The 72,089-nt window shown below is 40.3% G+C and overlaps 2 protein-coding genes across 3 annotated transcripts; one reads left to right on the forward strand and one right to left on the reverse strand.

Moving 5' to 3' along the window:
- Positions 1–1,074: 1,074 nt before the first annotated feature.
- On the reverse strand, positions 1,075–14,129 carry LACTB2 (lactamase beta 2). 2 transcript variants are annotated; one of them, XM_086609381.1, is made up of 7 exons: positions 14,008–14,129; positions 13,265–13,428; positions 11,903–12,026; positions 11,114–11,292; positions 5,471–5,619; positions 3,847–3,924; positions 1,075–1,149 (listed from the first exon to the last, which is right to left on the reverse strand). In XM_086609381.1, the coding sequence occupies exons 1-7, from the start codon at positions 14,127–14,129 to the stop codon at positions 1,075–1,077; spliced, it is 891 nt and encodes a 296-aa protein (XP_086465507.1). The 2 variants fall into 2 exon arrangements, with proteins under 2 accessions (XP_086465507.1, XP_086465508.1); XM_086609382.1 differs by having other exon boundaries at positions 1,106–1,149; positions 3,843–3,924.
- Positions 14,130–35,683: 21,554 nt separating this feature from the next.
- Positions 35,684–37,527, forward strand: XKR9 (XK related 9). Its single transcript, XM_009986034.2, is given in 4 exon segments — positions 35,684–35,780; positions 36,918–37,261; positions 37,263–37,320; positions 37,445–37,527. Coding segments are annotated over 4 exon segments (582 nt in total).
- The last annotated feature ends 34,562 nt before the right edge of the window (positions 37,528–72,089 follow it).

Here is a 72,089-nt window from a genome sequence, read left to right on the forward strand (position 1 = left end):
TGATTTTTTTTCTTTAGGCTTGAGCCAGCATTTAAAGAAGTGTATCTATCAGAAAAACTTCACACACTTTGAATACACAAAGTAATGCAAATGTTTATACACTACTCTGAAAGTTTAAGCTACCCAGAGAACTGAACTTGCAGTTTAATCTTCAAACATTGTATTTTAATACACTATACAGAATCTTACAACCAAACACAACCTTTAGTGAAAATATTTGCAGTTTAAATGGATTTAACAGCAAAACTTGAAGGTTGTTAGTTATAAAGTGACAAACTTAACTTCATGTGGTGTGTAATACATATCTTAATTTATATAGCTTTTTAATCACGTTCTTGCAGAATCTTGTAAGATATAGAATTTAAGAGCCTGCTCCAACTCTGTGCATTTTCTGGCAATGATTAGTTAAAATTTACGAATCCTTTGATTGAATTCCATAGAAATGGTGTTTCCCCCAGAAAACAGAGAAGTCTGGAATTACTTTCAGTGTCTGCTAAAACCTATTGCAGTAAACAACCAGCAAAGATGTGCACAGGCAGCTAAATTAAAAAAGGAATATAAACCCCAGTATTTACATCTGCTAACAAATACAACTTGGTTTTTAGAAAGTTCAGATAACTTACTACGAAATCACGTTTTGAAAGCACAAGCAAATGAAAACAGGTTTAGAATAACATCTTTTCTATTCTATTTACTAGAGATTTTTTTAGAGATCTGATTTATTAAGTTTACAATATTGCTTTATAATATTGTAATATTTTTGTAAGATAATATTTTTACAAGTCTATAAGACCTTGCTATTTGTCTTCTGCCACCAATGATAAAGCCAGATATTTTATAGCAGACGTAACATTCAGTTCTTCGCACGCATTCCATTTTATTAACTCAGTATCTATCAGGTTATTTTTCAAATTTCCCTAAAGTTGAATATGAAAAATGTTATTTAACTGACTGTAACATTGCTTTAAAATTGTGTTACCGTTTTTTTTTTTAAAAATAGAAAGAAGAATTAGTTTTTATTTTACATATCATCAGAGCTCATTATAATATTTTTTCAGGCAGCAGCTGTGCAGGTTAAAAATATTCTTGAGCAATCTTGCGTAACTTATAAATTGCTTCTCCATCTGAGGTTGGGAGACTCCTCACATACTGTTTCGGAAAAAAAGACTAAATTAGTCACAAAGTAATACTTATATGCTATATATAAACATTAGACTATCTCAAACTTCACTGTACGTGCATATGTATGTTTGTGCATGTAATTTTTTATTAAAACTATTGGAATACTTTCCTTCAGGCCAGTGGTAAGTTTTAATGGAAGGTGATAAACATTAACTGTCTCACAATGTAATTTAGGAATATAAAGAATGATTAATAAAAAAAGGTTTAATAATCCTACAGTTAAAGTTCATGATATTAAAATTTCTAAATATTAAAAAATTTGAGGTAGCAGAGCACTTGTTGCATTTTCTGAAACGTATGAGCTTTGGAGAAAAAAAAAATCTGTGCTGTTGCATTAAGAACAGTCAAATTATTTTTATCACTTCATCAGCTGTGTTTTAAAAATGTGAAACAATGACCAAGATATTTACATCCAAACATGGGAGAAAGCTTACATGCACATATTGTGCCACGCTCACGAATACTAGACTTTACGTTTCTGTTTTAAGTGAGAAAAGCAAATCTGGAAAGGCAGTATCACACCTAAACGAAGTTATAAAAGTTATCTACCAACATAAACTGCAATCCCTAGAATGAAGTGGTGAATTAATGACTGCAGCAGACGGCATATGGCCATTAATTTGCACGGAGTAGCTCCTGCAATATTGGAACGCCTGTCACATTCACTACTGATACTGACAGCCTGTTTCTTCAGAAAAATATTTTTTGATAATTAGGCAGACAGTGTTATGACGGCAACTGAAGTCTTCCACAAGGAGAACAAAACTCGAACTACTGCAACTCAGACTATGTGGAAAGGACAGCATATCAAAACCAAATGAATGAGTAACATGAGTACACAAGCAGTTGTATGCTACATCCTCAGAACCAACAGAATCAATTTTCCTTAACAGATGTCCTTAATTTGAACTGGAAAACTGACAAAGGTCACATGATGTTAAGTGTTTATCAGAGATCTGGGTCTAAGCTTGTATTAAAAAATTTAACAACTGTTTCCACACTGCAGAGATCAGCACGGAAAACCCCCCAAGTGTTCTGATGAGGATGCTTTCCTCCTTTTCTGTGGGCACGAATTGAAGATTAAAAAAACAAACAAACCAAAAAACTTTAAAAGGCACTTCCTGTGCTCCACGGAAAGCAGGAGCACACAGCTGAATCAAGGACCTCCAAGTGGAGGAGAAGACTCACAACAATTCTGATAAATATCTTCTCTAGTTATTTAAACTTTCTAATAGTTTCAAGCAGTTGGAATTTTGTGAACAGGTATCTGACTGAAGCTCCGTGTCTGCTGTCTCTTCAAAATTCAAAGGTGATTTCTGAGGAAAGATAAGCTATTTTTGTCCACTAGGCATGAAAAGGTGTTTTGGGAAAAAGAATAAATCCCAACAACTCAACAAAAAACCTGGCTTAAGAGACAAGAGTCACTAGCTTACTCAGACAAATTAAATCCTGGACATTTAAGTTGCATACACCGTCTTCTGTAGGGAAGACGGCAACTCTGCCTTTAAAGAGAAAGTTAATTTATCCACAACTTCATCTGAACAAAAAATGCTGTTGCTTGAGCTACTTTAGCAGTGAAAGGGAAGGAATAAATAGTCAACAGCATCTGATACCCCAGAGGAATTCTGCGGAGCCAAACTCAAGAAATGTTATTATTATAATTAGTTATGTTAATAACCAAGAACTGAGATCACATTTAAAAGCTGCTGCACTATGTATCATGCCAGTAAGCTTCAGTGGCATTCTGCACAAAATATGCTTAAAGATATCATTTTCTGAACTTCAGTAATGACTGTATTTGTGTGACTCTAGCCTATTTTCTTCGAATAAAAAGCATGTCATTATTATTACAAAAATTATGTCTCAATTGTTCAAACAATTAGTAATTTGTAGCTGATTTATCATTAAAATAAACAGAAGGTCTAAGTTGGAAAAAATACACTAATTTCATGCTGTTACTCAGGTTGGTAAATGCCAAAAATTTGAAACAGTTTTAAATATTCATGCAATTATTTACTTGTAAGTAGACAGTCCTGACTGCAGTTATGTAATGTACAGAAAGAAATATTTTCCTTAGCTTCTGGCTGAATAATGTTTCCAAATGCACATGCCATTACAGAAATAGAATACTTCATCTTGTTCACTAAAAGTAAAGGTAAAAAGTAAAACCAGTAAACTAAGTATAGTTGTTCTACTTAAGGACTGTACTGACCAGAAATTGTAAAAATGTACACTGCGTGATTTTAACCATCTTTAGAACACATACGTACAACAATACGCATTTAGGAAAGGCAGAAACATAAAATGTAATGCCATGAAATGCTCTGTACATGCATTTTTAGGTATGAATTTCAGAAAATACACAAAGGTATAAACGCTAGCTTTAGGAAGGTGTTCCATGGTATGCTGGTATATGCAATGCAGTAATCTTCTAAGCATGGCACAAATACTTTATAGAATATTTTCTAGAAGCTTGGAAATACTTATAACCATAGACTTTTTGTATATAATCCTACTTCAAATTGTCTGAAGGACAGCTGCTGCAACTAATTGCAGGTTTTTTCCCCCCAGGAAACAATGCACTAAAATACAGTGAGATACAGTACATAGAAAATCAAAACACAGATTACCCTCCTACCACCCCTCCATCCACAACTTACACACTTTTCCTTCTTTTTCCAACTTCTTCAAGTGGACTACGAGGTTACTTTCTGCTGCTCCAAGTAAATTTTCAGGGATCTCCTAATGGGAACACAAATATGCATTTTGTATTTGCTTAAATATCTCCCAATTATTTTTTCAATATACGGAACTCAGGTTTATTACCATGTTGCACATTCAGTTAGTTATATAATGACAACAAACTGAAGTGGGCTAATCAATTTTACATCAGATAAAATAGTAGCCTAGCAACACATTTTTGTTTACTTCACTCATTTTTTGCATTATCCATTTGTACTGTGCAAACCTTGGCCAGTGCAAAGAAGACTCTGCTCTTCTGAGCTTGGTCTGCACTGGGCTGTCAGTGTAGCTGAGCATTTTTAAAGACCAATTTAAAGACGCATTTCTCCAGATAACCGTCACTTCTGTTCCATGACAATATTTGTGTGGGTTTAAATATACTTGGACAATTAGTATCTGTAAATGAGTAAACAATTTAAAAATGTAACAGCTTCAGAAGGATGAAAGGTCTCTTAAAATATTCTCATGCTTGTTAGGTAAAAAACAGTAACATTTCTCAAAATCCCCTTCTCCAGCACTGTCTTCCTAGAGGTAAAGCCTTCATTTTGAAAATTAAAAAGTTCTTCTCCAAATAACACAGGTCTGGCAGGAAAATTCACTAGAAAACTAGCTCAATAAATTGTGAATCTTTAAAAATTTTGAAAGAGTACACTTTTATTTTTAATACAAAAGCTTTAGTAGTAGTGAAAAATTCTTGTAGTGTCAAAGGAAGTGGTTTGTGATTTACAGAAACATGTGAATGGCTGTATAATTAAAAAACTGTAGCTGTTCAGGCAGGAAAACTGCAGGAGCTAAACAGCCACAGCTAACAGTACGTCAGCACTGGAAAATGTTCAATGAGATGTAGTCATTCTTTTGGAAACAGAGGATCAGCAGAATCATGAAAAATGAGTTGTGAAGCTGTTACGGACCTGTTCACAAACCATAGCCATTGGCAACTTTGACATCTTCCTCCCAAGCAGACGCTCCATCTCTTTCATTTCTGCTGGCGAGGAGGGGTAGCCCCCACACCACGTGTACAAATGGCTGAGGTTAAGAAGCAGCGAAAAAGTAGTCTTACACCTACAACGACACATGCAAGCTACCCAACTTCTGAGCGCAATATCCACCTCTGTGAAACTGCAGCTCACCTGCACCCTCCTGCAGACTGATAAATAAGGAACTAGAAGTTTTAACCAATTTTTCAGGAGACTCCAAACACATTTTGACAAGTCGAAAATTAACAGTCATCTCACACTCTTCACTTAGAAGCAACTACTACAACTTTATTTTTGCTTGGTCCTATGAAACTCTGCTTAGGACCATCTAGATAGCGAAATAAGAAGTTTGTAAGAATCATCTGGGCCCCACTCCAATGAACTGCTCAAACAATACAATTTAAATGCACAGTCACATATGAATTCTTAACAACCAGAAATATTTTTTTTTCCCTCTTTTAAAAAGCCACCATGGTCTTCACTCAAATATTTCAACTGTTACATACAATTTTATGAACATAACCTCAATTTTCATTAGTTTCATCTAAAAACTTTTAATCAAAAATTACCTCGTATACTATCTTTACAAGCTCCGAGGATGTGTATGATTTTCCAGCATTCTTCTGCAAAACATTTAGAATTTGCTGTTCCCGTGCAATTCGGTGAGAAATGTAGCCTTGGATTCTAGCATTTGCATCACGTACTACTGGGCCATGACCTAAATTAAAACACATGTACCACAGCACTATTACTTCAATTTGGAATTAAGCATGCTACTGAATAACTGAATCATTCTTATGTAAACTCTGGTAGACTTAAAAGTCATAAGAAGGGAGTAGCACCTGTACATATCACCCTGTCAGAGTATCCTTGACGTTAAATTGTAAGACGCTCCTAGGAATGTTTTGGGTTTTTTTTTTGCATATAAATAAGCCAAAATTAAGTTTGAATGTCTGCATCGCGGTCTGAAATTGAAAAGCATTGAGATGGAAAGGAAGAATTAGGATCTGAAAAGTCCAAATGGGGAAAGGGAATACAACAGATGGAATAAGGAAAGCAAGGAAAGACTACTTTAGGCTATTGGAAAAAAAAAAAGGAGTTCACTGCTGAACAGATTTGAAAGATGAGATTCAGAGTATTATATTACTTCTGTCTGCTTGTCTCACTCTCCCCAAAGGATATCGATACTGATGATTTAAACTGATACTGGATTTTGAACAGTGGCTGAGGGTACTTCGTACAGACTCATGGACTACTGTCCTGCTGTGGGGCTATTTTAGAAAACACAGAGGCGAGAGAAGTAACATCTTTAACTGTGACAGACAAATCTTCCAGGACAGATCTTCAAAACTGACTCACACACTGTACTTTATTCCCTTAAGAACATATTTTCATAAGTATGATCAAAAAAATTAATAGAGCACAAATCAGTGAGCCAATCAGAACACGTCAGGGCAGGAATAAGCAATGCACAAGGAAGGTTGTATGTGGATCATTTCATGTCTGGCAGGTTAATAAACAAAACACGAATGTTTTTTTCTGGACTTATTGTGGCAGATCAGAAATGTCCAACTTACTGAAAGGCCTGTGAATCAAATTAGAAAAAGGCTTAATTAGTAAAGCACTAACCTTTGTGGAAAAATAAAATACTGCCTCATGATACACTAAAATGACAGATAAAATGAAAATATTTTTCAAACATGAGAGTTACATGCACAGAAATTAAACCTAATGTTTTATCTATAGAGAAATTTATTCACATGAATATTTGCCACATGCTTTTTATAGTAAGTTTCCTGTTTCTTTGCCTGTATACCTCACCTGAAGTAGCACCAGCAACTTCCAGCTCTGCCAGTCTAAACTCTAAGTAATTTATAAAATGAATAGAATTCAAGCTACTTTAAAAAAACCATAACTTGCTTTTAGAAGTTATTTGGTAACATTCAAATCAGACAGTTCCTTTTGAGCTTCTCTGACTATTTTTAAAAAAATCATCATATTGTGTACTTGTACTTTTGGGTTAACTCACTAAATGTTCTTTTAGTTTTACGGCTTTTTAAATTAGAGCTTATTTTGCCTAAGGACAGAAAGCTTATAGAAAAAGAACAACTAATTTTTCATATTTTGAATATCTGTGAAGTAAAAAAGTGTCAAAGGAACCTATCCTTCAGCAAGGCAAAATATTTATGCGTATCTCAACACTCACTTCAGCAGATTTGAAATTACAAAATATACATTGAAGATTACCTTGTGTAAAGATAGTATTATAAATAAAATATATGTAACATACATAGAATTATAGAATCATAGAATGCTTAGGGTTGGAAGGGATCTCAAAGATCATTTAGTTACAACGTCCCTGCCCATGGCAGGGAGGTTGTAACTAAATGATCTTTGAGATCCCTTCCAACCCTAAGCATTCTAAGCATTCCCTGCCATGGGCAGGGACACCTTCCCTACACCAGGTTGCCCTAAGCTTCATCCAGCCTGGCCTTGAACACTTCCAGGGATGGGGCATCCACAGCTTCTCTAGGCAACCTGTTCCAGTGCCTCACCACCCTCAGAGTGAAGAATTTCTTCCTTATATCTAATTTAAATCTCCCCTCTTTCAGTTTAAATCCATTGCCCCTTGTCCTATCGCTACATGCCCTTGTGAAAAGTTCCTCTCCAGCTTTCCTGTAGGCCCCCTTTAAGTACTTGAAGGCTGCAATAAGATCACCCCGGAGCCTTCTCTGCTCCAGGCTGAACAGCCCCAACTCTCTCAGCCTGTCTTCATAGCAGAGGTGCTCCAGCCCTCGGATCATCTTCGTGGCCCTCCTCTGGACTCGTTCCAGTAGCTCCATGTCCTTCTTGTGTTGGGGACTCCAAAGTTGAACACAGTATTCTAGGTGGGGTCTCACAAGAGCTGAGTAGAGGGGCAGAATCACTTCCCTCGACCTCCTGGCCACACTTCTTTTGATGCAGCCCAGGATACGGTTGGCTTTCTGGGCTGCCAGTGCACATTGTCGGCTCATGTTGAGCTTCTCATCCACGAGCACTCCCAAGTCCTTTTCCTCAGGGCTGCTCTCAATCCATTCTCCGCCCAGCCTGTACTTGTGCTTGGGATTGCCCCAACCCACGTGCAGGACCTTGCACTTGGCCATGTTGAACTTCATGAGGTTCTCACAGGCCCACCTCTCCAGCCTGTCAAGGTCCCTTTGGATGGCATCCCTTCCCTCCAGCGTGTCCACAACACCACACAACTTGGTGTCATCTGCAAACTTGCTGAGGGTGCTCTCGATCCCACTGTCCATGTCACCAACAAAGATGGTAAATAGCACTGGCCCCAGTACTGACCCCTGAGGAACACCACTCGTCACTGGCCTCCACCTGGACACTGAACCGTTGACCACAACTCTTTGAGTGCGACCATCCGGCCAATTCCTTATCCACCGAGTGGATAAGCAATATCCACATATAAAGTGGATATTCATATAAGTGGATAAGGAATATCCGCATATAAAACTATAATGTCATACGCACATTATTTAATGATTTCAAACATATTTATTTGAAGCTATCGTTCCTTAAAAAATAAATTAAAAATATAACAATATATCTAGTAAATATGTTGCCATTTATAAAGCCAAAAGTTTTAATTTCGAAAAAACACGTTAAGCTATACAGAGCAGAGTCTATAATAGTAACTGTACATTCTCTAATGACAGAAGTCATCTTAAAGTATTCAACATTAAGGCCTGCATATGGAATCACAAGGCAGTCTTAAAATCAGTCCCTGCTCTTCGAAGTGATTTAACTGACTTAGATGACAAGACCAATGTCAGTACGTGGAGTGGAACTCACATTTTGCAAAGTTAAAGGCATTTCATATCCATTACATCATCTGATCCATAGCCATTGTGTATGCATATGCATACATTAAAGTGATGTCAGAAAGCGTGGGTCTAAATCCAGATGTGGATCTTTCCCATCCATAATTTTTCAGGGACAGCAACACTGTTGACTTTACCAATAAATAAAATAATATTTACACAAATGAAAAATGTTTCTGAGCATGTGAAATACATCTCTCAAAACATGACCATCTTTCCAACAATTCAGACTTTATATCAGATAGTTTCACATTATTTCGGACCTCTATATAGCCCAGATGATCAGAAACAGTAAGTTTTTATTCTCATAACACTCGGTGAAGTGATATAGATTCTCTTATTTTACAGTAAATTAAAGCACAAAGGATAAAATTGTAGAAGATAATTGGCTTATGAAATCTCGCACAGATTCCTAACTCCTGTTCCTTTTTTTCTGTATTATCAAGGAATTATTACAGGATAGGGAGCCCTCTGCTGGCTGCAACGCCCTTTTCTGGTCCCAAGGATTCTCATCGGCTATCTGCTGAAAACACACTGCCATGAATATTCTGCCTGAAGTCACATCCCCATTAAATTGAAAACGAAACACAGAAGGGGAAGGCTGGGAAAAATTCAGCTACTCACACCTAGCCAGCAGTCAGCTTGTTACGAAAATTCATGCTTCTAATTCTGAGGCTGCAATGTGAGTGCTAAACCATGGATGGAGACTAGAGAAACAGTTCAAGAATTACAAAGATCTAAAACCGTAATAAAGTCAAAGTACTGAGCTCATATAGAATATACTGGTAAAGTATACCTTCTGCTACAGTTACCCTTTTACTGTAGTACATAACAACAGTAAAACAGTTGTTCTGACTGGGCAACAGTTATCTTTTACACAATTGCATATACATTTTGTGATGCACGGATAAAAAAAAGTTACTTCTAAACCATCTTAATACTTGGCTACTCATCACTGAAAATGCATCACATCTGACTGGTTTTCTAACTGCAAGTACAGCATAAGCATACTTCATAGCTTACAGAGTAGCAAACAGTTACAGATAAATGGGACAAATATTCAGCCTTGGTGAATGCGTAATCTAGATAAATAATGATTAAGGAGAGAGTAAAATAGAACAGATAAAATTGATAAAGCAAATAGAATTTGGCATATACGGGGTTTTGGAAGGCAGAAATTCAATTAGAGGAACAGACTCTGTTTTGGAGGTATTTAAGAAAGAAAGCAGAACATTTGGTTGATCAATGGATTGAGATTCTGGGGGCTAAAATATTCTTAGTTTTACCAGTAGTTAAGTTAGTAACTATGAGCAAGTCACTATTTTTCTCTCTGTCGGCCTCCACATCCATGGAATATCTACAATGATGTTTTCTTAAATACCATTTTCATGCTGAATTCTTAAAGCACTTGGAGAGCATCTACTTCAGCAGAAGCACACTTTAAGAATGAATACAAAAAAGATTTGGTTATGTAGGCTAAACCTAGGTGGTTAATAGAGGAAGATAGAATTAAGAATGTAGACACAATTGCTCAGAATGACACGTTAAAGATGATGAAACAGGAAAAGTCAGAAAAAATCCTGAGATGTAGCTCTGAAAAAGCAAATGAGGAGCTTAAACCATCGTTACATAATGAATTCTTAAAATCCAATCTTGTCAAATAGACATGTGGTTTATATGAAAAGTAAATGCATTACCAAGGTTTGGGGAAGATGGAGGAAAAAAACTAGAGCAAAGTCACAGACTGAATGAATTAGCAACCTATTCTGATAACATGACGTTTGACCTCTTGGCCCTTGTTCAAATTTAAGCTAAGTCATTAACTAAGACAACCATTTGACAGCTCTGCAGCTTTCTAAGATGAATTTGTGATTAATCTGTGCTGCGAAGGACAGACATCGCTCTCAAAAAGCATTACGAGGTTACTCACATTTGCAGTGTATACAGGGATACAAGGAACCAAAAGAACTACTATTAGTTTTAGTTCCAGGGTAACATTAAGGCGCATAAATAGATTGATAGAAGAAAACCAAATTTGCCGCATGATTCCAACAGTGAAAGACTGTAGCCTCTGTAGGCTTTGGGAACAGAGGCTCAAGATTCATCCTCAAATGGAGAAATCTCAGGAAGGAAAGATACCTATCACTGAAAAATTTGCAAGTCTTGTAAACCACCATACCAAGAAGTAATTGTAGCTTAGCACTGGACAAATATCAAGTAGTGAACTTGAATTGTTACAGTAGTAATGGTGTTTGATTGTAGTAAGAGTTCTCAAATTCTTAGAGGAGATATTTAAAAATTATATAGTAAACCAAAACAGTTAAAAATAGAACCACTTACCTGGATATATTAACTGTAGTTTCATTTGTAACAACCTTCTCAAAGTCTTCATGTAATAAGACAGGTCTTCAATTACTGTTGTTCCTTCCCCTAAAATACAGTCACCGGAAAATAAAGCATTTTCTTCTTCTAGATGTAAAGCCATATGATCATCAGTGTGTCCAGGCGTATATAAAACTCTGTTTAAAGAACAACAACAAAAAAGTGTAAGTTTTTCATACTGCATATATGCTTCTTTTTCAGAAGCTAGAAATAAATAATGATAAAATCATACACTTACAAAGTTATCCACAAGAACCAGAAAAAAAATAGACCAAAAAAGGTTTAAATGTCGATGTAAACAGGGTATCACTTTGTCTAATCCCAGTCCCATTTTCTTATACCACGTAGAAAACACAGATCATCATCTCTAACATGCTTTTACTTACATGACACATCATAGTAAAAGTGAATTAAGCTAGCTGGCTAGTCATGTAGAATTTGTGTTACAGAGGGCTTTACTCTGAAGCGTTAAAACAGAAAAACTGACATGTATTTCCAGATTGAAATGTGTGAAGTTCTTGACATACACCCTGCACTTAGCAAAAGACGGTAAGGATGATGTTGCCAATTCATAAAACGAATTTCTTCATATGATCCTGCTGGATCATGATAAAAAGTCTACAAGTGTAAGTCTTGACAAGATTAGATGTATGGACTGCTACTAATCATTAGAAGTTAGGATACATGTACATGTCAGAATTCTGAAGAAAAAAGTGATCCAGTAAATGTGTAGAAATTGGTGTTCACCTGAGCGTGGCTCCCTCTGTCTGTATCACATCTCCCTCTTTAAGATAAAAATATTTATGTCCTCCTTCTATTATTTCTTCACGGTGAGGGACACGAGGAAGCTTACAAATGCGATATTCAGAGTCTATTTGAAGAAAGCAAAGAAAACGGTATTTTGAATTTGTCACTAACAAAGCTAATTCCAGAGAAAGGCTATTCTTGAACATTGTATTGTTAATTATTACGCAGTATGAATACAAAACTAGAAACAAGAAATTCTGTACAGTAACTTTATGTTCATAAAGCAACCTTATTCCAGAGCCACAAACACTGAATAATGAAAGCCACTGAATCTGAATACTGTACTCTGTTCCAGCAGCAATTCTGAAGATAAAAAAGCACAAGTGAAGTTAATAAAGAAATTGTATTTTACAAATGTTCCTTTTTTGACTCATCAAGAGCCCAAGTTTCTACAACAACACTCAGATTTCTGCACTCAGGTTCTGCATTATGATTTACAGAAGCACCATTTGCCTAACACTGGCTGGACACTTTTGGACCTGCATCTTCCCTCAGCATCTATGGTTCTGAACCGTGCATGAACTTTGAATGCCTTCGCTGGAACTGCTATGGATAGCAACCCAGAAAGGTAATTATATCCCTTGCTAGTCTTTACAACCATGCTCATGGGTTGACATGGCCAAAACCCTCACAAAGACACCAATGTTGTTTTCAGTACTGCCCAGGCTTCTTTGCAGATAAGCACCTGGCAACTTTACAAAATCTGATGAAGCCTGTGACAAAGCTTGTGACGGAGTCCAACAATGCTAAGAACTGCAATACCCAATCTGCTTGTTCACTTACCAGATACTAAAGCAGAAATGTCTCTTACTGTTTATCAACATGAAATACATATTTTTAGATCAGAATTTACCTGCAGACTGCCCTACCCTCTTTCCCCTCATGATCTGAGGCCTACGAGTTTGTCAGCAATTACTAATGGTCTGCTGTAAGGAATCTCAAAGTTACATATGTTTCTTTTTCAGAGGTTAAGTTATTTACTGTTTTTACACAAGCAAAAACAGTGGTGATTTTGTCATTACTGTCAATGCAGAAAGGAATGAGTATCAAGTTTTATTCACTACAAAGATATGCACAGGTATTGAAGAAAAACTGTAATACAATACTTACAATAATACAATACTACAATATTCAGATTATTAATTGTTCTCATTCTACAACACCGCAACAGTATCATGAAATTACATGTAGTTTATATGGAGATGCCAGAAGAATAATCCAGCTGATTTGCACAGAAGCACTCAGTAATTTTTCTTGCCGCGTATCTAACATTTTCAACAATATTTGAAATCTCTGGCCTACCATTAGGGATGTCTTTGCAGATGTCAGGTATTCCACCAGAATGATCACGATGCCAGTGTGTCACTAAAATTTCTTGAATTGAGATGTTGAAGTCTGACAGTGCCTGCTTTAAACAGTCGATATATTCAGGCATACCCGGCTCTCCAGTGTCAATAAGGACTCTTCTACATATAGATGGGAGGGAGGGGGGGGGAGAAGAGAGGAAAAAAACCGACAGAGAATTTAGAGTGCTCATGTGAGTTAAATAACGTTAAAAGAAGAACCCAGCATCGCATGGAAACGTGGTAATAGTGGACGTCTCCATATTCCTGACGCCATCTCTTCCCTCCGTGATATTCCACTTCCCGTGGCGTAACAATTTACAAAGGGAGATAAATAACAAATTTAATTCCACACATTTACAACTCCCGAACAAAGTCTCGGGAGCTACCGGTTAGTACTGGCGGGGAGCGGCGAGACACCCACCCGCTTCCCTCACGGCATTCCCCGCCTCAGCCGAACACTCGCCCTGCCCAAGCCACCTCCGGGCACCCGGTCCCGAAAACTTCATGCTGTATTTGGTTTGTTTTTTTTTTCCTCCTCGCCTCTTTTTTATCCTAATTAAGGGATTTCGGAACAGCGCAGTAGCTGGAAGCAGCGCACAAGCCTCAAGCGGGGCGGGGGAAGGGGTCGGGGACGGGGCGGCGGCGGTCGCCGCCGCCCCGTCCCCGACCCCTTCCCCCGCCGCCGAGCAGCGTCGTTACCTGGGCCCGGTGCCCACCAAGTAGGTGTTGGTGCCCTGCAGAGTCATGGGCCCCGGGTTGCAGCCCAACACCCGCAGCACCCGCGACGAGAGCCGCTCGATGCGCGGCAGCAGCGACACCATCTCTGCACCGGCACCGCGCAAATACCGCCCCGCACACCCCCCCCCCCACCCGACACTGCCGCCTCCGTTCTCCTCAACACCACCACCAGCAGACGCGAGGGCGGGAAGACGGAAGCCACTCGTCCCTCTGCTCCTCCTCCCGCCGCCGCCGCCTTCCGCCCGGTTGTGAGGCGAAGCGGCTCCGTTACCGCCCTCAGTGAGGCGGCTCCTCCCGGCCCATGGCGGCAGGCGTGGGCCGCTGGTGGGATTTCGCTGGAAACTCGGCCTCGAGGAACAAACGCTGCGGTAGTTCAGTGGAATAAAGGCGATGTTCTCCTTTGAGGGGTCGGTGCCTCGCTGCTGCTCCTCAGGGAGGGGCAGGTCGGGGCTGTGCTGGCTTCTTCCTGAAGCTTGGAGGAATTTGTTGTAGCGACAGCCGCATCGTCTGTATATTCTGAGAATATGCCCGCTTACAGCGTATATAGGAGCTATATATGCTTCTGCGTGGCATATAGGAGCTCTCTAGCGTTGAGCATTTTTAATAAATTTGGGGAGCTACTGGAGAGTGTCCAGCACAGGGCCGCTAAGGTGAGGAAGGGAACGAAGCACCTCTTCTGTGAGGAAAGGCTGAGAGAGCTGGGACTGTCCAGCCTGGGGAAGGGAAGGCTCACAGGGGGATCTCGTCAGTGTGTGTAACTACCTGAAAGGAGGGCATATGGCGGGCAGAGCCAGGTCTGTCACGAGGCCGTTGCCTCTGGTCCTGTCACAAGGCCCACTGACAGGACCAGGGGCAACAGGCACATGTTGAAACACAGGAGGTTCCCTCTGAACATCAGGAAACACTTTTCCACTGTGAGGGTGACTGAGCACTGGAACAGGTTGCCCAGAGAGGTTGTGGAGACTCCAACCCTGGAGATACTCAAAAGCTGGCTGGACACAGTCCTGAGCAACAGGTTCTAGGTGGCCCTGCTTGAGCAGGGAGGTCGGACCAGATCATCTCTAGAGGTCCCTTCTAACCTCTGCTCTTCTGTGATTCTGTGAAATTTCATCGCTGTCATCCAAGAAGTAATACTGTGTTTGCAAACAACATTCATTGTAGAGTCTACAAGGTGCTGAAATTCACCTGTTTGGCTTTATGGTGTTCCCTCTGAAACCCCTGGTTAATTACCCTTCAACTGGTGCTGTTAGAGAAACTAAAGCAGACTTGTTCTCTCCTTAAAGCACATGTAAATGAAGAAAAAAGTAAATTTAACCTGAAATTAAAGCAGATACTATTACTGTAGGCAACTTTACCAATATTAGAATTCCAAATATTGTCTGATTGTTTTATACCTATATAAGATCCTACATATTACCTATTACAAATAAATGTAAATTTATAAAGTGATTATAGCAATACAAAGCACAAAAAAGTGATTGGTGGTAGTATATTTTTTACTTAAATGATTTTTCATGATATGAAAATAGAGTTGCAATCCTTACGTGTGATCTGGGGCCATTTCTAGGATTTTCACAGGCAAACAAAACAGATTCCCACTGACTTCCAAAGGGGCAGAAACCCCCAAACATGATCTTGAGAGGCAAACTTCCAAAAGATTTGTTAGACACAACTTGGATTACAGCATGGAACTGGAAAACGACTTCTTGTATGATCTGGTCTAGGCGGTCCTGCTCCGGCAGGAGGATTGGACTAGGTGATCCTTTGAGGTCCCTTCCAATCCCTAGCATTCTGTGATTCTGCGATTCTGTGATTCTTGGCTTCAGGAGAACTTTGTAACTCCATGAGACTTCAAAGTTTAACTTTTTTGGCTCACTCAAACTCTAATGTGGGCAAGTAATACAATAGATGCTATAAGATTGGCTGTTAAAGGCTTCAACATAGTAACAAAAGTCTGCATCTTGCCATGCCTGACAAACTGGTGTTCCCTTTTCTGAAGCTACATCTCTTTCCTCCTTCCTCCATTGCTGCTTCTCAGTTTGCCACAGATCCACCTGACGCGTTTGGCTTCCAGGCAGCGGGAGGCGGAGGACAGCACGAGTCAGGGAGGCAGCTCTGGGATAGGCCCTGCTACCTGTGTAACCACTCTGCACTTGCTAATGTCGACTCACAACTCCAGATTTTCAGCTGGCCTACAAGGTCAGACAACAGATGATGCCTTTCAGCTACTTGGTCAGACAGCAGCACTGCATCTTCGCTGTCCAGGCACCAACAGCTTGCTTGCCTCTAGGCTGTTCCATCAATGCTACCTTATCTACAGTTAGTACACTGAAGTGCTAGCGAACCTTTCAGCTACACAAACAGTATGCATTATCTTGCAGTCGCTCATTCAGCCAAACAGTTTGCTTTGTGATGCACAAGAGGCTTGCTGCCAGTACGTTGTGCAGGTCTATATTATGCAGCAATTAAAAAAAAATACTCGTGGGAATGGACTTCTGTTGTAGCTGTTAATTGCCAGGCATCACAAAAGTCACAGACAGAAACTGTGCCACAGCACAGATACTCGCTGTTCCTATATTTAGGCCTTCAAGCCAATTTCTTTGATTTATTTGATAAATCAAAACGTTACATATTTGATACATAAAAACATTACATTTATTTTTTATTTTCAAACTTGTCAAAGCATGAACTACAGACAACAGAAAAGGATGTTTCAGGTGAAAGGAAAGAAGCCTTTTGTGTACAGGTGCACCGCTGAAATAAACAAGAGGCCTCTATACACAATATTCCAGTCTCCTCCTGTATAATTTATTTTCCTGTCTATTGTATTATAAGGAACTGTGACTAGACCTGAACTTACTCAATCATGAGGCACTCTATCAGGCTAATTTTGCAGCACATGTATATACCTATTTGGTGGTATATTCAATCCATTTTCAGACCCTAAGTAAAGTTTAGTTGCTGTGCCGTTAGAAGAAGGTACTACCTAAGCAAAGGCAAGTTGTATATTTCAGTAGTTTCCTGTTTCTAAGAAAATTCTGAAAGTTTAGAGGAGATTTCTGAAATTATTTACCTGAAGTTTTACATATCGTTGATAACTCAGAAACAGCAAGGTGCCAGTTATTTTTGACATGACAGGCCTTTTTCATTTTCTAAATTAAGAATTGTTTGGGGAACTGTAGACTTGTTTCCCAGGAAAAACTTATTACTACTATTACTGTACTGTTGTAGAATACATTTTCTAATATTAGGCAGGAGCTGTGAGTCTGTTTGGTCTGTAGGTGGCAGCGGTGGGTGCCTTTGGAGGACAAAGTGCAGGTTTTCTCTCTACTCTCACCTTCATTTCCAGCATAAGCCCATCGGTTTAAAGTCGTTTGTTTCTCTTATAATATAGGGGTTAATAGGCACGTAGTGAAAATCTTGCTATTATACTCTAATGTGGTACAAGAAAATATGAATGTATAGCCTGAAGTTCTTCTTTTGGTTCTCTTGACTGTTTTTTAGCATTGTTAAGACAAAATTTTGAGGGGAAAAATATTCTGAAGCAGGGAATGCTAGACTACTAGTAAAAAAAAAAAGGCAAAAAAAAAAGCAAAAAAAGCTGAGTTTCAATAAACCTAAAATGAGATTGTTGGTGATATACAATGTGATATTTGATGGAGGATTAATTTTCTACAACTCTGAGATACATAAAATGCAATTTGGTGTATTTGAATGTCCCACAAAGTCACTGCATTTTTGGTGCTCAAGAAACTTTTGAGTACTGGCACTTGGCTTTCTTCCCCATTTCAAGCATAATTGTTGAGGATAAATACCTCTCTGCTTTGGCTGTGTAATAGCCTAATAGATCTAGGCACAAGCATGTTGTTCTGTGATAATTAGACAGAATAAATTGAATAGTACACAGAAGATTTCTTAAAATACTTATATGATCTTCATAGACACTGATATGTGAAAGTCTCATTGAGAGGATTTTGGTTTGGCACAATTCTTTCTGCCATTTACAAAATATATTTTGAGTAAGGTATGCATGTAATTCTCGGTACTTGCAGAATTTTTCTTTTAGTCTCATTATGCTTTTATGCTTGTTACCTGGTACAGAAGTAAGTAAAGAGACCTTAAACCAAAAAGAAGTGAAGCAGATTTTGCAGGCCACAAGATGGACTACATTACTAGACAGCATTGTGTAGAAAATGTGGAAAGCCAGATCCACTGGCTTGTAGGAGATTATTATGGGGGTTGATGAAGTGACTGGAGCATCTCTCCTATGAGGAAAGGCTGACAGAGCTAGGACTGTTCAGCCTGGGGAAGAGAAGGCTCAGGGGTATTTCATCAATGTATATAAATACTGGAAGAGAGGATGCAAAGAAGATGGTGCCAAGCTGTTTTCAGTGGTGCCCAGTGCCAGGACCAGAGGCAATGGGCACAAACTGAAACACAGGAGGTTCCCTCTGAACATCAGGAAACGGTTTTTCACTGTGAGGGTACCAGGCAGTGGCACAGGTTGCCCAGGGAAGTTACGGACTCTTCATCCTTGGAGGTCCTCAAAAGCTGCCTGGTCACAGTCCTGAGCAACTGGTACTGGATGGCCCTGCTTGACTAGGGGGATTGGGCCAGATCATTTCCAGAGGTCCCTTCTAACCTCGACTGTTCCGTGTCTCTCTGAGATTTTCCTAAAAATCTGTATGTTATTGCTGCTCAGAGAATAAATGCTCGATACAAGTTCAACTTTTGTGTTCACTGGACAGGTGGCCAGGGATTCTGCTATAGCAGGGTGCCAAGTAGCAGAAAGCTGCTGACAGCTTGTACAAGTATATTGGAGTAATTTGTGAAGAAGCAGAGGAAGCTGTTACACTGAGGTGAAGTCATCTGCCAATACACTCTTTCAAGCCATGTATTTTCTTCTGTAACTTCCATTAGTACCAATGGCAAAAACATTCGTTGACTGCAAAGTTTAAATATCAAGCGGAAAGAGAAAATTACACAATGAATCTTCAGAAATTCTGGTGTTTTTTAGGTCGGCGTTTCATCCTGTTTATTTCTATGCTAGTCCTAGTGAAGACCTTTGTTTCCAATGTCTGGAATAAGTACACTGTTCCAAAGATAAAATATCCGATGTCCTGTTAGCAGTAATGAAAGCAGAGATAAAAGGTCCATCCTACCGTGTTTGTAAGCAAATAACAAGATGTGTACTGAATACCACAGGAGTTTTGTCACAATTTAGAGCTGTGCTTTCTTTGATGGCAAGTCTAACTAGAAAACAAATAAATCATCCAGCCAGTAATTTAGCTCGTGAGCTGCTTGATTTACACTCCAAGAATCAGATACACAAACCTTGTCTTTTTCTCTGTGCTATAGAGATTTTGTCGTTTTTAATAATAACAAAGGTCACAGCAATGACTTTGTGATTTGTCTAATTTAAGATGCCTTCCCTTATAGCTGTAGGAGCTTAATCAATATTTGGGCAAATAGCTTGCAAAGCCTATTACAAATTTAAAAAGGCTGAGGTGGAGCGATAAGAATTTAAAACTATATACTAAACTCAGTATATAATGTATGTATTGCTCTGCTGCTAAATTATGTATATTTTTATAATCCAGGGAGAACATGTCTCAGGTGACTAAAATTTTCCATACATAAAGAAATGTTAATTGTTGACTAAGACCTGTTGAAATTCTTTAGGATTTAAAAGAAATCTATGTTGTACTGGAGGGCAGTTGCTTTTCGAATCTGGCCCATATGCATCGAGAGGGGTAGTCTTAGTAAAAGCTGCTAAATGTAGATAGTCTAGTCCTCAGTCAGTTTGCCACAGTCTTGTCTTGTCTGTAGCTGCTCTTGCAGTCTGATCCATCGAGGTCCCAGTGAATGGAAGGTTGTTAAGAACCAGTGGTCCAGTTCATTCCAGTGGATTTTGTGTAAGTGGAACAATAAGGTCAGGGAAGTACAAGACAAGAAAGGAATGATGAGTCACTTTTGTTTTTCTTGGCAAAGATTACATAAGTTTATGCTGGTATCAGATGTTCAATTTGCTGCAAAAGCACACAGTGGCTTAGTCCAACATTGAAAGAAATATTGTCCACAAAAGCTGTATTCTAACAGAGTGCTTGACAGAACAGGTGTCATTGTAATTGCTGATCTGCTTCTCCTCTAAAGCCACTGGGATTTTACTGTGGAGCTACACTCCACAACACATGTTGTATCCACAAATGGGTAAAACTACAGTTTTGATCAGTGCATTCATGATGCTCATAGCCATTATGAAGAGTTGTTGAGCATGCACACAGTAGGCATGTTGTCTTTGAATCATCACCGAGATGGTTCTGCACAGGCAGAAAGGCCTCTGCTGTGTTTGTTCAGAAGGTGTTATGGATAATGCATTGCTCCACTTATGTCCTAAGATGTTTTCCCAATGTGTTGTCTTGCAGGAATGAACCACGTGCAATTGAACCAGGAATTCTGCAGTATTTGTTTGGATTCAGACACTGTTTTTTTAGCTTTGGAAAGTTAACTTGATCCGTTGAGTCTGTTCTTCAAGTGGCAACATGAAAATAATGGTATTTCAAGCATTTCATGAACTGGTTAGGGTTAGGATGTTTCCAGCCTATAAGGGGAACACAGGAGTGAGCACAAGAAAAGGCAAGCACTGGTATTATGTTTGCTATCAAAACACCCATAGGATTGTACCTCCTGTCCTAAGAGCTAGAAAAGCTACAGGCTCCTCTGGCTGAGGGCGTGCATCGTCCTGTGCAGCACTGTCACAGAGGCTGAACCACAACACCTGCTCCTTGTACCCTGCAGCTCTTTTAAACATGCATAAAAATTGTGTGTTGAGTGCTGAGAGCTCGCCTGGAGCAGACGTGCAAACACCTGTAGTTTTACTACAGGAAAAAAGTTTTAATCACTTGTCGCTGGACACGTACATATAGACACACACATACACACGTGTATGTTTCCATAAATGTCTGTTGGCTTTTGCTGAACAAGTCTAACAAACTAAAGTTTGAGTTTGAACATGTCTACAGAACTATATAATCATACAGAGGGATAGTGGTACTTTTTTGTTGTCGTCGTTACTTTTCTGGAGTAAACCGTGAAATTAATTTATTGAAGGAAATTTTATAAAATATTAAAGTTAGTGTTAGATACAGACAGGGGCTTCTAAACAGGATTTTTAGAATAGATTTTTTATAATATATTCATAAGAATGACAGCTCTTGACAGGTAGCAAATCATTAACTCTGTCACGATTTCCATATGATTTTAGTATCAATTTGTGTTATATCAGTAAGCCCTTTAACTTCTCTTGGTTTGCAAGTCTTGTAAAGGTGTGGATGGGAAATCTGCGAATATGCAAATACAGAGTTTTTTAAAGTGGAAAATCTCTATCCATGGCCAGTATTTGCATTTTGTAATAGCATTTTAAATGTATTATGAGAACGAAAGGCCTTGCTAATCACATTTTATTGTTCCTGCTGTATCACAAAATGATTCTGTAAAAGTATGTTAGTCTTTAGAGGAGGCTTATATTTATGCTGGCTGACAGATGCTTTACTCTTCTTGCTCCTGTCATGTTAGATCTCATATGTTTAATAAGACTGGGGACAATATGATTGAGTGAAACAAGATGGTCACTCCTGTGGCATTTAATTGTACCCCACCCGGTAGATGAGACCATGGTGCTCTTTGGAGTGCTATCATGCATAAAATATAGGGGATGTTAAGGGCTGAAATCCTCAACAGAGATTTCATATGCACCTGTGAGCAGGCATTTGTGCTTGGGCTTGGAATTAAGACATTGGACATTTGGGAATAGAGATTAGTGAATGTCTGATAGATTTTTTTTTTTTTTAGGTTACCATGAGCGAAACGTAAACCCTGTGTTTTACAGCCATTCCAAGGCTCTTTCAAGACTAGATTCCTTGTTCAAGATAATTATGAGACTGTGAGCAAGCTGACATGCTTGGTAATGTGTACCTCCTCATTTATCTCAGCTTACCTGGTGGCTTCGTATACCACTAAGATGTCCAAACAGGTCTGCAGACTGTCGACGTGGGAGCAGTTTGGACAGGATGCATGTCAGAAGTAGAAATCACCTGGCCCACAGCTACTCTTCATGCTGTTGTTTCAGAGAAGTGTGGACATAGCCTGTAAAACTTCCTTTTTTGTTGGAGACGATATGATAATGAGATAATTTCTCTTTGTGAAGTGCTCAGATGCAAAAGGATAGGGAGGTTGTAAAGAGGGAGGAATCCAGTTACTGTGTTTATTCATTTCAGGTACAATATTGGAGGCTACTCCTTGCCACTCCATGTCTAGTACAGTACTACTCATTCAATGTGAACCTTGGTATACTGCCTACTTTGGCCATAAATTGCCTATCCAAAGAACTTTCTGTTTGGATCCAATTATTGGCTTACCTTTTACTGTTGTATTTCCTGCAGCAGTCAAATAATGAACCTGTTTGGGTTTTGTGGTTTTTTTTTGAAGCTGTTGTAAAAACCGTGAATAATGTTCTTGGCACAAAAAAGGATAGAACTTGGCAAAGGTGGTACCTCAAGTTGCAGAATGACATGATGTTCTTATATAGAGTAAACAGTTTCTTTTGGAATTTTCTTGAATGAATCCTACTAATAAACTCTTTATGTTGGTTCATACACAAGTTTTCAGATATGAAACATTTATAAACACAAAGTTCAGTTTATGCTGGACCCAAATCTGACTGTGAATTGGACATAATTTGCATTAGTGATTGAAAGAGATCAGTAGTGTTTAATTGGAGAGGATAGGGAAGAACAGTGAAAGGATTCCAGCTACCCCAGCTGTAAGATCACCTGATCTTTCTGACCTCTTCTGGGCCAGGACACGAAACCTAAGTAGGAGATAGAACAAGAGGCTAGAAATAGCTAAGGCCTAGATTAAAAAAAAAATAAATGTTTAAACACCCAGCACCTTTTTAGGCTGTTATGTTCCCACTTGTCTTCATTAGAAAATTAAGAGCTTAAGTTCTCTTTTTTGGATTTGTACCTAGGTCACAGTGTAGACTAGCCAAGTCAACACACGTGAAGAACAGTCATTACCTTTCAAAAGCTTTGTTCATGTGATAATAATCAATTCTCTCATTTCATTCCTCTGTGGCAGTGTGCCTAAATTCACAAAAATCCAAAGGAGGCCTGCCTCCGCATGCCCTTCCCCTGCTCCGAGTTCCCTGGCGCAGCTGTTCCCCGTGTATTGTCTGCTGCTGTTTCGCAGTGGCATCAGCCCCAACCCGGTGCTTTGGCATGTCCTGCATCCGATCCTGTGGGATTGCTGCCAGCAGCTTTTTCCTAAGATATGCAAATGAAGTAAGGGACTTCGTCATTTTAATGTTTATAGCTTTGCAGAGGTGGAAATGAATGAGACAAAGAATGTAACTGCCTCAGAGCTTTTTTGTTTCGTCTGGCAAATACCACGGATCTACAGAGGAAAGATATGTAAGGACTGCTCAAACAGGTCACAAGAATCCTTGCAGTGTTAGCTAATGTAAACGTAGTTCGGAGTGCGAATTAATTCTGTTTGTAGTAGACAATGTGGTTAGGTCATCTGTGTGTAGCTACTACTCACACAACTTGGGAGACATTTCCTGAAGAAGTGTAGACCCATTCAGGTCTGGTTCTTTACAAGTCTCTTTAACAGGAGAGCTGTAATCCTGTTCAGCACTTTCTTGCTGCATATGGAAAAACAACCAGAATTGCTAAAATCACTAGATGAATGCACACAAATGCAATAACACAGTTGGAAACGACATGATGATGTGTACTCTGATACAATGGTGTGTACTTAAGACCCGAAGAGTTTTCTCAGTGCACAGTAAGAGAGAATAGCTCAGAAGTTAAGAAAGTTCTGGGAAAGAATCAATCTTTTTTTCATAAACTGGTTTTAAAACTAGTAGAGATAAGCTTGTTTCTTAGTATTTCCCAACTATTAGGAATAAACAGCTTGATAAGTGGAGAGTCATTGTGTTTGGGAGAGTGGGTCATCTCAGGTTCAGAGGTGCAGCTTCTCTTGGGCTGATTGTTCACAGATATCTCAGTACATTCTGCATCTTGTACATGCTTGTTTAAATGGTGGTGTGAATTGCTGTATGATACTTTAAAATATTTTTACTGCTGATCTTCCTTTTTTCTTCTTTTTAGAAACCACTGATGAAGAATGACTCTGCCAATTAAAGAGACGATTTACATTTGTCTTCTCCAGAATATACATGTATCGGTGTAGTTAATGTTTAAATCATGAATCCAGAAAAATGCAAGCTCCTTTGTTGTAATAAAAATACAAAACCCAACTTTCCTTTGTGTAAAAGCACTATAAGCAGGTGCTATCATCAGGAAAAAGACTCCAGTTTAGGAAAGCGTTTAGATTGATTCTGACTTTCCTTTACATGAAGCGAGGAGAGAATGACAACAGTGACAGTCTAAGGCGTGATGAAATGCACTAAGCAGAATGTTATTTTTTCAGTTGGTGGAATTATAATTTATGTAGTTGATATTGGAGTGGATTTCTGGGTAGCTAGTAAATATTTCTGTCAAGGACAATATCGTTGGGTTATATTGATACTGTGTTGTAGAGGTCTTTCATCATTAATAACTCAGATATTTAGTTATGAGTGGTTTAAAACTGACTGAGAAGGTACCGATACTGAGAAGCCAGAATGGATTTTTCTAGTTCATCTCTTTCAGTGTGGAATTTTTATACGGTAAGCACGTTTTACAATTTATTTAAAAATGAGAAATCATATTGCTTTAAGACAATGTATTAAGAAATGCTTAAAATGGCTTCAGGGACAAAGCCATTTCTGGCCTTAGAAATTATTGCTCCATATAAACAAATGGATTTTTCTCTGCTTATGCTAGGGGTAAATTATGTCAGGTTTTGAAGGAAATGTAGATCTTCTTTCATTTTACCTTTAAGTATTAATTTTTATCATTCACAGCTGAACTGTATTTGATTCGTCAGCCTTTTGATAGGGCATATTTAATAAAAATGCTTGCTTTACAGAGTAGTACTGTTGTAACCGATAAACATAAGGTTTTTAAGCAATGTTAAGAAAAGAATTAATTTGATTACACTAAGCAGGTGAGACAGCTGAAGAAAGAGGTAATTTCTGAACCTGAGAGTCTAACCATATGTAAAAAACCCACGAAGATTCAGGAGTGAAATGAATAGTTGAATAGTTAGTAAGAATACTTGCAGCAGTACTTCCTCCAGGGACTGACTTAATCTTGACAGGAACCTTTGTGTGCTGAAAGAAGTAGTTTAAGATACCACATGCTTAACATTATGTAGTGACTTTGCTACAAAATTATCATTATAGAGATCATTTGTGCAAAGATTTTGCGTCCATTTTAAAACTGAGGTGAATGATGTTGGCAAAAAGTCCTGAATTTTAATTATTCTGGGTAGGCAACATGCAAGAAACGTGAGTGAATATAGACTTATCAGAGGCACTTAATAAAGTACTTATTTAAAATGCCTCCTTTAACTTCCTATACTAATCTATGGACAGTGACGAAAGATGTATTTATGCCAATGTAAAAATTCCCCTCACAAGCATGTTCATGTGATCATGGATTAATGAAAATGATGGAGCTTTTACATTTCACAATTAACTTTTGCCTCTCAATATTCTTTTTCCTTTTGTCCGTCAGCTTTACTTTTCTGCTCCTCTACCTCTTACAATCCTGAAGTTTTAGATCTCACAGAGGAGTATTTACTGACAGGTTTAGCTTTTCTGGTGTCAGATATTAGAAAAAACTTAGAAACACTACATTTTGAAGAAAAAGAAAATAATTTTTCAATTTCTCTGGATGGTTTCTTATTCACTAACCAGATCTGTGGACGTGGGTTGGTTCATGTGAGATATACCAAGACCTGGCCACAGGGACTCTACTAGGTTCTGCCTTTTGGAGAGGATGTCTCAGGGCCTACTGTAGCACTCTCCTTTTTGTCTGCCCCTCTGAGTTTGTTTCTTCCAAAAGAAATTAAAACCATGGCCTCTCTTTCTGATAACTGATGATAAATGTTAAGCCAGTAACTGCGGTGTAGAATGGCAGAAGCCGCTCTTTCAGTGTCTGGCTGAAAACCTTCCTCCTTCCCCTTTCTCTTCCGTGACCTCATTCTTTGTAATCTGTTCAGGACTGTAATTGTGGTTTCACCTTTGTCTTGGTTTTAGATGTCTGGATTGCCCCTAAAATTTCCTGCTGATTAGTACCTGTCTCTAAGACCTCAGCTTTCAACATAAACTTTCAGAATCAGATCCAAGCTCCAATCATCTACAACTCTCGATACTGTAATCTTAACTCAATGCTTGTATCTATTCAAAATCCTACTTTTATGGGCAAATCTTAATGGGTTAACTTAATTCTAAGGTAATCCACGAAACTCTTGGATTTACCTGAACTCATACCCATTCCAATTCATACCTCTTACCATGAATTTCTATAATTTTCAAAGCTTCCTTCCCAGAATTAGCCCTATCTTCTCTGAGTGGCTTATTATCCAGTAAACATAATTTTGCCCTTTGCACTGACAATGTAGTCAGCTTGGTCACTTGTTCTCTATTGCACAAATGATATTTTCTCCTATGGTGCCACTTAGGCTTGGAAAATTTCCAAGTCAATGTGTATAAATTACAGAGTTCTTCCAGCCACTCCTCAAAATTCAGCAGTGTGATAATACATACTGTGAAGTATAAACTGATAACAGCAAGCTGACATCTATGCTTGTAGCTTTGTGATCAACTATTATATACTTCCTGTTATACGTGTTTTCTTAGGTGTGTCCATGTACAACTTCCTCCTGTCCTTCTTAGTCACCTGATTTGTCCAGTTAATTTAGACGAGTGTCTCAAGTTTATCTCTACAGTCAATGAATAAAAACAGATTTTGTCAGGAGTCAGGTCGTGCTTGTTAAGCTGAGCTTCTCCAGAAGGTCCAGGCAGGATCCTATATTCTCCATTCGCTACAGAGGAAAGTAGGGGCCTAGCCAGTATATATGACTTGGCCAGTAAACTTAGGATTCCTGAATTATAAGATGTGAATACACCTAATCAAATTACCTTCCTTCATTTTTTCCTTTCTTTCTTCCCTTCTTCACTCTCTCCTATGTCTTTTACACCTCTTGCTCCATCTTTAAAATAGGGACCTTCATTGTGTTATATTTGTGTCGTGCACAGCACAACGACAGTCAGTCTGGTTATGTCATCCCACTGCCAATGCTAAGTGATAAATACAGAAATCGTATGTGAGTATACACTTATGAATATATCCATATTAAAAACCAGAAAAAATGAAATTAAAATTATTTAATCTCTAAGAAGGCTTTCATTTCTTTTAATGAGAAGAATGGAGACCTGTAGTTATATTTCATATGAAATGTTATTCTCTGCAAGGAGGTAAAGTTAAGTTGGTAAAGTATATATTAGCTATGCTGACTAAAATTATCTTCAGCCTGATCCATTTAAATGGGTCACACAGATGTTGGTAGAATTGAGAACAGACTGCGGGATAACAGTCAACATTAAGACAATAACACAGTCAGTCAATGTGGAAAAAGAGGACAATTCCCTGGGGCACCATATGAATTCTGGAGTCCACTGATGTGTAGCAGTTTGCAGCATCAGTCAAGGACACCTGTGGAAGACTAAATTTTAGCAGTTAATAACCATCTCAGTCAGAATAGAAGGATATACAGACAGCAGCCATTACGATGTCCTGGGCTGCATCCAAAGAAGCGTGGCCAGCGGGTCGAGGGAGGTGATTCTGCCCCTCTACTCTACTCTCATGAGACTCCACCTGGAATACTGCGTTCAGCTCTGGAGTTCCCAACACAAGAAGGACATGGAGCTGTTGGAGTGAGTTCAGAGGAGGGCCACGAAGATGACCCGAGGGCTGGAACACCTCTGCTGTGAAGACAGGCTGAGAGAGTTGGGGCTGTTCAGCCTGCAGAAGAGAAGGCTCCAGGGTGATCTTATTGCAGCCTTCCAGTTCCTGAAGGAGGCCTACAAAAAAGCTGGAGAGGGACTTTTTACAGGGGCATGTAGTGATAGGACAAGGGGCAATGGCTTTAAACTGAAAGAGGGCAGATTTACATTAAATATAAGGAAGAAATTTTTTACATTGAGGTTGGTGAGGCACTGGAACAGGTTTCCCAGAGAAGTTGTGGATGCCCCATCCCTGGAATTGTTCACGGCCTGGTTGGATCAGGCTTTGAGAAACCTGGTGCAGTCGAAGGTGTCCCTGGCCATGGCAAGGAGGTTTTAACTAGATGATCTTTGAGGTTCCTTCCAACCCTAACCATTCTATGATTCTACGATATTGGCAGTTACTATTGTGTCTCTTGATGCTTAAAGGTAGGCTCAAGGTGCCCTGCATCTTTGAACAGGAGCAGATGAAAAAGATTTTTTTGCGTGTTTGTAAAGGTGAATTCTAAATCCATGAGACATCAGAGTAAATGTGAGTGTTTTGCTGAACCTGGGATTATTTCGTTACACATTTTAAAAGGCAATGAGAAAAATTGAGACTCAGGGTATCATAGAATCATAGAATCATAGAATGGTTAGGGCTGGAAGGGACCTTCAAAGGTCATCTAGTCCAACCCCCCTGCAAGGAACAGGGATATCTCCAACTAGATCAGGTTGCTCAGGGCCTCATCCAACCTGGCCTTGAAAAAGGGTAGGTTATGTTCAGTTTATACTGGTACAGACTTGGCACCTGGTAAGTCACACCCAAACCAAGAATGAGTCAAAAATGAGGACTGAAGTTGGTAACATGCCTCTAGCAGTTTATGTGTGTAACAAGAAGTTCCACAGGACAAAATAAATAGAAAAGTATTGAAGATACCAAGTTGTTGAGGTACAGAGAGTCAATTAAAAGTGGAAGGTTTGTAACGCTACTTTAAGTGAGTTAGAGTTCACATAGTAATATGTGCTTGATCACATTTTCTTAATATAAATTTACTGACCTAAGTATTGATTTAGTTACATCAGTTTCATGGATTTAATCCAAGTCTTTTGATACTTAGAAGATTAAGTTTAACATACAGCAGAGAATAATTTTCCTTCCATTAAGGATTTATACGATGTTGCAAACTGTGACTGCGTGACCAGAAATTAGGCAGGACAATCGTTGTTGCCAGGTCTCTCACACGCTGCCTGTGTGAATTTCTAAATGACACCCTGATCTTCATCAGTGTAGTATGATGAGATGGGACGTGTAGTGTAGCACTGGGATTGTGGTGGAAAGTCTTCAGTGGAAATCTGAGGGGAAGCAGGTGATATGGAAGCAGTGGCAAGGCAGCTTGCCTGTGACATGTGAAGCTGTGAAGCAACAAAACCATGTCGCTGTCACCTCTGTGGATTCCCAGGCAGAGCCAAAGCCTTCTTAATTTTACAGACCAGGAGCAAATTTCATCCCTTACGAAATGATAATGAAAATGTAGGAGTATCTCAAGAACAGAGAGACAGTGGATCTGTGTTTCAATGAGTGTTTATAACAAGTAGGAGGCCTATCATCTGCGTTCTCCAAAAAGCAACACTACAAAAGCAGAAAACTTTTGTTTTGCTATCCAAGTGAATACGATGTTTAGAAACACTGATAATTCTTTACTGTGCACATGTGACAATTCCAGTTGTAAAGAAATGGTGATTTTTTTACTCTGTTGGCTTCAAAATAGCTTATATAGAATCATAGAATCACAGAATCATAGAATGGTTAGGGTTGGAAGGGACCTCAAAGATCATCTAGTTCCAATCCCCCTGCCGTGGCCAGGGACACCCTCCACTACACCAGGTTGCCCAAAGCCTCATCCAACCTGGCCTTGAACACTGCCAGGGATGGGGCATCTACAACTTCTCTGGGCAACCTGTTCCAGTGCCTCACCACCCTCAGAGTGAAAAATCTTTTCCTTATATCTAATAGAAATCTATCTTGTTCCAGTTTAAAGCCATTGCCTCATGTCTTATCACTATATATCCTTGTAAAAAGTCCCTTGGATTAAGTAAAAAGTACCTTGGATTAAGGAATTTAGAGGGAGAAAAAGTAAATGGTAACTCTGCATTTTCTGTATATATTTCACCTTCAGTTTAAGATGAAGACCCATTTCACCTTCAGTTTAAGATGTACCGCTACTTAAAATACATAACCAGTCCAATACTTTTAATGACTGTATTTTTATTCCAGTTGAAGTAGCATTTTAAAAGCCTTTTTTTTTTCAGTTTCTGAAGACTGAAACACAGGACTTCCATAGCAATAGATATATTATAGGAAATAGATTATAGAAATATAATTACAATAGGTTCAGAGCAGGCACAGTATTTAGGTGAGCCGTGGGCATGATAAAAGAGCAAATTTGATCCTGACCTACCTTTTAGTATGGACTGAACTTGGCCCTTGTCTCTGAATGGAATTGTCCAACACTAGGCCTAAAAGTCAGCAATGGACCCTCCCTAAAATGTCCTAGTATTGCACGTCAAATGGGCATATGGGAATGGGGGTGTAAGCTCAAAACACTCTTAAAAGATGAATAATTTGTCACAGTGAACTACAGTAAGTGACAGAGGCATGTGGAGCTCTGGGAACGCCACCTCACTTAATACATAGTCCAAGAGGAATGGAAGTATTTGGACTTTTCTAGAAAAAACAATGTATTCTATACAGTATTCAAAGTCAGACGTGGACTAACTGAAATAGCTACAACTAGTGAAAAATACTATAGCATACCACCTTATAACACTATAAACCTAGTATACCATACTCAGTTTAGAAGGAATACGCTTCCAAAAACTGACAAGTGATTTCAGGTGTGCATCCAGCTGAAATATTTCTTTTACAACATGTCTGGTTCTTGCCTTGCTTATCATCTGCCTTCTCAGCTGTGAACTCTGCAGCCCGAAATTTGTGCAGCTGTTTTCTACTTCTTGCTGCTTGGACAAACACAGGCTCTGGTGAATCAGCCCATGGACAATGAACAGATTGGTCTACCCAATTGTTTTTCCTTGAAAACATTGCAAACTCTCCAGATGTTTACATCTTAAATGCAAGAACCAGATGTTTTGGGATACAATTTGTTTTATAAACTGAAAAAGCTATAGATGCCTTGCCAAACAGTTCAGTTCTCTGCTTATGAGCGATTATTCAGAGAACAGTAAGATAAATACACAAAAGTATAAAAGTAGAAAATAGTTTCCTTTGGGAGTAAATAACAGATCCAGAGCCAGCTCACAGAATCAATATATGGCTTGGACTGCAGGGCTGCATTCTATGAGTCTCTGCAAGGAGAAGAGCAAAGAATCTTCACCTAAGGCTCCTCAGTAGTAACATATCTGCTCCACACCTACTACTGATGCTTCCAGGTTGCAATTCTTACTTGTATGGCTGACATGCTTTAACATACCATGGAGTAAGTCATGATTCCTCTAGCATGCACTTAACCTAGGACCTGCAAATCCCAGCTGTTTTGCTTGTAGCTGTGGAAGAACCCCTGATGCTGTCTCCCCCGTGGTCAAAGGATTTGGTCTTCAAAGATGGTGAAGATGTTAAAAGTTTAACACCTGGAGGAGCCAGGAATTCTTCCTAGCTCCCTTTGTAAGCAGGCAGGGACTGTGCTCCCAGGTCACACTGGGATGAGATTTGGGTGTCTAATGATCTGCTGTCCCATTTTCTATGTAAAGGAACTGCAACCACATGGGTTTCATGTGATCCTTAGTGCGTGTGACCCTGCGGGCGATCAGGGAATTAGGAACCTGCAGCACTTCAGCATGAATCTTGAAATCGTCTCAGATGCAGCCTGAGGGAATAGAAGTAGGAGGCAAGCTAAGGCACAGGACCTTGTCTTTCTCAGCCTACACGTTAGCAGGCTTGTACAACTGTGTAAGGTCACCACGTGATGGCCTGTGGTGGTCTGCTTGATTTCTCAAGAAAATAGACCTGAATGAATGATGTGATCTTCATAATCCAGCTGACTAAATTCTTCTGTCAAGAGGAAGACCTTTAGCAGTGTTTATAATGCTAGAAAAGTTAGTTGAGTAACAGTGAGTTTTCTTGAAAAAGGACTGCTTTTGCTGTCCTTGCCAGCTAGTTATAGTCAAAATGGGTTTACTGGAGAAGAATATTGGAAGCTTAAGACATCTGGGAATTGAATAGGCAGAAATAGGTTTGAAAGTGATGTCTGAAGGCTGTCATGCTCAAAATCCTGTTTATGGGCAAACACACAGGATTTATATACCTATAAAGCCAAGAAGTTATTATTATAAGTGAAGTCATAACAGTTGATTCCAAGAATCATTATTAGTCCAGATCTATTTATTACAGGAAAAGAAAGAACACTTCTATGCATAAAAATTTTCAATAATAATAATATGGTTAAAATTGTTTGCACACATATTTCTTTGTTCCTATCCCTTTTCCTTGTGTTTTGCTCACCCTTCTGCTCCTCTGGGTCCTAATGTCAGCAGTTTCATTCTGGTTGGGGAGCATGTTAAGGGCATTACCAGTGTCTGGAGTCTTGCTGAGAGAAACATGATGTTGATGTTGATGGCTTTTTCTTCTTCACCCTTTGGATCCACTTTGGGTCTTTTTTGTGTTTGCTGACACACTCTCAGACTTTGCTTTCTCCTACTTCTCTGCAACTTCCTGTTACATCCAAACTAGTTTCATCCAGCTCCAGGTCTGCATTTGTATAAGTGACCATTGGTGTGTTTATAGCTGTGGAATCTCCAGTGTCAAGCTAACCCTTATCATCCTATCCATGTATTCTTCTATACTGCATCCTGTGTGCCCACATCTCAGGACCTCTGCTATCATACCAGGACTATATTTCTCTATTCAACGTCATCATGTCCGTCATAAATGTCTCATTCAATACAGAATACCTGTTTGTTAGTCTTGCCTATATAAACTGTTACCTATATAAAACTATGGCCGTATCACGCAAAAATGAACAAAAGTAAAACAAATTAGCTGCCTGGACAACTGGAAGAAATCAATTTTTCTGCAGGAAATCCAAGCTAAACCAAGTAAAACAAAGTCACAGACAGGTCAAGAAAACTTCAAACAGAGCAAGCCTGACAAGCCTCAGTCCTAAACTGAACAGTTCAACTGGAAAGAGGTCTTTAGCCATGGAAACCCATTCTTCTGGAATTGCCCCATTTCATCTGCTACAGAAAGGAGCATTACCTACCTCCTTTGTCTTCCAAAGCACTAGAGCAATGAGTCAGATCATTCACCAGGGCTGTGTGTGTGTGTGTGAGTCCATTAAGGACAGTGGAAATACTATAATTTCCAGCAGCTGGAGTTCTGCTCCTTCATCAGGTTGTAACCACTGTCCTGTTTTCCTAAACTCAGCTGTAAAGATTACCATATACAATAGCTGGTTCCTCCCTTAGTTATCAAAATGGTTTTTGCCACAAAAAAGTACAATGTTGAGTCAATAGAGGACAGAGAGGGGGACTACCTCGAACCCTTTTCAATTTGACCAGCCTGCCCGTTTCCCAAGAAAGATGAGACCCTCGTATCCGACCCGCCTGCCACATCCCGTTTAAGAAGAAGGGGATTTTCCTTGAACCCTTTACAATTTGATCAACCTGTCAGGCTTATGCTGACAGTGTCACTGGGACAAATCCCTCTGGACAGCCTGCAAGGTCGGAGGGTGGTCACCTAACCACCTCACAAGCAGCGACACTGGAACAGATCCCTTATATCCTCTGTATCAATTATTGAAGTTTCCAGAAATTCATATTTATAGATAAACTAATTTTATTATATATGTTCATGACAGGATACAGGTTCGAGGATAGCCGGTGATAAGATACTAACTGTGAAAACAGATTTGGAACAATATACAAACAGAACTGATCAGTGATGATTTTAATAGCTAGCAAGATGTTAGTAACTAAGTGTGCGTAACACAGAGCTCTTACCCAATCGGTGTCCCTATAAGGGGGAGAAAAGTCCAGCCCATCAACGGGTCTCAGAAGTTCCAATGTAGGTCTTAACCCAACATCCTCTTCTCTTAAGCCATTTTTATACTGTTTGTTACTTTCAGGTGGAGCTTAAGTGACTCTAGTCATACATACCTTTGTCAGGATTGGCATACATTTTCCTCACTTTGGTTTAAAGGTGCAGACTAGAAGAATTTCAGAGCACATGCTCAGTGAAGGGTGGCCACAGCCCAGAGGTGGGTAGCTTTTGAGATGGAGGTGTGTTTTGGTATTGTAATGACGTTATAATGATCAAAGTTCAGCTTCAGGACATGATTTCACCATCATTGCTGAGGCAGCAGTTGTGATCCATCTTCCTTGATGGCAGCTATACGGTTATCTTTACTGGACACTCTATCTCTGATAGCAGGGATGAGCCGTGGTACCTCTGTACCACTCTACTCCGCATTCCAAGGATATTGTGCATTCTGTTTGTTCAGATGCAGGCCTTGTCCATTCTAAGTGCACTCCGTTCCTGGGAGCAGCAACTGTGTCTCGCCTCAAAGCTGCTCTGATATTACAGCTTGTGTTAAGATGTAAGCTGATCTTTGGGAGACGGTGTTCTCCCATCCCCCCCAATTTCTGTTATTTTTCCACAGTTTTTGATTAAAATGTAAGAGGTGTTATGTCCACCTTCAGGCCTGAAGCAAAGGTCTTGAAAATGAGCTGGGCTTTACTTATCTCTAAGCAAAACATTAGAGATAGCCTGAACAGACGAGGTTCTTTACCACACAGAATGTACACCAGTCATGACTAACTAATTCCATGTATCTTTGCATTTACTGCTGTTTTAGAGGAAATGTTCATTTAGGCTTAATTGAAAATAAATCAGAACTGTTCTAAAAGTCATTCAAGTGCAGTCATTTGCAAGGCAAATGACTTCTTCATGTAAAACCACTCAGATTATTAATAGAATCTGTCAACCCAGGAATCCATGTGTCTTGAAAATAATTTTCTGAAATTAATGTCTTCCTGAGTATTTGGAAAATAACACTGTAGTGTTTTGGTTTTTTTTTTTTTAAAGCCTGTTGTATGTTTGCAATTCATCAGATATCATCCTTGGGGCTTATGGATCTATATATAGATGTGAATGCTCACTGCTGGATATTCACTGATACCTTTAAAAAGACACAAAGAAAGCGAATGAGTATCTCAAAGAGAAACTGAGAAGAAATGCTAAGGGAATTTTCAGAAATGCAATACTTTTAAAGAAATAAGAACCTAGCAAAATAAAGCCCATAATCTTTATTCAAGCAATTCTTATTTTGTTCTAGTAGTTTTTACATTACATTTATATTACTGGTCATAAATATTTATCTGATACCACTGATACCAGACAGATGTTGGGCTAAATTTTATCTTAGTAGAAGGTGCTGGATTATATTCAAAGATAAAATGTGAATGGGGAATGAAATGGGAAAAAATGTTGTTAGTCTTTATCATTTTATTGAGTTGCACTTTTAAAAAATGCTGTCTAATCAAGTTTCCTTTTTTAATAGATATTGATTTGCTCTGCAGTAGGGCTGCCCAGCTGCATTTAAATAAAGCAGCAGTGGAGATGCATCAAAAACAGACCCTCCCAACTTCATTCAAGAACAAGCTGTTGCTGTAGTGACTGATATTAACATGCTCAGGGTGTTCAAGACTTTTCTTGAGACCACGCCACAGCTTTTTGTCCAGATTTACATCCTCATGGAACATGGCAAAAACAATTACTGTCAATGTGAGTCTGCTTTTCTCCTTAATTTGCAAGTTGAGTATCTTACCTAAAATGATAACTCATGTGATTGGATAACATTTTAAAGATACCTTGGAAAACATACACTCCACAATGTAATTACTCTGCATTTAGTTAGAATTTTGGTCTAGTAGATGGTCTGTTCTGCTAAATCCATAAGAAGGAAGATTTCACAAGTCATAATATCTAATAGAAACATAATGATATATCTAATAGAAATGATACATTTAATGATACATCTAATAATAGAAACATAATGATACGTCACTTGAAAATAAGCTCTTGAATACCATTAGTATATAATTTGCAGAGCAATTTTTTTGTGCGTGCTTTTGCTTACAGTTTCTTTTAAAACTACTAACTGGGTGTCTTGAAATCAGTAATGTATTTAGAGCAGCCCTGTGAGCTGTCACTACCATCATCCACGTGTTACAGACAAGGGACAGAGTCAGAAAAGACTAAGGGTATGCCAACATTGCAGAAGGCAATAAGATGTTGGACGATACTCGTCCAACTCCCGGAAGCAAGACAGCAGCTGTACCATTTCCAGCTCTAAAACTAGCAGCATTATTTGCAAGACGTTGACTTACTCAGGGTTGGAATTTATCTAATCAAATGGAGAGACTCATGTTGCTGTTCAGTGTTTCTTCATAGCCCGTCGAGTCAATAGGTACTCAGACAAAATGGTCAGATGAATCTCGTCTTAAATATGACCATGTGAATGATTAAGTCTTATTTATACATTTCTACATTACAGACACCCAGACTCAAAATCAGTTGCTGAAACTTAAGTTTTTATTAGCTATTTGCAATATTTTGGGAATCTCTAAGTCATCTGTGTATGAAGATGGCAAATATGACACACAACTTAGGCTAGACCATCAATGGCCAGAGGCTGGGCAAGATGACATAGGCATTCCAAACAGCATTAGATGCCTAGATTTAGATAGCTACACTGAGCCTTAAAATTAAGAAGACTTGTTCAAGTGCACAGAGGAAATATAAAAGTGATATACAGAAAGCCTTAAGAAGTCGTGAACTTGTCCAAAAGTTCATTCAAAAATTTAAATGCAAAATAACTCTCTTTCTTAGGTTTAACATTTATCCTTGTGTTTTGTTTAGATGCTGCCATTAGTATGTCCTTTTGTGGTACCTCCTTTGCAATAGTTGATTATCAGATATAATTGCAAAAATCTCTGCCTGATAAAGATGAATTTTGTGTGCTTCCCAAGTTAGCGTATCTATTCTATAAACTGCTTACCGTCACTTCTTGGATACTCAATATTTCACTGATCACTCTGCTAAGTGTTAGAAGTTCTGTAATTCTGCTGATATTTCTTTGGATCTGTGGCTTCACCTGGATTTCGAAACAACATATGATGTTTTGCAAATCTAAGAAGATGGAGCATCTCTACCGAACTGTTGTTGGAATAATTCTAATTTTTAAATTTTTTAACATAAAGGGAAGAAAACCAAAAAGTTCGCATTTCTATTTATTATGCTACTTACACTGTTGTAACTCTAGGTATTTTGCTTGTATATATGTTTTGGAAACCTTCCATTATTAAGGAAATACATTTTACAATTGCGAGCATCCTAACTGTTCTTGGTCTGGTGTTAGGCATTATTTTTCTTGTTGTTTATTGTAGGATCACAGGCATGTTCAGATGAGGTTGCCGGAGAGGCAAGAAAAAAGATAGAGTGGAAATTGATAGATTTCAAAATTTCATAATGCAATGAACAGTATAGATTTTCTTGTATTGACTTCAAAGCAAATACTTGCTGGACAGTCTGTTTCTCTGTCATTGTTTGTCATGCATTTTCATTGAGTAGTACATAATGGACCAGAGTTACTGGCTTGAATAACTATTGTTTTCTGTGATTCTGCACAAAACTTTTATAACATGAATATTTCTCTATGTGCTGGTCAAAGTTACTTTGGAAAAGCAGCAATTTAATCTATCTATCCAACATAATTCACTGTTTTAGTTTTTAGCCACACAAATAAAATACAGGAAAAGCTAAAAGTTAATCAAATGAAAGCTAGCTTTAAAAACATATTCTATTCATGTTGATGTTAAAAACAAGGCTTGCTTTTCTTGCTGGAAGGAAAGAGAAGTGCATTTGAAATAACTGGGGCCAGTGATCAGTTATCTGCTTCTCCTCATTAGTCTAATAGCTGCAGTTCTTTAGCTGAGCATAGCTACAAACAAAACCTTCTCCTTAAATAGCTCCTGAAGAATAGCTGCTTTGATTTATGGCTCAGTCACTGTCTTTCCACAAGGAAATTTGTGGAAATATTTTCAAGCATTTTATCTTCTAGGTGTTTTAATGACTCCTTTATTGTTTTTGTTCTGCTAATCTTTCACACAACCTTCTGTATTTAGGGGTGATGCCAGCTTGTTGTTCTGGATTATAATAGCAGCCTGAGTGATTTATGGGTAGCAACAGGAACCTTACATATAAAGGAAGAACTCTCTTCCTTGAAGCCTTCCTCTCCTTGGAACTCTAAGATGTAGTAAGCTTCTCGTCCACCAGTACTCCCAAGTCCTTCTCCTCAGGGCTGCTCTCAATCCATTCTCCGCCCAGTCTGTATTTGTGCCTGGGATTGCCACGACCCAGATGTAGGACCTTGCATTTGGCCTGGTTGAACCTCATGAGGTTGGTACGGGCCCACCTCTCCAGCCTGTCGAGGTCCCTCTGGATGGCATCCCTCCCTTCCAGCGTGTCGACGGCACCACACAGCTTGGTGTCATCGGCGAACTTGCTGAGGGTGCACTCCATGCCACTGTCCACGTCACTGACAAAGATGTTGAAGAGGGCCGGGCCCAACACGGACCCCTGAGGGACACCACTCGTGACCGGTCTCCACTTGGACATCGAGCCGTTGACCACTACTCTCTGAGTGCGGCCATTGAGCCAATTCCTTATCCACCGAGTGGTCCATCCATCAAACCCATGCCTCTCTAGTTTAGAGAGAAGAATGTTGTGCGGGACAGTGTCAAAAGCTTTGCACAAGTCCAGGTAGATGATATCCGTTGGTCGACCCTTGTCCACCGATGCTGTCACCCCATCATAAAAGGCCACCAAGTTGGTCAGGCACGATCTGCCTTTGGTGAAGCCATGTTGGCTGTCACCCACCACCTCCTTGCTCTCCATGTGCCTTAGCATGGTTCCCAGGAGAATCTGCTCCATGACCTTGCCAGGCACAGAGGTGAGGCTGACCGGCCTGTAGTTGCCCGGGTCCTCCTTGTTCCCCTTTTTAAAAATGGGGGTTATGTTCCCTCTCTTCCAGTCATCGGGGACCTCGCCAGACCGCCACGACTTCTCAAATACAATAGCCAGTGGCTTGGCAACTTCATCCGCCAGTTCCTTCAGGACCCGCGGATGGATCTCATCAGGTCCCATGGACTTGTGCACCTTCAAGTTCCTCAGATGTTCCCGAACCTGCTCTTCAAGTACAGTGGGCGGTGGTTCATCCTCACAGTCCCTGCTAGTTCTTTCCACAGCTTGGGCAGTAAGACAAGAGGCTTTATCAGTGAAAACTGAGGCGAAAAAGTCATTGAGTACCTCAGCCTTCTCTATGTCCCGGGTAACCAGAGCACCAGTATTCTTCCGGCGGGGGCCTACGTTCTCCTTGGACTTCCTTTTGTCCCCTACATACCTATAGAAGCTTTTCTTATTGCTTTTTATATCCCTTGCCAAATTTAATTCCTTCAGGGCTTTAGCCTTCCTCACTTGATCCCTGGTCACTCGTACAGCTTCTCTGTATTCCTCCCAGGCTATCTGTCTCCGCTTCCACCCTCTATAGGCTAACCTCTTAATTTTCAGTTGGTCCAGGAGCTCCTTGCTCATCCACGTGGGCTTCCTGGTCTTTTTGCCCGACTTGTTCTTCATCGGGATGCACCTCTGCTGAGCTTGGAGGAGGTGCTCCTTGAATGTGGACCAACTTTCCTGGGCCCCTCGTCCCTCCAGGGCCGCCTCCCATGGCACTTTGCCCATCAGGTCCTTGAAGAGGCCGAAGTCCGCCTTCCTGAAGTCTAGGGCACAGAGCTTGCTGTATAGTTTCCTTGCTGCCCCATGGATCTTGAACTCCACCGTGTCGTGGTCACTGCAGCCAAGGCTATCCTTAAGTGTCACATCGCCCACCAGTCCCTCTCTGTTGGTGAGCACAAGGTCGAGCATGGCACCCCTCCTTGTCGGCTCCTCTATCACCTGCAGGAGGAAGTTGTCATCCACGCATTCCAGGAACCTCCTGGACTGCCCGTGCCCTGCCGTATTGTCTCTCCAACAGATGTCAGGGTGGTTGAAGTCCCCCATGAGGACCAGGGCTTGTGACCGCGAGGCTGCTTCTATCTGGCTATAAAGCGCCTCATCTGCTCTGTCCTCCTGGCCTGGTGGCCTGTAACAGACTCCTACCGTAACATCCCCTATCCGTCCCCGTCCTCTAATCTTGACCCATAAGCTCTCTGTCAGCTCCTCCTCCAACCGCAGGCGAAGCTCCACGCACTCCAGCCGGTTGCTGACGTAGAGAGCGACACCCCCTCCTCGTCTCCCCTTCCTGTCCTTTCTAAAAAGCTTATACCCCTCCATGTTGACACTCCAGTCATAGGAGTCGTCCCACCACGTCTCCGTGATGCCAATAAGGTCGTAGCCCTGCTCATGTGCATGCATCTCCAGCTCATCCTGTTTATTTCCCATGCTGCGTGCGTTGGTGTTCGAATGCTAAATCAATAATAAAGGAAACAAGGTTTATAGCCACATCTTCTTCAGAAATAAAACCTAAATGGAAGTCTTTCAGAGCTGCTGTGTTTAAAATCTGAATTATGAAACTGATGCTCTTTCTCTCCCCTCCTTTCCCCTTCTAATAATTCACATTTGCAGTTAGAGTAGCCACAGGCAAAGGGAGGAAGCAGGGTTTAAGAAAAGAGACTAGAGATAAGAAAAACTGATAAACTTTGCCAGGAACCAAATCTGTTAGCAGTATTGATTGACAGCAAACATCCCTGAAAGTTTGGTGGAAGGGCTGATGCGTGGTTGACACAGGGTGCTGAAGAGCTGTGTCCTGTGCCTTGTGCCTCAAGTCCATGGACTACAGACCGCCTTTTGCTTGTTACCCTTCCAGCCTTAGCAGAGCTTGGGGAAGTTTCTAAATGTGTTTCTTTCCTGTTGCATTGCCATAGTTCTCTTTAGCAGGCCAAGCACTTACATCTCCTTAATCCTATTCAAGAAAATTAATTTCTAGGTGCATAGCTTGGATTTAATGGTCTGTCTTTCTGAAGATACTCATAAAAAAGCAGCATAGTAAGAAGAATTTACTTCTGAAATCCCTCATTTCCACTTAGAGGTAACTAGAATGTAGGTCCAGAAGGTAAGACATCAAAAAGCACAATTCATGAAACCTAAGCAATAGTTTTCCTGAAATGAATCTATAAAACATCACCTTCGCTTCTCTCTAATCTGGAAAAGGGATGTATCAGCCCTGCAAAGGCTGCTTAGGTAAAAGAAAAAGCCTAAGGCTCCATCCAGCTTTATGCACCATGATTGCCCCAAGTTGGTCTCCCTTTTCTACAGAGTATTTATTATTGGTAATGGTGCACTTCACAGCAAAATGGATGTCTGGTTTTAGGCTGAATGTACTCCTATTTTGCTATGGAAAAAATAGGCTCCTGAACAGTGAAGACTACCCCTGTATTGCTTCACAGACTTTATTGTTTGTTCATCTGAAATCCTGAGAAGTGACTAGGGTAAGGTAGGGTGGAAAAAGGAGAATATTATCTCTGTCTTGCAGAAAATTGCAAAATTTTGTTGAACCGTTATTTGGAAGAAGACCTCAAACTTACATTATCTGAGAAGCAGATCTCTGGGGAAATACAAGCTTCTCAGAAGTCCTAATATGGGACTTTCAGCCCTGGGGCTTCCAGGCTGTCTGCCTGCTGCCAGGTGCCAGAAATCCGGAGCCTGAGTTGCTCTAGAGGAAGATTAGGTTCTGATGAAAGAAAAAAAATTATCTTATCTTAGTGATTTTTTTTCTCTTTCTGTGAACTGACAAATTCCAAGTACAAGTATTTTGTTGCCTTCTCTCTGGCCAACTCTTAACACTCATTTTCTTTCATGGAAGAAAAGCTGAATGTTGTGCTGACTTCTGTTGTTCTCCTCATTCCATCTTCTGTGGCACTGACAATAATGCTATACTGAAGCTGAGTTAGTAAGAAAGGCATCTATGTGGCCATTTATATCACATTAATACAAATATGCACAAAACCTAATTAACTTAAATTTCAATCCCTATTTAATGCTGGAAAGTCCTAGTGGATATACATTTAGTCGTATCCTAAAACAGGGAAACAATCCTTTGGGAAATCATGCAGATTCTTTTCATAAAGCTCAAACAGATCTTCAGTATCCTGCCACAGACACTGTAAATGTCTGTCATCAGTCAGAGGACCTCAGGAGATGGGAATTCCTGTTAGCTTGTCCCCTATAGACTTTTATTTATTTATTTTCAACTTTAACATCCTCCCTTTCTTCTGGACCTTGAGTTCAAGATTTTCACTTGATTCTCTTAATTTTCATAGTTATGAAAACAGCTTCTCATTCATTTGACCGTTCTAGTTCAGAACCGCTGTAGCAGGAGGACAAGGAAGCAAGTGAATTGATTCTAGGCACATTTCATGTCATCGATGACCACTTCAGACAAAAATAGCAAAGCCTCACTTCAGCTACGTGTAAGGTTCAAACAATAGACTTCATACATATCCTTTCTGTTCCCTGACTACTCTTAAAATTCAGCTGCCACTCCGTTCATGCATTGTGCCTGACCTTGTCATTTTCATCTGACTGCAAATTGAAAACAAATGTTTTTTTTTCTTTTTTCTTAAGTATGTCCATTACATCTTACAAGAAGTATTTTAATAAGTTAAATAAAAATAATAAACAATTTCTTCCTGTTTCGACTACTGTCAGACCTAGGTAAGAGGGACAACATTCAACAGAATTGTTTTAATTATCCTACTAATATTCAATGTGCCATTTGATGGCATTGGTGAGCTCACCTGATGTACCACAGATAGCACTGATTTATGAAGCCATAATTGGGTTTCCAATAAACATTTGTCAAAATAATGTATTCATTCAAACCAAAGCCTCCTTTATTTATTCATATAAAAGAGCACTTAACTTTCAACAAAGAATTGCCTGCCATCAGAAACACTCCATAAACAGAGGAAATTTATGAAGACACAGTACCAGAGGGTGACCAGTGGAAGAATAAAGTTCACTTTAACCCTTCAGAGTGCTGAGTTCCACCTTCTGCTTGTTACTGGTACTATACATATTTCTTTCTAAAAGCCCCAAGCCCAAACATAAAACTTTGTATAGTTAGACATTAAAGTACCAGCTCTTTTTTCTACTATAGTCTTACCTCTCAAAGACAGTTTCAAAACTAAGATCTCTCATTTTTATTATGCAGTGTAGAAGCATGTACACAGCTCAAAGGTACCTGGTTTTAGGCTCACCTACATTCTGCCCACAGTTTTCACCATGTGCTTATTCTTCCAAAAAAAAAGATAAGCTTCGAAAGGTTAAACAACTTACCTTGTCTGAACTTCAGGCAATACATGTACTTGATATCCATTCCAGAAAGAATTTTACTGTTCTACCTCTTTGTGCTCTTCTCTACTTCCTAGCGCTTTGGTTTAATTTTACAGATTTTTAATGAAAGAATAGCAAAGCAGATGGGCTGTACAATCAGTATTTGAATGGAGTGCAGATAACCCCTTGGAACCCATCTTCACCAAAAAATTTTCTTCTTTTACCTCTATTTAGCTAACATATAACAAATTCAAGTCACACTGAAGATGCCCACTATGCGAGTCTTACGTTCATTAACTTAGCGAAATGTAGACCTTGGTGGGACAGGGAGTGCTTCAAACTTACCTTAGCCTGCTAATACTTGTTGAAACAACTGACTGCACTGGCCTTCCTGTGATTGTATGTTGGTTTCATATATGTTTATTTTTAGCACCCTGTTTTTATTTCAGATGGTGAACATAGCTGTAAATAATAGAGCAGAACGAGAAAGGATAGGAATGGTTTCAAGGGCATATTCATGCCTCAAACTCTTGTGTGATTTCAGAAATCTCAATACAAAATCTTCATCATTATTGCTATTATTGTTACTACAATGGACACTACTAACAATAACACTATTGTTACTACATCCTAGACACTACTGGCACTTTGTCCAGGTGTCTAGGATGACAATAGTTAGAAGAATACATATCTATTGCAACTAGAATGAATCAAAAAGTTGGTAGTGAAGTTCTGTTGTGCTTTGTCTGCTCACCACTTATAAGTGATCTTAAGTCTTTCTGATTAAACACAGGTATTTTTTAATGGGAGACTACAAACCTCTTGGATAAGACATGGTTAGCCATTTTGTTCTGTGGGGAGTAGGTCAACTGCTAAAAATCAAGGACTAAGTGTCCCTGCACAGTTCCTGGCTGTTGTGAAAAAGTAAACGACAAAGCTACATGTTTAAGGTCACTTGCAATGATGAAAGTATGAAGATAGAGAGGAAGGCCCAGCCATAAGACACAGCAGGATCTGGTGGTTTTCAGCCATTTTCCACATAGTGTACTCCATCTATTTGGTCAAACTTGAACTACGTTTTACTGTAGTAGAGCAGAAAGGGATCTCCAACAATTTTGTAGTTTGTCCTACAGCAGGACCGCTGCCCTTGTTCCATTCCTGGTAGAAATTTTCTAACCGATTCTGAAAAATACCATGTCCCAGGCAATCTCCTCCAGATTTACATAGTCTTGACTGTCAGAAGCCTCCTAAGTCAAGCCTCTTTACTGCAGTCCCTTGCTGTCCTCCCTGCCTTGCAGAGGAGATGGTGTCCTTCTGTGAAGCAGTATTTTGCATATTTGAAGATCACTAGCATGCTCTCAGACTTCTCTGAGTGCCAGACACATGAAGCCACTTAATCATGTATATCTTCTCTTCTAAACTGATCTTTCCTGCTGCTTTCTCTTCCAGTTGACCCTGTCCTCCTTGAAGTGCAGGACCAATACCTTTATGCAGTACTCTGGCTACTGCTGAGTGTATCAGGTAGATTACTTCTCGTATCTGCAGGCTATAATCCTATTTTTATATAAGAATTACAGTTTTTGTCTTTTTTATGATATCATGACTTTCAGTGACTCATGTTCAATGTGTTGTAGCACAAATATTTTTATGCAGAAGCATTGTCTTATCTATTCTTCCCACTTTGGATGCTTGATTTTCACTGTAAGATGAAGTTCATCTCCTGACTTCTTTAGGGCCTAGCTTCCTTCACGGAGGTTTGTTTCTATGAATGTTCAGCCCATGGTCTAGAAAACAGCTTATCTTCTTCAATGGTGAATGTTTAGTCATCAGAATTTGGCTGGGTCTTCACAAGTTTGAGAGACTTCAGGAAAACACCACTGGCTCTTTATAATTCTGCTATGCCTATATTTGGGGTTTTCCAAAAATACGTCCTACATGAAGATGTGCATCTTTAGTGAACACTGCATTATTCAACTGAAGAACTGCATTTGCCTGGTTGAAGTTACGCTGTGTGGGGATACACACCACTGCCATGACAGAGTCTGCACGCTGTTGACAGTTTTGTAAACCATCAGGTCTTTGTGTTTTCATTCAATCTAAAGAGTATAAGAGTGAGAAAAAAAAGAGTATTTTTGGAATCTGGGCTCTGGAAAACGGTGTCATACAACAGATACAACAATGCAGAAAGACTCTACGGGTCTCTCCCAAGCTGTGTTGGGCTGTGTTTTGCTTGACTATAGTCATTCCTAAACAGATTTAAAAGGATAAGTCTTAGTTACCTGTCAATTGCTCTTGTCAGCACTCCAAAGCAGCAAAACAGTACCTCATATAGCTCTGTGCTGCTTTGCCACAGTCACTAATATGCAGCAGCATTATCTGAGTGGTGTTGGTACACTTATTTGTAGGTTTGTATTTATCTCAGTTTTCTGCCGTACATAATTAATACAAATTGGATGTTAAGTTGCATAGGGTCCTCTACAATCAACAGGAAAAAGAAATCATATCGAGGGACTATCATTCTGTCTATCCTGCCAGCTCTTTAGGATGTCTTGAATATTCCTTTAGAGGAGCCGTTTCCCACTGGCTACAGAAGGAACACTGACAAAATACAGTTTAGGTAGGTAAAATTAAGTAATATAACTCAGCCTTTGCACAGTAATTCTATCACATGTAGCAGGACCCTAATAAATTGTCAACAAGAGTTTTTCTTCAGATTGTCTATATAGAGAGCAGAGGGATATTATTTGGGTATTTCAACCATTGAAAATCTAACAACCAAATGGTGGAAATGAATCTTCTTTCTACTATAGACATGGACTTCTGAGATTCTTTGAAACTTATTTGCTTCTGCATAATGGCTTACATTTAGCGTTTCAGGCTGCCTTATTAAAGCCTTTGGAGCATTTCTGAAGAGCATGTTGAAATACGTAACCTTCCTCTGAAACTTGGTATTAATGTCTTCAATGCAGTAAGCAACGGTCATGAGTGTTTTAAAGTTAAACGCACATCAACATGTACTAGGTTTTGCTTAGGTGCAAATTGCTGATATGACCATATAATGTTTTCTCACTGGAGAAGAAAAGCAGAAGGAACTTAGCCCTGGTGAATTCTCCCTGGGTTCTCTACCATGGCATCAACCACAGGATCTTAGCTGAGTGTGACCTAATAGTCTGCAAAGATGAATGGCAGAGTTACATAAACACAAGGGAAAACAGACTAGGCCAAATAACATGGAAGTTGTCCCTTATAAACAACTGACACTATCAGCATTTGCATAGGCTAATGAGCTCGCACTTTGACAAACTGTTATGGTAATCAACAGCATTTTTAAAAAACATAGTGTAATCAAAGTTATTTTTCAGGTAGCATAGCCATTTCTACTGTGTTCTATTAAACAGTCTGGGGGATTTTATAAAAAGAAGTAAGCATGGTAGTTTCAAACAAGAATGACTATTGTGTGGAAAAAATGAACATCAAATTTTAATTAGTGATGTCTATAGTTATAATCAGACTTGAACAATAATTGTAGCTATCAGTAACTAATTTATGCCTTTCTTTGAAAAACAAACAACCCAAACCCCAAAAGCCTTCTCTCACTTGTATTCTCCCAGCCAATGAAATAATATTTACATGTATGTATTTAGAAATATAATTAAAGCAGCAGAGTGCAACCTTCCTCAGTCAGAAAGAAAAACAAAACAAAAAAATACAATTTGGGTTGGTGGTTTGGGGTTTTTTGCTAATGAGAGACTGTGCACAGGAGAATAGAAACAACATGCAGGCCTTGTCATGGACAATAATTGTTTTCTCCCCACGAAAAAGGGCTGGACATCTGAGGCTTAGCAGTTACCAAACTCCATATGTAAGATCAGTGGCCTCTTGTTTGCTGGTGAATGGCTACTTATTTGTGGGTGTTTTGAGAAGGGATGGAGTGAGTTTTCAGCTCAACCACTTAGGAAGAAAGCAACAAGATCACACTAAAATACTTGGTCTTCCACTTTCAGCTTCCATTTATCAATAAAATGTGCAAATGTGTGCATCAAAGCAATGATTTGTTCGCTGCTTACAAAAGTCCCAATAATATTATGGCGGTGGTATCTTATGTATGTGTCACATAGCCATACACCAAGCCAAAAATGCTACATGATTTAAGACCTCCATCTGAATTTTTATTTTAAAAAAAGGTTATTTGAACAGTAGATTAGAGAGAATCTGTCGTTACTGACACAGTTTACTGTGGCTGATCTCCAGAAGTTGATGGATGTTGCTCAGGGGAATAAACTGATCTATTCAATATGGTACCATACTAAGAAAAAAAAAAGCCTTTTCCATAAACTTTAGAAGACTGGATTCTCCTCCTGTCTACTGATCTCTAGAAGCAGGTTCTCCACAGGTGCAATTCACCATTGCTGTATCCTCTGGCAGAGGGAGCACAGCTTGAAAAGACAGCATATACAACATCCATCTTGTATCATGGTATATCTTGAAATCACAAGCAATTAGAAAATAATTTCAGAAGATACTTGCCCATGCCTTGTCCTTCTCACCACTTCATTTTATATTAAGGTCTATCTGGTGCTTCTTCAAGAGTTGAGTCTGCTGCTGTGTTCACTGATCAGCACCTTTGCATGATGCCCAGGCAGTCTGTGCATGGGGAGGCCAAACTGCAACAGGATTTTTGGATACAACCTAAGTGAGACCAAGGTGTGGGGAGAGAGGAAAAAGAGACAGGTTAGTGCCTGCCCTGTTGTCGTGGTTTTAGGCTGATCCAGCAACTAAAACTCACACAGTCTCTCCTTCTCCAGTAAAGTAGAGAGAAAAAAAAAAAACAAACCAAAGGGGCTGAGGGTTGAGACAAGAACAGAGGGAGCACCCACCAACCATGGTCCTGGGCAAAACAGACGGGGCTTTTCTCAAAGCAAAACAGTTTATTAATGATTACTTAGAAGGACAAAGGGAAACAGAGAAACCGATTACTTGAGAGAACAGAAAGAAACAAAACCAGATCTTAAAACCGACACCTTCCCCCCTCCCTTTCCTTTTCCTCCCGGCTCTACCTCCTCCCCCCAGCAGCACAGGGGCAGGGACTGGGGGAGTGCAGGTCAGTTCATTCCGTGCTGTTACTGCTGCCTCTTTCTTAAAGGAGAAGGAGTCCTTACACCCTTTTCCCCTGCTCCAATGGATCCCCTACCCACGAGGAAAAATCCACAAACTTCTCCAGCGTGAGTCCAGCCCACTGGAAACAATCCTTCCCCACAGATTGCTCCGGTGTGGGCTTTACCACAGTCTCGGGTACTTAGGGAGCTGTAGCCACTCGCTCCGGCGTGGGTCGTCACGCAGACTCCAGATGCCTCTCTGCCTTGTCGTGCACCCCAACACGACCATCCTCAGGCTCAGGCATCTTCTCCCCACGGGCTGCGAGTGGGTCTCTGCTCCACCGAGGCCATCCTGGTTGCAGGGGGGCCGCCTGCTATCTCACCATCAGCCGCAGGGGAAACTCGGCTCCGGCACACCTCCTCCCGCTCCATCCTCACTGACCTGCTGTCGATGCGGCTGTTTCTCTCAGATCTCAGTCCTCTCCAGGTGAACTCAGCCCAGTGGGCACCCCGGGAGTGGGGTGCCCCCGAGTTCCCCAGCTGGCTCCGCCGCCGCCATTCTCCGTGGGCGGCACCGGCCCGACGCAGGCAGCTGCCCGGCCGGGAGACAGGGAGCGGGGGCAGTGCCCTCCTCCCTTCTCTCCTCGATCCTGGGCAAAGCACACTTTTCCGGTCCCTTTGTCCTGACTTAAATAGGGCAATTTGCAGAGGCGCCCTATTGGCTCAACCCCGAGGGGGATGGCAGTCTGATCTGGTGGCCAGAACTAAGCCTAACCCGGTTCCAAAACCGGGGAGGTCACAGGGACCAAAACCCCTCTCCTGCCACCAGAACCACCCCCCCTCCACATCAAACCATGACACCTGTTCCACCATAGACCTGCTTTTTCAGCTCAGTCTCCAGTAGCCCCCAGCTTGTACACGTGGAGAGGGTATGAGCCCAGCACCCGTGCAGGAGGCGAGGGGCAGGGGCTGGCTGTGCAGCCAGAGAAGCACCTTGAAGAGGGGCAAGGTGCAGCAGCTCTGAAGACAATTTTAGCGCTGCACGGTTCCCTTGCTTCTGCAGGCCTGATTATTGTACAAACACAGACTACTTCTCCACATCTTTCTCCTTTGTGTGTCAGTGTCCTTTCCGCATGTTAAGGTGCCATGCAGTCTCCCCTTTCAGATGAGGAACATTGTATAGTCCACCTCTCTCTATACCAGAGGCCTTATAACACCTTTCAGGATTGTTTTTTCCCCGTGTCTTTTCCACCCATCTTTCCTATCTAAGGCAATCTATTGATCTTCCATTTCAGTCATTTTACTGTTTCTGTGCACTCATCCTCATTTTCTCAAGTCTTGTCCTCCTCCCTGCTTTTATGTGCTTTCTCAATCCTCCAATGCCTGCGCTAACACCATTGCTGTGCATTGTCACTCACTTGTGACATCTCTTTCTGTCCAGCTGGGTCACAGTCATAGAATGGCTGAAGATGAAAGGGACCTCTGGAGGTCATCTGGTCCAACTTCCCTGCTGAAGCAGGGCCAGCTAGAGCCTGTTGGGGCAGTAGTAAGCTGAGATAAGAAGACATACTATGTTGGAACATGCTAGTTAGTGCTGCTGACCATTATTTGATCTGTAAACAATTGCAAATGCATTTGAATTAGTGGCTTTTCTGAACAGACACAAGGGTCTTCATTTGCCCTTCCAACTCAGCAAGTTCGCCGATGACACCAAGCTGTGTGGTGCCGTCGACAAGCTGGAAGGGAGGGATGCCATCCAGAGGGACCTCGACAGGCTGGAGAGGTGGGCCTGTGTCAACCTCATGAAGTTCAACCAGGCCAAATGCAAGGTCCTACATCTGGGTCGTGGCAATCCCAGGCACAAATACAGACTGGGTGGTGAATGGATCGAGAGCAGCCCTGAGGAGAAGGACTTGGCAGTGCTGGTGGACGAGAAGCTCAATATGAGCCGGCAATGTGCTCTTGCGGCCCAGAAGGCCAACCGCGTCCTGGGCTGCATCAAGAGGAGCGTGGCCAGCAGGTCGAGAGAGGTGATTCTTCCCCTCTACTCCGCCCTCGTGAGACCTCACCTGGAGTACTGCGTCCAGTTCTGGAGTCCCCAACATAAGAAGGACATGGACCAGTTGGAGAGGGTCCAGAGGAGGGCCACGAAGATGATAAGAGGGCTGGAGCACCTTTCCTATGAGGACAGGCTGAAAGAGTTGGGGCTGTTCAGCCTGGAGGAGGCTCCGGGGTGACCTTATAGCGGTCTTCCAGTACCTCAAGGGGGCCTACAGGAAAGATGAGGAGAGGCTGTTCAGGAGGGCCTGTTGTGATAGGACAAGGGGTAATGGTTTTAAAATAGAGGGAGGTAGATTCAGATTGGATATTAGGAAAAAATTGTTTACCATGAGAGTTGTAGAACACTGGAACAGGTTGCCCAGAGAGGTGGTGGATGCTCCATCCCTGGAGACGTTCAAGGCCAGGTTGGACGAGGCCCTGAGCAACCTGATCTAGTTGGAGATATCCCTGTTCCTTGCAGGGGGGTTGGACTAGATGACCTTTGAAGGTCCCTTCCAGCCCTAACCATTCTATGATTCTATGATTCTAAAAATAGGAACATTTAAAAAACCCTAGTTTTGACAGTGATAATCTTGGAGGGGTACTGGTAATAAGTGAAGAGGAAATATTTTCAAACAACGTGGCTTCTAAGCCAGAAACATTGCTGTGTGTTGCAGCTGTAACAGGACTCCATTTGGAGAATTTCTGTAACTGTAAAAAAAGCAGCAATCAAAAGTCTTCAGAAAACAAAATATCATTCCTATCACATAATATAATCACACATATCTTGAATAACCAGTGAAAATGAGGTAAGAAATACAACTCCTGTCTATATTTCATTATTGCCAGAGGTCGTCACATGATAAATATTATTGTAGTTTGGAATTTTGGGCTGGGAGAATCTGAAAAAGGAAGCGTACTGTGAAAAGCCCCCAGACCCTGAAATAACATTATGACCCACAAGCAAGCCACAGTACTTAGCGCTTCTAGGTAAAATTGTGAAACATAGCCTGGACCCAACTGCCTGAAAGAGCTGTAGCTACTACAAAGCTTTCAAAATGAAAATATTAATAGAAAAGCCTGATAGAGTCTTCCTCATTTATACTGTTTGTGAAAAACTTGGCCTAAATATTATTCTAATAGCACAGGACCCTTCCTAAGGTTGCTGTTTCCGTAACTGCTATAGAGTAAGGTTGAATAGTCACACCTTCATTGCTTAGGGATGTCCACACGAGCTGCAGACTAACTGTGCTGCGAAGGCAGGGGCACAGGGATCAGCTCTAAACCCCTTGTGAAGGGAGGCGTTGAGAAGTGTACTGCAGAGCTGCTGCTCAGGGAGCACCTTGGGCCCGCAGAGTTTGTTAGTGTGGGTACAGTACTGCATAAGAGTGAGAAAGGGCCTCCGGGCTTCAGCCAAAATATCCTCACAGTGCTTCACTGATCTGTGCGGATGGACTAGTTTGGATCAGTAACCTCAAGACTCCAGAGTCTCTGACTTCTCTTCTTTTTAACTTAACTGTATGTTCCTATAGCCTGGCTTATACATGTCTGTATAATCCACACTTGGTTTAAGTGTTTTACCCCTATTACTCTAGGCAATACAGCTGACTGCAAAAAGAGCATCTCTGCCAGCGATGCCTTCTAGTGTAACAAACAGAGAAGACGTGATACTAACAAAAATAACAAGCAGCACTACAAAATATTAATATATATGTTGAAAACAGATGTTTGTTGCTGTGCTGAGAGGGGCAGGATTGTTTACTGCTGATGCAACCATAAGTGTGGGGGCTGCTTTTCATTTTCCTAATCCTTCCTTGAAATCCTTGGTCTGTTGCCTACCAACTAATCTACTTTGTGCATAAACTATTAATCAGCAGTTCTAGCATTCATTATGCAGTTCATTGTCTTTATCTAGGCACCATTTTCATTTGGAAAACAGCTTGCTGGAAACACATTCTTAGTGGAATCACTTAAAAGACTTTTCAGTCTTTCAAATAGGCACCAGGACATGGTATGATGATTTCCTTGCATGGTAATAACATCGGAAGCTCAGTTTGTGAAGAAAGCATTCTCCATTTTGGAGTTTTAGTTGCCTAAATGATTATTAAAGGAAGGAATGTAACAGAGGGATAAAAATAATTTTGCAGACTAAACTTCTTTAGCAACATTTTTTATCACTCCATTCTACTCCCTACTCCTCCTCTAAATGTCAAGGATTTTTTTTTTCTTGGCTTGCAAAGATGGGAGGTCGACAATGCCAGGGGTAGAATTTCTCTTTTTATCCAGACACTCACAATGCAGGTAATGGCATGTTTTCAACCCACCCTGTTCTATCAAGTCAGCCTCTTCGTTTAACCAGTGTCAGCCTGAGGAAGGTCAGGTAGCAGGAATTTGAACATTATAATTTTTTAGAAAAGTTACCACATGGAAAAAGTGGCGTCAGTGTTACTCATGTCAGCGTGGTATACAGAATTGTTAGCTGCTTCTGTTTTAATTCTGTGGGTACATTGCCCCAGTTCCCCCGATGAGAAGTTCAGTGGAGCTAGCTCCACTCATGGATTTCAGCACATCTGTAGCTAAGCAATAAAGGTTGGATACATAAGTACAGGCTAAGGAGTTTGGATTTACCTGAAAGATTAGAATTATTCTAAGACTATGTAGGAATCTCTGGATTATTACAAAAGAATATTTCAGTCCCCTATTACCCAAGACTTGCTCCATCAGATCAACAGTTTATCAGCTGTTTGATTGAATGGTATAATTTAAGATATAGCAGTTTAAGTTGTTTAAAATTCCTTGTGATACTGAGTAAATCACCTGTCTTGGTAGATGAACTGTAGGCCTGGCCTTTAAGCCAGAAGAGCTGCACTTGAACTCCAAACTGAAATAACATTTTGTTTCTCAACACTTTTGTGAAAGAGATTATTTTTGCAGCAATATTATGCCATTCTACAACTCCACAACGTGCTGTATGCAGTTCTTATTTCCCCATATGCAGTGCTTGTTTCCCCATCCCCCCCAAAATACAGTACGATTACAAAAGATACCTGTAGGAGACAGGCATGATCGAAGCTATTTCACAAATTCCACAGAAAAGAACAAATTATTTCATAACGCTTCAGACTAGAGTGAACTGAGAGGTGATATACTAGCGCTCTACAAAATTGCTATTGACACAGCAAAGGAATTAATCACTCCCTATTTGCTTATCTGTTGTGACACAAGACAGAGACATCAAATAAAACAGATGTGCCAATTTCAAAACAAAAGGAGAGACTTTTGTACACTATGAAAGCTCTTGCTGAAGGATTTAGTGGTTAGTAAGTGATTGCACAAGTTTACTCAGCTACTGGAAAAAAACCCCAACAAATGCCCCGCAGAAACACAGAAGAAAAACTCTGAGGTCTAACAAACATAGACACAGTTTTCTCATGAAATTGTCCCAATTCTTCACCACCAGTCTAAAAGACCCTTACCTCCAGCCCAGTACAATCATAGGGGATGGAAGTACAGGACCTGGAGATGGAGTACTGCCACTGGTAGTGTTTTTTTCATATAATGCAGCTTTTGGAACTTATCATTCAGAATCTTTAATATGCTGTTATTGGCACAGTATGAAGGAAACTGCATATGCAGATATCCACATGCTAATATGCATCCAGTTCTGATTTGTTAATGTTTACTTTAAACTTCTAATAAGAATGGATTGCTATCAGCACACTAGCAACATTAAGGGCAGATAAGGTGAGGAACCACTTACCACACTGTCAATGTAAAAATGACAAAACACAAAATGAATGGGAAACACAAGGGTTTGAACACTTTGGTTCCAGTTGCTGAACTGACACTGCTGAATCTGACATTCTTGGTACCATATTCGGGAGATAGAAATTAAACAGAACAGCAGAGGAGCAGTGATGACTACTCCTTACTCTCCCTAGAGAACAGGCCATGGTTGTCGTTTGTGACATGGGTAACTTCATCTCATGGCATGGCCAGATCACATGCAGTTATATTAATGGCGAGTGAAGGAATGATATAAGTGGTATCTCTTCTGCCCTTCGTGAATGCACAAGTCTTCCTTTTTCTGTCGTATCCTCTGTAACAATAACTGCTTTAGTCAGATGCCAATGTCCTCCATCCTCTGTTGTCACACCAGAAGCAGTGTCTTTTCCTCTTCAGGTTATTCTCTAGGCTTATTTCAGAGTAGGTTCTTACAACTTTGACAGCACAACCCCAAGCATGCTACAAGCCTGTTCTAACAGGATTTATTCCTTAGTTCCACTTACTCCGTTTAAAAAATAAACAAAAAAATGCTCCTGCTCCTACCTGTCAGTCATTCAGAACAGGAACCTCTGTTGAGTTCATGGTGATGAATTGGGTCAAACTTATGTTGGGAGCAAGTTACCACCATTCATCTTGTGGTGCGTTTTAAGGCACACCTTGAACTGAACAGCTACCTGTTTCACCCCCACTGTCACAACCATTCCCAGGATGTAATCCGGGAGTTCTGTATTTGGTTTCTCTTCTAAATTACCCTCCCTCCTATATTCACATCAAATATGAGATAGAATATGGAAGTGTTCAGAGTACTGGGTGTGCGTTTTCTAAGGTGACTTGGAGGAGCTGAACAAAAGAGTCTTTAATTAATAAATTAAAGGTTAATCTGGTACAATAAAATAAACAAGGGAAAGACATAAGCCCTGGGAACTAGGGGCTGACAATGAAGAAATACTACCTCACCTTTGGCAGAACTCTACCTAAGAAGCAGTTTTTTTATGGGTGCATACAAGTGAGTGTTTGCAGAGCACTGACACACATAAGCACGAAGGAGGTAGGCAGATTTAGGCTAATGCATACATAGGAACAGAGTGCAACCATCCAAATGCAGGTATACTTCACAGAGTGGTGAGGCTGACATCACTTACTAGTTAATCAGGTAATTTAGAAAGCAGTGTAGTTGAAAAAAATCAGAGGCTAATACCCTAGGTATGCAGTTCTCATCCTACAGGAATAATGAAGCACCTCTGCAGCCAGTAAGCAGCTCTCTGCTATACACTTTCATCCCTCCTCCAACATTTGTTTCTAAACTTCTTTGAATTGTAAAACACACTAAACGAAGCTCTGACAAGGAATATGCTTGCCTGCTGATGCAGCCATTTCCTGTGAAGTTTATTTCTTTCCCCAAACCTCTATATTTTCCTAGGGATACTTGTTTTGTTGTTACAGTGAACTAAGAATTATTGCTCTACATAGAGAAAGTGGCCAACGTAATAATTTAATATATAAAATTAATTTGTTGCCACCAAAGACTTCAGATAACAGCAACCTCACATCCCCTATATAAAACTTCGTGTCACTAGTCTAGCAACTGTGTATTAATTTTAAAGTTTCCATTTCTCACTAGAGTAATACAAGATGCCACAGACCATATCAATAGAATAGTTTATGAAACAGTAACAAAACAGATGACAAAAAAAGAATTTAGTGTGTTTAGAATGTCTTTCTCTATCATACTTTTCTTCCTGAATGCCAGATGTATTAACTGCATAGTGTTTCCACTCTCAGGGGCATCAGCTTCCACTGAGTGCTTAGCTTTTGGGGGACATTACAAGAGAGCAGCAAGAACAGGGCTGCACCACAAGGATGGACAAGCCAGAATCTGAAGGTGACCACAGCACAGACAGTGACCTTCACAAACAAGCCACAATCCCACAGTACCTGAACAGGGTCATGTTGGTGATGGTGGCTTCAAGTGGCAGACTCTGACAAGCCAAAGTAATGCTTTAGGTCCAAAGTCCAGCCAAGGACACCAGTCAAGAACAGCAGAGAAACAACCAGAAACAAGACTACTGCCCAGAGATGACATCCAGGAGCCAGAGCTGGAAATATGGTTGGAGAGAAAGCTACCTACTACACAGGTCCACTACCCATCCAGGAAAACTAGTCAACAAGACAGAGCTGAACTTAAATGGGGATCCTGAGCCTATGGTAGAAGGTGTGGTGGGGGTCCCAGGTGAGGCTGGTCGGGGCAAGTAAGGCCAATGTGTGCAGTCAGGGCCCTGGCAGGCATTAGGGAAGCGTGCCCAGCAGAAACGAGTTAAGCCAATGTATTTTGTTTGACAGCCTCTGGTTTGCGTAGGAAATCGGAGGGAGATTTCTCAGTCTCACTGAAATCTCTGCCTGTCTTGCAGTATTTATATGCTCAAAACAAGCAGGCACTCTTTTAAACCTAGGAAAAAGTCAAGTTTTGTCCTACTGAGGTCAGTAATAAAATTCCCATTGATTTCAGCGGGGTCAAGGCTTTACCTCACTGTTTCTTTTCCTGAGCTGTTGTTTTGAAGTCCAACATGGTAATAAAAATAATTAGAGGAAGTGCCACAGACTCTTTTTCCAAGCCTTTTCTGGAAATCACGTGGATCCCTCCTATATTGGTGCATTTTATCCTCCTTGCTTTGACCCTTGTGTCAGGCTAATGGCTTTCTGATTAAGAGTCAGATAAACCTGCTCCAGAGCGCATCAATATCACTCCCTTTCGGCCAGAGGTCTGGGTCAGTGACACGAGCATGAAATATGCCTTTCCTCCTGACCTGCTGATGGAAAAACGTTGTGCTACTGTAGGGCTTGCTGGTTTGAGTTAAAGACAGCCTAGCAAATGAAGCAGGAGTGAGGTCCTTCCCATGGTAATTCTTTCTCCCCAGATTGTTTGATCATCTTTATCACAAACTTTTACTGGCAATATTTTTGCCACATGTGTTTCTGGAAGTGACTTGTCATATACCTAGGGATTTGTGGTTGATTTTTTTTTTGCTTGAGAAGAATAAATAAACTGGGACAGTGTGACTAGTAACGTGCCAAGAATTTAAACACACAAAATGCATCAGTTAATGATTTCAATGTTTTTCTTCTCTGAGGGTCATCATTGTGCAGTGTTCAGCAAGTAACTGCTCCTGAGATTATCCTCTGCTCTGCTCTCACAGTCCTGTGTAGTCAGGTAGTCAGAAGTATGTGGCCATCCGTCTCATAGCTAGGAACTATGGAACTGATTCAATGTGTGGGATTTAGGTGTCTTCCTAAATTTAGCAGTGAATACATATGGGCACTAGCTGTCTAGTCTATACACTTAGAGCTCCATAGGGAGCTCTTCAAGTGACTGTCCAATACAGATGGGATTTGGTTGCCTATGCCTAGTGACCTTTTTGATGCCCCAGGATATTTCACCTGGTGACCATTTGCTGCTCTTGAAGGGCGAAGATTTTCTGTAGATCTGGTGCCCAGCCTCCCCTGGTTCTGTCCAAAGTATCCTAGAGCATCTCAAGCAGCTCTAGACATCTCTCTTTAGGAGAGCAAATGCCTCTTTTTTTTTAATTTATCTTGGGATAAGGTGAATTTGTCTCTTGGCTTCATTGACTGTATTGACTAGGTCTCCATTGATTACACTAGAAGCTTAAGACTTGGCTCACTGTAGACACTTAAATTCTGGTCACTTTCTGTCTCAGACCTACTCCTTGTGCCCCTACATAAGAGCTGCTGAATCTTCAGGATCATCCTTAGAATTTCTCAACATGACCCAGTTTAAGTACCATTTATTTGAGTCGGTTTGCCCCTCTAATCACAGTATATAGTGGTGCTGGTGCTCTCACACGGGGCCTTAAGAGGGGTTTAAGATGTGGAGGAACTTGCACTGACAAAACACAATAGAGATCAATTTCATATCCAATGACTTTTCCTTTAAAACAAACTTGCTGATCCAGCAGGTTTTGTTCATGCATTTGGCCACTTGCTCAATAGTAGCCTTTGGAAGACCTGCTGTGCCACAGAAGAAAATATTTTTTTTCTAATTAAGATTATCTGTTAATTCAGTCATTACCTTTGCTTGTAAATGCCGAAACCTTATGGAGCCTTAATTTCACTAGAAGACCTTTCTATTATAATATGGTATTATGAGATTATAATATCTAATATAATATTATTCATATCATACACAGTATTTCACAGTGTCTTCACCGTAACAGCCTTGTGTTAATAGACATTATTGCTCCTTTGAAATTGCATAACCCTGTCAGTGTGTTGCTCTGCATAGTTTATTTGTGCTAATTTGTGAAGTGCTGAGTTATACAATCTCTGTAGGTATCACATGGTGCTCAGCTCTGAGACTTGAGGAGTTAATGGTTTTGGGTAGAAGAGAGGAAAGTCTTCTCTCCTGCTTTCCACCAAGAAGACGTGAAACTTCTCCCTGCCCACTAAAAGGAGACAGAATTGCATTAATAATCTCCGCCTCAGACTAGCTAATAGCTCTGTTAATGAACAGCAAGCTAGTCATATTTTTATATATTGTTGTAACTCTACAGATCAACAGAGCTTTAGAGTCTTGCAGAGAAGACCTCATCTTTTAGGTTTTATCTTTATTTTGTTTTCCCCTTTCAAAGAAGAGAGTTGACACACAGGCAGCAAGGCTCCATTGTATATGTATTTATATATGTGAATTAAGTTTTAAAAAAAGATGTATGCTACTGCACTTTATTGTTTGGAAAATGCCATATGATAATAATATCAAAGATCTCACAGCAATGCATGTACCCAGGGGACAGAGTCTAAGCTTCGGTGTGCAAATTTAATTTGATCATTTCCTGACTTGTGCTTGGCTGATGCTAACCCGTTCACTTTCTCGTAAAGTTAGTATTTATAGAAGGCATGTACAAACACAGACTACATTTAAATCAATTTTTATTTCATTTTGTATTCTAGTGCATCTGTTTCTACTGAAATCCATTTGGCATAATTGATTCGTGTTAAAAAAAATTTAAATATCTTATTTTTCTTTATCTGTTAAGAAACCTAATCTTTGCTTATACCCTCCAGACTTACTAAACTAGAGAAAATAAACGTATTTTGGTGACTGTATGAAAACTGCTTTGGGGGAAGCAGCAGTGGAACCATTTGCAGATATCAGCATCTGTGGTGATTTTAGCAAGACAACCTTTTGGTAACAGTCTTTTAAAATTAAAATAGACTTGATTTTCAAGAAAAGACAAACACCATTAGTTTCTTTTGGTGCTGTATGGCACCTGGAATGTTTTGTGTGTTTTTTACCAATTTTACACGCCATTTCTGCCTGCTGGCACGATTGACCGTTGGAACAGTTGTTGCATGCCCTCTGCTATCTCCTCCAGCTCCAGGAGGGAATTTTCAGTAGCAAACGAAGGATCAGGCTTAAATTTCTACACTTTTTTTCTGCTTTGTCTACTTCCTTTTTGGCACAGGACTAATTCTGCTTGAACTTTGAGCCAACTGTCTGATAGAGGATGTTGGACTCTCCTCTAGTTTTATGAGTAAAAGGTTTCTAGTTGTTTTCCTGTGCAATTCATGAGAACAGCTGAAGTAAAAGGAGATACACATAGCATCCAAACAAGGCCTGTAATGGACTTCTGCAAGATCTGGAATAATCTCCTGACCTCACTGGAGTTCAGCCTCCTGAGCAAAACTTAGCTTTTTGGTGGCCAGCTTCTCCCTTTGGAGGTACGTGTAGTTTCTACTTAACATCTTGGAGAAATCACTTGCAAGCTCAAAACAATGAATTCTAACCCTAATGCTTTAATTAGAATTTTGGATAGCAATTGTGAAAGAATAATATCAAAAGCTGTGATTCAGGTGGTATAGGTTAGTTCTTGCGTATGGTTGAGGGGGAAGAACAAGGCCTAAGTAAATATTTTGCTTTTGGATAGTAGCATGCATGAGTCCCTCCCTAGCCCTCAGCCTCTCTTACCTTTTAAACTGATGTTCTTTCTTAACTCCATACATAAGCACATGCTTTGCTAAGATAAGCAATGGATTTAAATGCTTGATGGCATTTAAAGAGCAACCTAGAAGAGCAGCTTAGCTTCTACACACATTAAAAAAAAATTGTCTGACTTTTTTCAAAGTTAACTGGAAAAACACAACCCAGCACCACAGGCTCTGTATGCACAAGTGCTTTAATGACCCCCAACTTTTAAAAATTTGTCAGACATAAAAGCAGTACTAATCCGATTAGTAACTGTGATTGAGTAAATCTACTGTAAAAATGGACCGTGCCCTGTTTTGAACATGATACCACACTGGTCATTTGAGAACTGCCACTGTGAAACATAAAAGTCTCTTTGATGGAATATTTATTTCATGAGTTTAAAAAAAAGGGGTAATATAGTATTGTTTGTTTTCAAAATCACTTGTAAAATTTTATTAGCCAAGGAGCCAATGTTCAAAACAGTCAGGAAAAGACTTGTGCTGTGCAGTAAGAGCGAGATGATAGCTCATCAGAGGGGAAATCAAGTGGTTAAGTCCAAGAATTGCTCGCTTGACTTCTTTTAGCTGCAGCGCCCTGTAGGAATAAAAGGAAGACAAGTATTTTGGAAAACCATATTCGTTAAGTTGAAAAAGTCAACAGTCTGTTGTGTGGCCTTGGAAACTCTCGTCGAGCTTTCTATCTGCCCTCCAGAATGGTTCTGCATGTCACTTTGGCAGCCACAGCTACTAATTTTAAAGCAGAGAAGCGTCTTCATTCCTTGGGGCTCACACGCGCTGCAATTAGTCTTATTATAAAATGCCAAAAAATCTCTGGCAGCTAAAATAAAGTCCAGGGAAATGTCCACACCACTGATGAATGAGTTCCTTGAAAAGAAGTAGGAGTGGGCACGAGCCACGACATTTGGATCTCGATCCAAGTCTGGAAAACCTGAGGATTGTGTTTTGGGCTATATATATAGAAGGAGATCAGCAGCGGCATTCGTATCCAGATTTCGTTAACTATTTATTTTAAGTGCATGCGCATGTATGCACACGCACGGTTTACAATTGTTGTCCAAACTTCAAATAGAACAATAAATAATATTGCATATACAATGTCTCATTTTTCGTTCGCCCACATCAAGTGGTATTTCCTTTCTGGTCAGAGTGTCTAAGAGGTTGTCTTGAGTCAGGAATGCTTGACCAGCCCCTCTTCCTCTGACACTAATGTTCTATTTATCTAATTAAATATTAGCTCAAGCTGTTTGCATGGTGGAACATGCCAGCTAGTGAGAGGGGGAAAAAAGCAACTTTTCTAAGCCAGAAAGTGCATTTTTCAGGCATGAGATGCAATTTATGACCCCAGCTGAAAAATTTTTCATTTTTTATGGAAAAATGAATTCAGCTTGTAAGGAAGGAGCTTTCGTCTTGTTCACTGAAGTGAAAAAAAAAAATCATTTTTAGGATACACGGAAAGCTTATTTTGTCCTGCAATAAGTCTCTCCCTTCATGTTCAATTCGTCTGCATTTTTGTACAAAAGGAAACATTTTAGATCATCCGTGGAAGAGGCTCCCAGGACATCACTCCTGCTTTTCCCTCCACTCCAGAGGATTCTTAGTTGCAGGGATCTGGAGCAACTCTCTGCTCCCACAGTCCTGGACCTGCACCCTTCTCTGCCCAGGGAAGTTTCTGAACCACTGCGATGTGATACAGTAATTCCCATTGGGAAGCAAGGCGGTGCCCCAGTCCTTACATGGATCCATGGAGGAGCCATGGAGATGACATTGGGATTGGGAAGGGGAGCGGGGGGAAGCCCCAAGCGCTGCCAGTGTTCACGAGTGAGGCTTTAAACTCCAGCTGTGGCACAACCCTCTGCAATGAGCTTTGATGAACTCTTGCTGTTAAATCTGCATTTCTTTGAACAAAGTTCTTGCACTTAAAACTTACAACTTAAAAATGATCAAACCAACATTTTTCCATTGTTCACTTTTAATAAATACAGATGATTTAAAATTTCCCTCCATAGGCTGTGGAGCCTTCTTCATCGAGAAGAAACAAAAATAGATATTTGCAACCATTTAAACTATGATTCAAGCTCTTCATATTTGTACATATGTACGTGTGATTGTGTGTAGATACATATGTATATTTTAAAGATCTTTTTAAAGAACATGCCTACTAATAAAGACAGATCTGTGAAAACTGAACAGGAGGCTAAAGGATATTTTATCTAAGATGAGGTAAACCTTCCAAAGGGTAAATAGCAGTCATCTTTGTTCCAACCCCAACAGTCTTCTTATGTGGCATATATTTTTTTTTCTAGTTTGAATCATAACTGAATTTTTGCCAACAGTTCAACAATTGCAAAATCTAAAGACAAAAATGACTGTGTCGCCAGAATGGTTTATTTTGACAATTTTCCTCAGCAGATCCCGCTGTCATAGAGACACCGTAGAGCTGCTCAGCTTATGCGTCCAAAGTAAGGTAAAAAGCCATTTCCTAGGGCTGAAAGAATGGATCATAAAAAGATAAAGAGTTTACATGCTGCTCCTCAAGACCACAAATAAAAACCTAGAAAAATTACTTTCTTTTAAATATCGCATAATCCACTATGCAAAAAAGCAAGAGAAACAGTGATCATGGTACGCACCTATTGAGATTCTAAAGCGAATCTTTGATCTTCACATAATTAATTTATGACATAAATTCTCTATCAAGCAATTATGCACATGCACAAGGACATGGAGTAATAAATATATAATATTTTAGTGCATGGTAACTGTGGTGGAGTCAAGTCTGGAAATCTGAAAGAGACTGCAAAATAGTCCTAGTAATTTCTGATATCCATGAAACATTATGTCCTAAGAAGAAGCGGCACAAATCAGGCCTGTTAAAACACAATATGGATTTTCTCACCAGCATTTTACTTCCTGACACAGACTGAACTTGATCCACTATTCTTCTACACTTCCAGCATGTTCTATTCTAGTATATTTCAAAGTCAGACTATTTGTCAGAAAAGCACTGTTTGTATTGAAACACAGGAATTGTATATTTTCATCCTTCTGAACTAGGAAATCCCAAATGTACAGTGTCCCAGGCTGCTCGTTAGGGATGATGGTGCGTGTAGAGCGAGCCACGAGCCACTATGTTTCATTTCTAAACAGTTTTAAAACTAGAGCTCACTTACGATCTCATAAACTTCATTCTAGTTTGAGGTCTTTCTGCATAGCTTCATTTACACGTGCACAAATTGAGCATTTAAGAGGTTTACTTTAGTTTGATAATGATCTGTTAGGACCGATTATAAAATAAAAAAAAAAAGAAATCAAGTATCTAGTACAAATATTCTTTCACATAAACAACACAACACCTCATTTCACTGCGGTCTTATTTCTGGATGGGGTATCAAGTTTATAACGTTATTCTAGGATGAAGTGACTTACTCTTGTAACATACTGTTTCGGAGCTTGTGCTGTTTCAAAAATACAGAGCACCAGATCTTAAGCTTTTTCTAGGAAGATCCTTCTCAAAATAGGCCATAGATGTAAATGAGATGAGATTTTACACGTAGGTATGTACACGTGCATATGTGTGCGTGGGGGAAACAGAGGTGGAAGGATGGCATTAGTAGTGGGGACTCACACCATCCTGGTCTTTTAAAAAGTGCATTCAGCATGTCACTGGTTATTATTCTGGCTTCTTTGTTTTCAAGTTGTAATAGATCTCAGATAGCAATTCCTGTTCCTTTGCCCACATTCTTTTCTTTTAAATTCCTTCCTAGGCTTCTGTCTTACAAAACATTCTGCATCTTCCTAACCTTATGCATGAAGCAAATGGCATTGCCTCTGGTGTGACTCTGGCTCCATGACCTCGGCTTGAAGGGTGCCCAGTGCTTAGCAGTGGAGGGACTGGTTATCACCACTTCCACCATGTTTCTGTGCCCCAGCAAGATGAGTTGGTTTGGGGAGAGAAATTGAGAATGAGTAGATTTAGGACAATTCTGGTCGCTGCCTTACCCCAGCATCTGAGGTTATCCAGCAGAGTCAGCAAGGGGGAGGTAAGAGGAACATGCCAAATAGGAATAAGTATGTCCCAGACACTTCATCTGCTGTCACTGCTGGTGCTACCACCCAGAAAAGGGCTATCATAGTGGTGGTGGCCTGAAGTGGCTGGAAGGAGTCCAAGGAAATTTATTGGGGAAGAGAAGCAGTGCTGCAAGGAAGAGAGGAAAGAGAGGAGGAAGGACTTCTGGAAAATCTCTCTCTCCTGCCAAATATCACTTTATTGCTCTGTTCCTCTGATACTCTTCTACTAACTTTTTCTGTGATCCCAAAGCTGTTCTCCAGCAAAGGAACAAAGCAAAGTCCGATCAGTCACCAGTGTCACAGTGCACCCTCCAGGCACTGAGCAGGTGGTGGAACTGGACTATGCTTGATTCATAGTGTGATAGACTGAAGATGTAAGAGAAGCCAGGTATGTAGAGGGAGGTAATAACTTGATATATCTCTTCATGTTATCAAGAAATGGAAAAATGAGGTCCACAAATTCTTTTTTTTATATCTAAAGAAGGGCTTACCTGCCTGAAAGTTTGTTGCTTTATTTGCCAATTCTATCAACCAGTCTAATAGTAAAAATATTGACCTCTCTTTAAACTGTACCTCACATTTAATATAAACTGACAGTCCAATATCAGCAACATTTGAAGTGCCAAAAAAGATAAGTGCCATATTACATACTCTTAATTAAAAAACACAAATGAGTGTGTAACCATTTTACTCATCTCTCTGTGACTGTTAGCAGAGCAGACTCTTATGGCTGGTTTTCCTCTGGAGAGTCCATGAGACTGGCTACGTAACTGAAACAACTGGAGACAACACAGACACAAAAATTTTAGTTTTCATGCCAAATCCAGATCATTTTTAAAGCCCCAACTAACTTTTTTTTTACCAAGCTTTCTGTTCCCAATTTATTTCAGATATGATACTGCAGTTTTCTAGTGCTGCAAGGAACTGGTGATGAGTTCTTCCATGGATAGGCGGTTGTATGTATTTATAACAAGCACAAATAATTATGACTGAGAATATGCAGGCAGAAAAATTAAAAAGGAAGGGTAAAAATAATTTAAAATTAATGTCTACAATCACTTCTTTTTTCTTCTGAGGAACTTTACTTCCAGATGGGCATTCCCAGAGAAGGCTGCAATGGTTTACTGATAAAAAAATGCCTGATTCTTTGTTAGCTGTTTACATTTGATGAGATCTACGATATCCTCACATGTAACATCAAAGACTGAGTCAGTCCCTGCATTCAGTTTGTTCCCACACTTGAAATGAATACCTTCTGAAGAAACTTTTATGTCACTGCTGCCAAGGGAGCCAACTCACTAATACAGCAACAGGACTCCACTGCTGATAAATATGTGGCTGAGCCCCAACATTGTTTTCCGATTAATCTATGGTGATCATTAAATATCGCTAAGTATTATCTATCCTACATATGCCCTGATTTCTTATTTGCTGAAATCCAAGTTACTTGGTCATCAGTTCAAGCACAGGAAAGCCTTTCTCACGACATTGTTTTTACAGGAGGAGAATGATGGAAGAAATACGGGAAGTATTTACATTTTGGGTTTTTTTGGGTTTTGACTACTTTTTTTTTTTTTTTTTTTTGTCACTCTGTGTTTGTACAAGGACTGTATTACTGCTCGGAGTACTGAAAAGACATTTTAACAAGGGAGAACAACAACAAAAAATAGCAATGACAACTGTAAATCCAGCAACACTGAAGTTAAAGATGTCTCCTCAGTACTTTACACAGAGATTGTAGATGACAGAAGCATGTAAACCCAGGTATTTACCTTATTTTCTGATTCCACTCTGTAAATTCATCATCCCTGTTAGTCAATCGGAGCCTCAGTTCATAAACCAGCACTATCGTAAGTTCTCTGCCGATCCAGCTCATTTGGTCTGAGAGGCCCCTCTTAGCTTTTACAGGCTCGTCTCGTTGCGTTTTGAACGCAGGTGACACTTTGGGGTTGGGATTTTTTTTTCCCCTCCCCCCCCCTTCCCCCGAGGTTGCCCACGCCGCTCCCGCAGCCGCGGGGGCGGGTTCCGCCGGCAGGTGGCGCTGCCCGCACGCGCAACCGGCCGCCGGCTCCCGCCGCGCCGGGCGGCCCGGGGTCCGCGCCTCACCTGGCTCCCGAGCTGGGCGTTACCTGCGCTTTTTCTTATTTTCTTTTTTTTTTTTAAAAAAGGCCGTATTTTATGCTGTAGCAGCTAATGCAGCTGCTCACTCATCAGGCAGAATCTGACCAAGTTGATGTAACAAAGTGGGTTTTTTTTTTTTTCTTTTAAGGGATGTTAGGCGTTGCTTATAGAAACGCTCGCTACGCAGAAGTGAGGAAATAACAGCAGACTGTGCGTCTGTTTTTTACCGAAATGATGTCTAGTGTGGCAACATTTTCATATTTCTGGAAATTGTTACCTGACATTTTAAAGTTAAAAAATAAAAAATAAAAAGGCCCATATTCCAATTTTCATAATTAAGATGTTCAGTGTTTTCTGAAAATTTCAGTGTTTTCTGAAAATTTCAGCATTTTCTGAAAATTAAGCGTGTGGTGTCTCAAAATGAGAACCTCAAATTACTGGTTACTTTTGAAAAACTGAGCCTACAAGTGCCGAACCTCTTCCTGCCACTGAATTTACTGATAAAAATTAAGTAGCTCATATTGCCATCTGAAATATTTTGGCCTTCGGAGCAGACACAATTACACCGTCTGACGAGATCGTAGCCAAGTCAACAGTATTTGTTCAAACCTTTGTTTTTTGCTGGCCAAGCCTCAAAAGATCTGTGTTTAGATTGTAGCATGAACAGCCACCCAACTGGAGAACGATGTAAGAAGCGATGTTCAGACGTGGTTTCAGATTCAAACATCTTCAGAGCTCAAGGAGGAAGAAGAAAATAAAGGTGATTTGGACATGATTTTGAGTCACCCCTTTGCACATATGGGGCCCACAGAGAGTTTTGGATCTGGATCCAAGTGTCGATGAAATGTGGGAACTCTCAGATCCAGGCTCTTGGTTTGGATTGGATCTACCTCTCTGCTTTGAACTGTTTGGGTGTTTACTTGAAGCTTGTCCAACCCATCCACATTTTTTAAATTTGGAAAACTGAGCTGAAAATGTGACCAACTGCCTTCTTTTGTGGTGTTTGACAATTCCAATTTTCAACAGAAACTAGAAGTGAAACCTGCATGTTTCAAAACTTCTAGCACTTCAGCTGGCTATTAGTGTTGGGTGATGGCAAAGAGGTGCAGATGCAAGCGTGCCCGAATGCTTATGGGTGTCTCCTCCCTTCTCCTTTTTTACACTCAGAGTATCAATAGTGTGAAATGTTCTTATATGAAAAGTGATTTTAGAAGTGGTGATGTTGAGACAGCACATCCTCATAGGGGCTTCAGTAAGAAACAGACTTACCTGCTCCTTGATTTGCCCATCATTTCCATTTTGAACAAGAAAGGTAGATGAGACTTACAAAACAGAAAACTGCTTTTGTTATGCGTGCCTCTAGTTTTCTGTAGTTCTAGGCACTTGAAATAAAAATCCACTGGCTTCAGAGAGGTTTTTAATCTTCTTACATTTAATATTACCTGAATTTTAATGCATCATTTATTCCTCATCCCCACTTTAAAAATGCAATTGGGTAAAATTAATCAGAGGATCTGCACTGGTCCTTGGCTTCGGAGTCCTTCCATAACCACATTTTTTTTTATTTGAATTCTTACTCTATTGAGATAGCGCTCATAATCAACAAAAATTGATTTTGAAAATAACTGGTGTCCTGGTATTATTTGCCTGTTTAGTTAAATCTAGCTATATTCACTGTGTGATTTCATGTTGTCCTCGTCATTTCACCTCCTACATACTTTGAGCTGTCTTAATTTATTACAAGCCTGTTTGTGTCCACAGCTCTATTTAAAGCTGCTTTCTAGCAATGGGAATCCACTGCGTTCCCTTAAAAGTTCACCGAAGCAAATATTTACACAACTGGAACCTGAAGTATATGCAGACTTTCCTTATGTAGTTTATGAAACAATTTAAGAAACAAAAAGTGAGAACTCGATGTTTATATTGTACTAAGAAAACTGTGGGCGATGACATACATAGATCTTACTTGTAGTCACGATGCTCAGTCATTTTCAAGTAGACATGGTCAATAGCAGCGTGCACAGTTCATTTCAAAAAAGCTTCCCGGAATTAAATCTGTGTATCAAATCTCCACAGAGAGCAAACTGCACTTTCTGAGTAGTTTAGCATCTTTCTTTTTGACTTGCAGAGTAGGTACAGAAAAGCTTTCTGGGAAGTTTTCCATGTTACCAATGCTACATACCTCTCACAAAGTGGTTGAATGATGACTACAATAAGTCAAAGATAGTAGCTAGATGTATAAGAAACAGGGTCACAGCTTATTTCTCTTCTGAAACAGAATAAATTGATTGACGCTTCAGGGTGAAGAGCTTTAAATTTGCAGAGTGGATTTGCTTGAGCTGACAATCTTTGAAGAGCTTGACCTGTAACTTGTATGCTCCTGTTCCACTGCCAGCCCAGCCCCATAACTCACTCCGAGACAGAGTGATGGCCTCGCCTATAAAATTATGTCCTCTCCTCACTGGTGAGCTCAGGATTAGCCTCCTTGAAAATGCTAACCAAGGTTTGAAGGTATCACATGGCTGCTTGGGACAGCAGTGGTGATGTTTGTGGAGCCATTCACTGTCTCAGGGCTAATCTCCGAGATAATTTAGATTAACCTTACGGATCTCTGGAAACCCCATTCCCCGTGATGGACTATCCTTATTATATCCAGTCTCAATCTTAAAGGTTTAACCCAAGCTGACATCACAATATTTTATCAAAAGCTTTAAACGGATATATATCTAAATAACCCTCCAACCTTCCTCAATTAAACTTTACCTTTTGCTTTAAAGTCTTGTCACCCCCTCATGGAAACACCGTATCTACTGTGAATAATGCTAACCAGAGAAAGCAGGACATCTTGACATCTTCTCGTGTTTACTTTGTCACAAGATGGATCGCTGTGGCAAATAGATGGGATGTATCAAAGAGCTCCCCCTCCTCACATTTGGGAAGGTTTTGAAATCGATCGGCCCGGGGTGGGAAGGGAGCAGGGTTTTTTACCTTAGCAAAGGTACCTCAGGGGCAGGCTCTGGCTTCTGGCATGGGAAGTCAAATTATTCTGTTATCAAAAGTATTTATAGGCATCATTACAACTGTGATTGTGGAGTACATGGCCAAAGACCACTAGAAACATAGAGAAACATGAACTAAAAGCATAATTCCAGTCTGAAGTTAGAATAAAAGAAATAAATCATGCTATGCAGAATTATTAAAAAAAAATTAGCCCATCAAAAATTATGCAAACAGCTTTTTTTAATTTTTTTTTTTCTTTGAAAGGTTGCTCTGCTGCAGGGAGAAAGGCGTTTATGGGATTTTTGCATAGCAGCCAGAGTAGTTCTCAGGATGCACCTCCTGGTGAGGGGGCTGCCATCCGTTACACTGACCAGCCCTCAGGTCCCTGCCCAGCACAAGGCATGGCAGAAGGACACTGCAGTGAAGGCCAGTAAGGTCTCAGCCTGTGCTGGTCCTGCAGGGTTCGGAGCCAGGAGACCCTCTTCTTACCAATAGACTTATTTCTAATGGCTCACCTGACCTGCAGCAACTAAGTCTTCTCACTTCCTCTTGAGTATTCACCACCAACAGACTCAGGACAAAGTAGTCTCAGCAGAGTCATCCAGCTGCTTTCTGTCACGTGTATGGAAAATGTCAGATTAAATATAATTCCTTGAGGGGAGGAAGGTGACTGGGTGGGATGTAATAATCTTTTTAGGCAGGTAAAAGAGGTGCCCCCGTCCCCTTTTTTGTGCTTATGTTAGACTGGACCACACTATAGAAAACATGAAATCCCTCTGAAAACAAAAGATTACCCAACACTTTGGTACTATTCAAGCTGTTCCTGCTCTCCCTAGGTCAAGGCAGGTAAGTTTTTACTTTTTTTTGGTAATTTTGAACAGATTGAAGACCAGTTATAGAATAAAGAGGTCCCTTCCAATCCCTAACATTCTGTGTTTCTGTGATTCTGTGAAAGAAAAAATTATGAACTTGAAAAAGGCAGGTCAACCATCATTTTTTTCAGCAACTGTGAAAGTTTTTACTTCCAGCCTGCATTTCAAGTTCTAGTGTCAATGATGGAGCAATAAAAGCAGCTGCAAAATAATGATGCAAAGAGGCCATGTGTCTTATGGTTTATGTACAAGACAGAAGCTGACAGAACATTGAAGGCTATAACTGTCTGGGAGGCACCAGCCTTAGGAGAACACTTTTTTCCAGCTTCCATGTTGGTTATGCCCTGGGGAGTACTTATGGAATTGTTTCTCTGGTCTCTATGATTTCACAATTATGCAATCTATCTCCAGGGATACGATCTCTTGACTCAAAAATAAAAGTTCTTAATAAAAATGAGTGCAAAGGTACAATAGGAAAATGGATTTGAGGAGAAAACATGGACATTTCCAAGCATTCATACAAAGGTGCCTGGACTAAGCCACACATTTCTTCTTCTTAAATACAGAGCAAAAGGTGAAGTAGACAGTGATGTCACCCTGAGTCCTTGTAAAGATATTCTGGCGGCCCAAAGCAGGTTTCAGTGTAGCCTTGGAGGATTTCTGGAGGAAAATCTTGCAGTGCAGGGATCGTCCACTATTTTTGTCTGTTTCCCATCAATGCCAAGGAGCACTGATCTGAGGCATACTGGATGTAGGAATCCTCCAAGTAGTATAACTTCCCTGCAATATTCTCCTTAGATGAGCCTACTGTGCCTAGCACCATAAGACTTTGAGTGTGGCAATATGACCTAAGATGAAAGCCCATGTGTTAGCCCTTAAAGAAGTCCATCCACTGATAGGCTCAAAGAGGAGTAGGTTTAAGTTCATGTAAAAAGAAGTGATTTGGATGATTGGCTTAATTTTTATAACCCGGAGATTTGCTAGAAGTGGTGTTTGACCATACACCCTATGTTCAGCTGGCTCATCTTCCACTTTGTCCTGTCACCATCCATTCACAGAAGCAAACCATCGATGAACACCTCGCAGAGCTCACCAGGGTGTGGTGTCTGCACTTGTGTTAGCTGAAGCTGCTTTATATTCCTGTGCCAATGCAAAACAACTGGCAAACTGCTCTAAGGGAGCAGCTGCAGATTCCTTCAAATAAGTTGCTCTGAAGTTTTGCCTTTTTGGCCTGGTGGTAGCTCATGATCTGAGGAGCAGAATGTCAGGTCAGCCCCTGCTGTCAGCTCTTGCACCTAGCAGATGCTTTCAGGGCAAGTGGACAACCGAATTCTCCCTCTGTCTAATGTATGTGGACAACTGCTGCCTAGTTAGATATCAACTGTTGGAGGGACTGCATGGCCTGCTCCTTCGTTCAGACACCAGGTGATTTAATGGTCCTAAATAAAAAGCCCTTTAAAAGTTAAAATCACTTTGGTGCACATGTTTCATAAAGCTGCAGAATATTCTGAAAGCAAAGAACACAAAAAATCACACAGGGTTTTCTCTTTCACGCACATCCCAGGTAATGTAAAACAATACGTAGTCTTTTCAGTGTGAAATGGCATGGGAAGAGATTGCAGAAGAGTCTTTCTCAGTGGTTTTATTTTTTTTCACATCAAAAAGGGAGGTTTGTCCCAAAGGTATGACGTACAACTGGCAGGAATCAGGCGAGCTCC

Source organism: Tauraco erythrolophus, chromosome 3 (genome assembly GCF_009769465.1).
Source record: "Tauraco erythrolophus isolate bTauEry1 chromosome 3, bTauEry1.pri, whole genome shotgun sequence".
NCBI lineage: Eukaryota > Metazoa > Chordata > Aves > Musophagiformes > Musophagidae > Tauraco > Tauraco erythrolophus.

Excerpts from the sequence above, each read along its gene's own strand:
- LACTB2 (XM_086609381.1), bottom strand. The coding sequence starts at position 14,129 with ATGGTGTCGCTGCTGCCGCGCATCGAGCGGCTCTCGTCGCGGGTGCTG. Across the intron at positions 12,027-13,264 it reads CTGCAAAGACATCCCTAATG|ACTCTGAATATCGCATTTGT; the intron begins GTAGGCCAGAGA and ends TTCTTCAAATAG. Across the intron at positions 1,150-3,846 it reads AGTTGGAAAAAGAAGGAAAA|TATGTGAGGAGTCTCCCAAC; the intron begins GTGTGTAAGTTG and ends TTTCCGAAACAG.